Source organism: Lotus japonicus, chromosome 2, assembly GCF_012489685.1.
Source record: "Lotus japonicus ecotype B-129 chromosome 2, LjGifu_v1.2".
Classification (NCBI taxonomy): Eukaryota; Viridiplantae; Streptophyta; class Magnoliopsida; order Fabales; family Fabaceae; genus Lotus; species Lotus japonicus.
The window spans coordinates 67,450,417-67,502,261 of NC_080042.1; the positions used below are offsets into that span (position 1 = coordinate 67,450,417).

Consider the following 51,845-nt stretch of genomic DNA (forward strand, 5'->3'; position numbering starts at 1 on the left):
CATCAACTTTCAAGGGCATGGCGATGCAATGGTTCATCCAACAGCCGCCCTTCTCCATTGACAATTTTACTGATTTGTCCACGAAATTCTTAACTCAATTCTCCGCCAATAAAACTACAAAGGCAACCATGTTTGACCTTATCAGCATACATCAACAGCCAGGGGAGAAGCTCAAGAACTACATGGCGCGATTCAGTAAAATGGCGGTTCAACTGGAGGAAGACAATCCGGATGTTTGCCTGGCGTCTTTCAAAAATGGCCTCAGGGCGGGGGATTTGAACCGAGATTTGACTAGACGACCGGCGAAGGACATGATGGATCTTCGGGCCCGTGTTCAGGAATTCATTTTGATTGAGCAAGATGATCAAAAGAAGCAAGAAAGGGAGGAGGGGAGAAAACACGTCCAGGCTGGCGTGGTTTCACAGGACAAGAACAAGACTGGAAAGGATACACGGGTAGCTCAAACTCTACCTATTCCAAGACCCGGCCCTTATCAAAATTCCAAGCCCGGGTTCCAGAATACGTGGCATAGAAATCCCCATGGTACCGCTGCAGCCTCGGCGGGCCAACAAGGACCCGCGCCAACTCCTGTCCCACTTACTAAATTGAATGCCCCTCTAAGCACTATCTTAAAGGCAGTTGTACAGACAAATGCGGTGCAATATCTACCGCCTCCTAGGCGACCACCAACCAATGTGGATACAAACCGATGGTGTGAGTATCACAAAACGTTGGGACACACCACGGATAATTGTTGGAACTTGAGACGGGAAATTGATAGGTTGATCAAGGCTGGCCATCTGGCGAATTTTGTTAAAGAAGCAGCAACATCAGAGGCCACTAAGGTCACTCAGGGGGACAGGGGCAAAGGAAAAGAGATAGTGGAAGAATTGGGCGACCCTGTTGGAGAATGTTCATCCATTGCAGGAGGATTTGGAGGAGGCGCGATTTCAAGCAAGGCTAGAAAGCGGTATGTGGCGGCTGTTCATTCGGTGCATGAGGTGTATGAGGGCGAGTGCTGGTTGAATCACTCTCCCATCATTTTCACCCCGCAAGATTTTGCACATGTTATTCCTCATGAAAACGATCCGATTATGGTGACAATCCGGGTCAACAACTACATGACAAAAAAAGTGTTTTTGGACCAGGGATCTTCGGCGGACATCATTTATGGGGACGCCTTTGATCGCCTGGGGTTGAAGGAGTCGGACTTGAAACCTTATACTGGAACCCTGGTGGGGTTTACAGGGGATCGTGTCAATGTGCGAGGATATGTTGAAATATCAACGGCTTTTGGTGAGGGAGATTTTGTCAAAAAATTTCAGGTGAAGTATTTGGTATTGGCATGTAGGACCAATTACAATGTACTCTTGGGGCGGGACACCCTCAACAAGTTATGTGCCGTAATTTCAACCACGCATTTAACTGTTAAGTACCCGGCCTGTAACGGGAAGGTTGGCGTCCTTCGAGTGGATCAAAGTGCAGCAAGGGAGTGTTACCTTCGCAGTGTGGCTCTCTATGGGAGAAAGGCCGCCAAGGAAAGCCACCGTATCACGGAGATTTTTCCACATGAAGGGTTTAGTTTGGATCCAAGAGATGACGCTGATGATTTCCGCCCACAACCTTTGGAGGAAACAAAATCAGCACAAATCAAGGATAAAGTTCTGAAAATCGGTAGCGGTTTAACAAAGGAACAAGAAAAAAGATTGATCACCTTGTTGAGCGAGAATTTGGATCTTTTTGCATGGACAATCAATGACGTGCCAGGAATCGATCCCAACGTAATCACTCATAAGTTGGCGATACGGGTAGGAGCAAAACCAGTCATCCAACCAAGGCGACGGATGAGCGACGGATGAGCGACGAAAAGAACAAGGCGGTTCAAGTAGAAACCGAGAAGTTGATCAAGGCACAATTTATTCGTGAGGTGCAGTACCCGACCTGGCTCGCCAACGTTGTGATGGTCAAGAAAGCTAATGGAAAGTGGAGAATGTGCACGAACTACACAAGCTTGAACAAAGTGTGTCCCAAAGATTCATATCCTCTTCCCAATGTTGATAAGTTGGTAGACGGGGCTTCAGGCAACGAACTTTTAAGTCTCATGGATGCATATTCTGGCTACAATCAAATCATGATGCATCCTTCGGATGAGGAAAGTACGGCGTTCATGACTAACCAGGCGAATTATTGTTACAAAACCATTCCTTTTGGTTTGAAAAATGCTGGAGCCACCTATCAGCGCCTCATGGATAAAATCTTTTCAAAACAAGTTGGAAGAAATATGGAAGTGTATGTCGATGACATGATTGTTAAGTCGTCCAAGTCGGAGGATCATGGCGACGATCTTAAGGAAGCCTTTGCCCAGCTAAGGAAATATCAAATGAAGCTAAATCCTGAGAAATGCTCGTTTGGGATTCAAGGGGGAAAATTTTTGGGCTTCATGATAACATCAATGGGGATTGAAATAAACCCGGATAAAGGCAAGGCGATCTTAGAAATGAAAATCCCAACAAGTGTAAAGGAGGTTCAACGTTTAACAGGACGAATGGCCGCCTTATCACGCTTTCTGCCAGTGGCGGGTGATAAAGCGGCCCCATTCTTCACCTGTTTAAAAAAGAATTCAAAGTTTCAGTGGACAGAGGAATGCGAACAAGCTTTTACCAAGTTGAAAGAAACATTAGCAACGCTACCAGTACTCTCCAAGCCAACGCCAGGCGTCCCCTTAATACTCTATTTAGCAGTCACTGACAAGGCGGTGAGTACGGTTTTGCTCCAATTAGAAGGAAATAAGCAGAAGGTTATATATTTTGTGAGCCATACTTTGCAGGGGGCGGAATTGCGGTACCAAAAAATTGAAAAGGCGGCTTTGGCAATTCTGAAAATAGCAAGGCGCCTCAGGCCTTATTTCCAAAGTTTCCAAGTCAAAGTTAAAACTGATGTTCCCTTAAGGCAGGTACTCCAGAAGCCTGACTTATCAGGGCGATTGGTCAGCTGGTCAGTTGAGTTATCAGAGTATGATATACAATATGAGCCGAGGGGCCAAGTTACAATTCAAAGTTTGATCGACTTCGTGGCGGAGTTAACACCCACGGAAGGCGAGAAGACTCAAGGAGAATGGGTCTTATCTGTGGATGGATCCTCCAATAACACTGGAAGTGGAGCTGGGATAACCATTGAAAGTCCAGATAAAATGATCATCAAACAATCACTAAAATTCGAGTTCAAGGTGAGCAACAATCAATCCGAATATGAGGCTTTGATCGCCGGCTTAAGGCTAGCCATTGAGTTAGGTGTCCAGAAGTTATTCGTCAAGGGAGATTCGCAGTTGGTGGTTAAACAGGTGAAAGGCGAGTATCAGGTGAAGGATCCGCAACTTTCTAAATACTTGGAAGTGGTGCGCAGATTAATGATGGAAATCAAAGAGATTAGAGTGAAACATGTCCCGAGGGGTCAGAATGAGAGGGCTGATGTATTAGCAAAATTGGCAAGCACAGGGCGATTGGGCAATTATCAAACAGTCATTCAAGAAACCCTGCCTCGCCCAAGTATTGATTTGGTAGAAATAAAGTTAAAAGCAGTAAAGTCAGTGATTGAAGGCGAGCCTTCCTGGATGGAGTCAATCAAGATCTTCCTAGAGAGCCCTCCAAAGGATGATGATCTAAACACGAGAGCAAAACGCAGGGAGGCTAGTTTTTACACACTGGTGGATGGTGAGTTGTATCGGCGGGGTATTATGTCTCCTATGCTCAAATGTGTTGATACTAAGGATGCCCCGGGAATAATGGCGGAAGTCCACGAAGGAGTGTGCTCCAGTCATATCGGTGGGCGATCCTTGGTAGTAAAGGTTTTAAGAGCAGGATTCTACTGGTCCACGATGAAGAAGGACTGTCTGGAATATGTTAAGAAATGTGAAAAATGTCAAGTCTTTTCTGACTTACATAAGGCTCCGCCGGAAGAATTAACAACCATGATGGCGCCTTGGCCATTCGCTATGTGGGGAACTGACATTTTAGGACCATTCCCAGTAGCAAAGGCACAAATGAAGTATATCATCGTGGCGGTTGATTACTTCACCAAATGAATAGAAGCTGAAGCGGTGGCGACTATCACAGCCGCCAAGGTAAGAGATTTTCTGTGGCGAAGGATTGTGTGCAGATTTGGGGTTCCCATGGCGTTGGTAATGGACAATGGAACCCAATTTACAAGTAATGTTACCCGGGAATTTTGTACGAAAATGGGAATTGAAATGCGATTTGCCTCGGTAGAACATCCACAAACTAATGGACAGGCTGAATCAGCCAACAAAGTTATTTTGAAAGGCTTAAAGAAGAAGCTGGATGAAGCGAAAGGACTTTGGGCGGAGGAATTACCCGGCGTCCTGTGGGCATATAACACCACTGAGCAGTCAAGCACGAGGGAAACCCCGTATTGTTTAACTTATGGAACTGATGCCATGCTCCCTGTGGAAATTGAAAATCAAAGTTGGCGAGTGGCTCGGTTTAATGAGAATGACAACGGGGAAAATCTGATAGCAAATCTAATTATGTTGCCTGAGGAACAACGGGAGGCACACATAAGGAATGAGGCGGCAAAAGTGAAGGTTGCAAGAAAATTCTCAACAAAAGTAGTGCCAAGAACGATGAAGGTAGGAGACTTAGTGCTCCGAAAAAACACCATACCTGACAAACACAACAAACTCTCGCCCAATTGGGGCGGGCCATACAGGGTTGTAGGCGACGTGGGAGGAGGAGCTTATAAATTGGAACAACTTAACGGTCAAAAGGTTCCACGAACATGGAACGCCTCACATCTGAAGCAGTATTTTAGTTAAAAGAAACAACAAAGGTGAATGAAGCCGCACTCTTTTTCCCTTTCTTTGGAAAGGTTTTTAATGAGGCGGCATATGTAAAGAATGAAGGGACAATTGTTCCCATATATGAAAAAGTAATGAAAAGATCATTTCAACATAATTGCTTATTTTTTGATTTATATTACGAGTTTATGCAGTGCAAATCGTATCAAGGTATACAAATACCGCGATTAAATCTTTCGGAATAAGAAAGTGTCGCCATCAAACGTTAAAAGCCTTGGCAATTCTAGTGGCCACTAGAAATCAAGCCTCGTCGAAAAATCGGCTAAGGTATATAGACCTAAATAACAACAAAATCTGATAAACATCAAGGTAACAACTTCAAGGAAACAACAAAAGAACTTAAACGAACTTCGTTAAAGGTAAGGAAGGGGCGAAGCCCATACATGACTTAAAATGACAAATAAACAAAGGGGCAATGCCCAAAGCAAAATTCTGACTTAATAAAATAAAAACAGAATGAATTCAAGTCAGGTTCTCATTGTTGGCGTTGTTGTCCTGGCTTGCAACAGCTTGAGGGTCTTCCTTCCCTTGATCTTCATTCTTGTTTTGATCATTCCTATCTTCGCCATTCCCTTCCTCAGGCTCACTCTCAGAATCAAACTGAGGAAGAAGGTCGAGGCCAATGTCATCATCGCCAACCACTTGACCATCTTTGATCTCCTTCAGATACCCGATGCGGGAAAGATCGAAGCCCGGTTCAACCACACTTATTTGCTCTTTGGCCGCCAGAAAGCCTTGAGCGAATTGGAGGGAGGCGCGCCCTAGAATGGAAGCATTCAGGCGTTCATATTTCTTCTCCAGCTTTTGGCACTTGGCTTGAACAGCAGTATGTTTGTCATTGATGGCTTCTTTCAGAGACTTGGTCTTCTAAAGGAGCAGGTTAGAAGCCGCCAAGTCATCAGTTAACTTGGCGCATTTCTCCTCAGAAGACTTCAGATTTTTGTTGGCGGTCTCAGCGTCGACCTTCGCTCGCTCATATGCAGCCTTATAATCAGCCGCCTTCTTCTCAAAACGGTTCTTAGCCGATATCAATTCTTTCACACACTGAGCCATTCCCGCCACAGTGCTGGCGGCAGAAAGTGCATGAAAGATGGCCTGGGAAGCAATGTTGGGGGGGCCTTGACCGGAAATATCTTTGTGAATCCGGTTGTCAAAAGTACGGGTCATGAAGTCCAACCCGTTGAAGTGGGGATCAGATAAACTCAGCAAAGGGGGAGGAGCCTCGCCACCAATGGCTGAGCTAGTGCCAGCATGGCCAAATGGAGTTGGCGGTCGGTTGATCATCATGCTCGAATCCTGGTTGGGTGGCGGGATATTGTCATGTCCCTTCTTTTTCTCCGCAGGCTGACTTTTGGAAGCCAAACCATTTGGATCGAGAGTTGACTGGTGAAGAGGTTTACCACCAGCAGCGCCTGAAGTTCTTTGGCGCTTAGGGTCCCTGACGTTATCAGAGCCCGAGGCACCTTCATTCTTTTTCTTCTGCTCAGCCTCGGCGGCCCTTTTCTTCGCCGCCGCAGTAGACTGGGCGAGGTATTCCTTCATCTTCAATGGGTTAGCGTCGATCTTGCTTTTTCCCATCGTAGCTACATGGAAAGTATTGGTTAGACAAGACACATGAACAAAAAGAAAAACAAGTTATGTGCAAAGATTATAAACTTACTAAAAAATTGATTTAAAGTGCCGGATTTCGACGCCTCAATCAAGTCATGGCCAGAGATTACTGGTAGTGTGCGAAGATAATCGGCGATACCTTGCTCAGAATCATCCAAGGCGTCATACGAAACGGATATTTTTCGGAGAGGGTTTTTTGTCCAGTAAAAGGGGAAGAGAGGATTATTATCGGAATCTCGAAATAAGTTATTTATTTCAGGCGATTCCATAACTTTGGAGTATTTTTTCTGCCACACTTTGTAATGGCTTTTAAGGGCGGTGAATCGGCTCATGTTCTTGCGGGCTAAAAGGGGAACCCACTTGACAGATGTAGGTTTTGTGGTGACTGTCTTATAGAAAAGGAAAAACAAGGGATAGGTGGGAGTGAAACTCAAATGTTCACAGAGAATTTCAAAGCAGCAGGCGTTGGGTTGCAGTTGACAAGGCGCCACGTTCAGAAAGGAAAGAACGTGACATATAAAGGGCGAGAATGGAAGTTTGATATTCAAGTCCAAGAAAAAATAACCATAAACAAAAAAGAAATCGGGCGATTCATCGGATGATTCTTTGCGTAAAAGAACACAATCATCCTCGCCACATGGGAGAACATTCAACAGATGATCTACGTTATTAGAGGTGGCAGGATTTATCTTTGTAAACCCTTGGGAAGATATTCGAAGTGAGCTGATGCTCCCAATACTTCCCGAGATGGAACGCCAAAGACATTTATCTTCAACCAAATGTGTGTTTGAACGCCATTCGGCTGAAGACAAATCTCCATTAGAAGAGAGAATAGAATCTACAGAGCCGGCGGGACCGGAATCCTCGTGAGTAGAAGGCGAGGAATGAATTTCAATAACAGTGGGGGCAGAAACTTCCCTAGTGGGGGCAGAAACTTCCCCCTCCGTAGAGGGTGAAGAGAGTTCTAAGGAAGAAATACTGATATTTTGCATCGACATACTGGGTAATTTCATAAAAATAAATAGAAGATGAACAGATTCAAAAAGAAAAGAGAAGAAGACGAACAGTGTCAAGAAAGAAGAAAGAGAAAGGACTCACCGGAGGAAGAAGTGGAGGATTGAGTAAAGAGGATGTCGGCTATGGGAGAGCACCGCGCAATGACGACGGCCGGGGTGACGGAGATTCACCGGAGTTCGAAAAGGAGAAGGCAAAAATTTCAGAGAAAGTTTCAGAGATAAAGTTGCAGGAAAGTAAAAAGTGAAAAGTGAAATGTGAAAAGGGGTTTTTATAGAGGAAGAAAGAGGAGAGAGTATGAGTGGGAAAGATCGTGAAGAGTCGTGGGATTTGAAATTTGAAAAGGTATGGAGTGAAAAGACGTAATTCCTCGAGACGCACACCCGGAAACTGCATTCATGGCCAATGATGATAAAAATCCCGGAAAACAAGGGTCACGTAAGTAAGTTGGAAAGACGTGATGGACGGTTGTGACAAAGGGCGATGCATCAACGAAATAAAGATGGCGTGGTAATGAGTAACATAACGGTGGCGTTATATCACGGAAATGGCGACATATCACAACCGTGAGGAACGGCGACACAATTATTAGAAGCACAAAGTAAATGATAAAAGCAGGCGATGAAGTAGCATATAAAGACATTTCGACTCAACTTACTTGAGCCTCATGTCTTGGGGGCATGTGGACTGGGCGGGACATAAGGATCCCTTATTCCCGCCCAAATCGAGCATTTAGATGAACGAAAGCAGCCATGGCGGGGTTTGCGGAACAACATCGAATCCCGCCCTTCCTTTGGACAGGCCCACACGCCAGCTGGAAGATTCCTTTAGATTTGTCTTATATGTATAGAGGCTTGGGCCCCGGTTGTCAGGCCCAAGTACAGTAAAAGTCCACATCATGACCACTCCCTCTATAAAAGGAGAGGTCAACACCTTGTAAAAAGTACCTTTTGAACATTTAATGAGAATATTCCTTTTATGATATTTTTAGTACTCTGCCAGGGTTTACTTTCTGTCAGCCTCTTACGTCAGATCTCCCTAGTACAGAACAATTAGGATTTCCATACATATTGTTTTCCGGTAGAAGACCGATTAGTTATAATAAGGCTCATTAGATATAACTATTTAGTTTATTAAATTTTGCATTGTTTATTATGTTATTTCCTTTAATTTCATTTTAGAAAGGTCTCTTGTGAGTACGCTAGTATTAGTATAAATATTGTATTCCCTTTCATTATGAAATTAAGAAGAAAATTGATCAAAGTCTTTCTTTTCTATCTCTTTCTTAGTTTAAATTTTAGGATTCTTAGTGTTGTTCTTGAAATTACCTTCCTATCATTTTCTTACCCAATTACAAGATGACACGTGGGTTAAAAATTCAGAAAAGTTATCACTTTAAAAATTAACAAAATATTAAGAAAGTAGGTGTCAGGAACTTTTTTATTGAGTAACAACCAATTTTTTTAGGTAAATACAAGTTTTCTCCTAAACATAATTTAACTCATTCTTACGACTCCTATAACAAAAATAATGTTTCTTAATTTTGTAGAATGATTGGACACGTCAATTTTCTGTTTTTTATTTTAGAAACTGTTTTTGAAAACAGTTTTTTAAGAAAACCTTTTTTGAATGAGATGTTATCTAATATCTAAAAGAAATAATTTATAAACTAGAAATAAAAACAGAAAACATCGTTTAATTGTTCTGATATTTTAATTTTTAAAACCGAAAATGAGAATTGTTTTGAAAAACTATTTTTAAAAATAGGTTGTGGTTAGTTTTTTTTTTTAATTTTTCAGCTTTTAATAAAATAGATTCAAGTTTTAGTTTTTTAATTTCTTCTGTTCAAGAAAAAAAAAGGTTTAGTTTTTCTTAATTTAGGAATTTTTAATTTTTAAAAATGAAAATGAGAATAGGTTTTTAAAAACTATTTTTGAAAATAGGTTGTGATTAGTTTTTATTTTTTATTTTTCAGCTTTTAATAAAATAGATTCAAGTTTTAGTTTTTCTTCTGTTAAAAAAAAGGGTTTAGTTTTTCTTAATTTAAGAATAACTTTCAGAAAATATTATAAAAACGATTTTTCAAAAGAAAAAAACTGGATGAATAACAGCGTTAGGCTCCTTTGTTTTATACATTAAAGAAACTATAATTTGAAAATCAACTTTTCCGATGTATTAAAAAAAAATAAAAAATCAAAAATAGAATCCAGAAACATCTCTAATATATTTAGAGATTTTAACATAGAATCCAGAAACAGATTATAACAAATAAGTTTCAAAAACATAAAACTATCCGAATTCTCTCCTTGGTAGAGTTTTTAAGGCTTTATATTTTCCAGCAGGTAGCATGAATGGAGCCAAGAAAGGTTACCGTCCGAGTTATGCGTGGACTAGTATCCTAAAAACATCGGAGTTGGCTATGAAAGGAAGCATGTGGCGTATTGGTAATGGATTGAATGTTCGTATTTGGGATGACAATTGACTCTCGCATGGCCCTCCAATTAATTGCAGGCAAGATGTGGTGGAGGAACTTAGTTTGAAATTTGTAGTTGATCTTATCCAGCCAGGTGGTGGCTCTTGGAATAAGGAATTGGTGGAATGGACTTTCTGTCCAAATACTGCATTGCGAATCTTGGCTGTCCCCTTACCGGTGCATGCAACGGAAGATTTACTTTTTTGGGGTGGAACTCCAGATGGGTGCTATACAGTGAGCTCTGGCTATGCTTTTTTACAAAACGTAGCTAGCCAAGCTTCTCCTTCATCATCCACCTCGGCTGAACCTGGTTTTGATGCGACTCTTTGGCGTAAATTATGGAAAGCTCCATCCCTTCCTCGGGTTAAGGAGGTGGCATGGCGTGTGTGTGTTGGAGCGGTGCCCACTAGGCTTTGTTTGCGTCGTAGAGGAATGGACTTGGATCCTAGTTGCCCGGTGTGTGGCCATGAGGAGGAGAGCATTGATCATCTTTTTATCCATTGTCCTGTTGCGCGAGGTTGCTAGTTTGTGAGCCTGGGTGTGCGCACAAATGCTCGTACATCGACCTTCATGGACTTCATGGCTGCGGTGCTGCGTGACAAGGATGGCTGGTGCATTGCAGAAGTTCAGCGCATGATCTATTGCTTGTGGGAGGGTCGGAACAAGGTTCTTTTCGAGCTCCGTGAACCTGGTTGTGCTACGGTGCTGTCTCGTTTTGCAGCGATGGAGTCCCCTTCACAGCTAGCGACGCATGGGAGTCAGAGGGAGCGGTCGGTGGTGGCAAAATGGTTGAGACCAGCAGCTGGGATGATCAAAATTAATGTGGATGCCTCTCTTGGTGGTGATTTTCTTGCTGGTTTCGGTATGGTGGCTAGGGACGAGGATGGCGAGATCTTGGCGGCGGCTTCACACTACCCGACGGCTGCTACTTCAGCCACGATGGCAGAGGCGTTTTGTCTCCGTTGGGCCATGGAGCTTTCTTCACAGTTAGGATTCAGGGGGGTGCAGTTTGAGACTGATTGTCTTCAGCTTTTCCATGCTTGGAAGAAGGGTGTTGGTCATTCTCCTTTATTTTCTTTGCTTCGGGATTGTAAGGCTTTTGTTCGTTTGTTTGATTGTGTTGAGTTTACTTTTACTCGTAGACAGGGCAATACTTGTGCTGATTTTATGGCTCGGAACGCCTCTACCCTTTCAAATACTGTTTGGGTGGAGGAGGGTCCCCCGGGTTTATGTAGCCTTTTACAGGCGGATCTTTTGGCTTCTATGCCGGTTATGATTTAATATATGTTATGCCACGTTCAAAAAAAAAATACCGCAAACAAATAAGACATTTTATTGATTATTGACAATAGATATAATTTTCGTTTTCACTTGGAGTTTGCCCAATATGGTTGGCCCAATATGTTATCTTATCGCCCCAATATGTTAAAACCTGCACCTAAATTTGACAAAAACCTGAAGTTATGATTATGTTTTTTTTTTTTTTTTTTTTTGAAAGAGAAGTTATGATTATGTTACTATGCAAAATAAATATTTTTTTTAAGACTCACTTTTAAATATCATTTTCAAAAGTTGATCAACTTGCTGATATCAAGTCCACCAAGTCTAATTCAAACTAAAAATGGAATTGATGATAGCAATTTACCCAAACTGAAAACGGAATCCTATGATGCACGGGTACCCCAGTTTGGCCAACGTACCCGTACCCGGTACTTGTACTCTTGGGTACTTCATGGGTACTTAAAAATGCTTACACAATCTATACCAAAATTTGATTGGGTAGTTTTTTGGTATCATTTGGGTACTTTTTTGTATCTCTACTTCTATTACACATAAAAGCCTATATACTCTACTAATATCTTCAATTTGCATCAATCTATTAGTCAATTTAAGTTACTCAATTTTGAGTTTTCTTTCTTGCATCATGTAAAAATCTCAATTTCTTCCATTTGCTTTGTTATTTTTTAAAACAATGTGAATTTTAAGATTTTATTGTACAAATTTTCTCCTAATATGTTGAAAATATAATCATTAAATATATATATATACTAACGTACCCGTACCCATGATTTTTTGAAAAATGCCGCACCCGTACCCGTATCTGGTACCGTACCCGTACTCGTGCATCCTAGACGGAATCCATAACTTGAAACTAGCAATTTTATTGCCATAACAGCAATTTTATTCCATGTCTATTCCTATAGAACACAACATTGTTTGATATATTTAAAGCAAAATGACAACGAAACTAAAGACGGTAAAAGATGATGCAAGGGTTCAAAGGGCTTTGATGATCTCCTCAGCACTGGAGACGGTGAACTCTCCTCCATCTTCAACATTTGCAACCTTCACCTTCAGGTCTTCCACCAGCAGAGCAAACCTCCTTGAGCGAGTGCCAAGACCTTTGTCATTGAGGTCAAGCTCCAGCCCGAGATCATGGGTGTATTTGGCAGAACCATCAGCAAGGAACTTCACATGCTTGTTCTCTGGGAATGTTTTGGCCCATGAACTCATCACAAAAGGATCATTCACTACAAAATCAAAAGCAATCACTTATTAGCCACACTAAGAGAGACTTTGATTACAAGCATCATAAAAGGTTATCTAAGTGCATGTTTGAAAACTAGTTCCAAAACATCAATGAAGCCAAAATCAGGGTGCCGTAGTTTTCAAGAGTTTCCAAACATGAAGTACTCCAAAGTTCATTGAATCCATATGACCATATCGCCAGATAGCAAGACAAGGAATAAAAACAAAAACTATGATGTGTTCCATCTTAATTGTAAATTAAACAACTACATCTACCCCTGTGTCACTGTGTGACCAAATAAAAATTGAATAATCAACTAACAATGAATGTATGAGAGATTTGTTAGGGGTTTGGATCAATGAATGTAGACAGAAAACTGGTTATTATGCATAACAACAGAAAAATAATAAATCAACTGACAAACTGATATAAAAACTGATTCCTCAAATCAAGTCATCTCAAATACATGCAAATTCAAATTAAAATGTAGCCTTAATCTTTAGGAATAACAAACATTATCCTAATTTGAAACAAATGCATCAAAATCTTAAAAGAACAAAAAAAAAAACAAAATCTTAAAAACAATATACTCTTAATTGCAGCCATTATAGGCACAATAACAACAAAGTTGATCAAGAGTTTTCATAATTCAGTTCAGTTCAATTTTGAATCTCACATGAAAGTTTCAAAAGTTAGCAATCATATACATGAACATATGAATTTTGACAATCATCAATTAACAAACAAGGAGGGCAAAATTATGATATGACTAAACCCTTACCACTGATGCAGATCAATTCATCAACACCCTTTGATTTCAGCTCTTCTGCCCTTTCAATGAAGCCAGGCACATGCTTCAGGCTGTTCAAAAAAAAAACACTTGTAACAAATTAAACAACAAACTAGCCCCAATTTAAGACAAATCCACCATGATCCTCAATTTCAATCTAATTATTCAAAAGGGGTTTGTTTTACTCCATAATCCACACACAGAATGTAATTTCTTTTTCATAAAAATCAAAACTTTGGCAAAATGAGGGTTAATCTCAGATACCCAGAAGCAGTTTTCCGATTCTTAATTGATTTATCATCAATTGGTATCAAAATTGAAAGGTGAAAGCAAAAATAGAGAAAAGGGTATATACCTGCATGTGGGAGTGAAGGCACCGGGAACACCGAAGATGATGACCTTTTTGCCGGCAGCGAGAGAGTGAATGGAGACAGTTTGGGGGGTGTTTTGGTCATCCAGGTAAGCCAAGATGCCATCGGGAATCGAAGCACCAACATTGATCGGAGCCATTGATGATAACGAAGGTTGTTGATAGATGATGAAACTGGGTTTGAGAAATGAGACAAGTGTGTTTCTACTCCTAACCTGATCCCTTCTTTATATAATAGTAGACTAGGGGTATAATTGTCATTTTAAGGTGTTATATATTTGTTAACTTTTTAAGGATAACAGAATAAATTTCAAAAATAAAGATTACCAGAATAGGATTTTCAAAAAGAGGATAATACTATTGTTTTGTTGGTTTAGAGGAGTATCATGCTGGTTTGGCGGGTATCCTTTCCTCCAATTTGGAGATTTCTTAGTAAAGAAAGTTCATATTTCTGTAAAAAAAAAAAACAGAATTTGATATTTTCATTAATAATAATATTATTTATTTATTTATTTATTAATAATATTTTTAAATTATCAATATGTAAAAGTAAAATTGAATTGACCTATAAATTAGTAACAATGTTTTTTTGAACTAATTAGTAACAATATTAATTAGTTGTTAAATAATATTTTCTGCTATTCAATGTTTTTTTTTATCAATGTTATTCATTGTTTTTTTGTTATATGAATTGATGATTCATGATTGTCACAAAAAAAATAGTTTCCCATATTTAAAAATTCTTATCATTATTTAAATTTCAATTATTAATGACAACAAATGGACTTGAACAAATATTAAATAAATAAAATTGACTTGACCTTCACATTAATTTTTTTTTGAAGTCTTCATTGATAATTTTATTAATTAGTTATGAATAACTTTTTATACTATTTATCATATTAATTACTAATTGTAAAACTTTTCAAATATCTCATTATGAATGATAACTTGAGTACAAAAGTTTAAAATAATAATATCTTTCGACAGAAAATAATATATTAATAATAAGTAAAATCAAAATTGACTTGATCTAAAAAAAATTAACTTGATCTCCACATTAATTACAATATTAGTGTCTTTTTTAAGAGGAGGATGTATTAACTCCAAGAATCAATTAAAAAACCTACTCCAAATCTTAACCGTTTGATTATATTAAAATATAAAGACTAAGATTAAAAGATAACGATCCCTCACGTGTCCCTTCCTTGCCTTGCCCTACCACCTAAAAACAAGCCGCAAACCACCCATTGAACTAACTTTTGTGTTCCGGGATACAAATTCCGGAAGCTTCCAGGTTCTAATTCTCGAAACTTAAATTTAACCTTTAATTTCTTTGTGTTCCCGAAAGTGGAGGATATTATGAGATTTCATGGGTTGGTTTTGAATTTAACACCCTTTTATCATTGGGCTTTACCCATGGGTTTGTTGGCCCAAACTTGATAGTTCTTACTTCTTAACCTAAGTTGTTTTCTCCAACACTACTAGTTTCTTTCTTCTCTGCAAGTTACATCAGAAGAAGAAGATGGCGTTGACGGAGGAGGACATAACGAAACTCCACCGTATCCGCAAGACGGTGATGCAGATGCTCCGCGACCGCAACTACCTCGTCGGCGACTTCGAGATCAACATGTCCCGTCACGAGTTCAAAACCAAGTACGGCGACAACATGAAGCGCGAAGATCTCACCATCAACAAAACCAAGAAAGACGGTCCCTCCGACCAGATCTACGTCTTCTTCCCCGACGAACCCAAAGTCGGCGTCAAGACAATGAAAACCTACACCAACCGCATGAACAGCGAGAATGTCTTCAGGGCTATTCTTGTTTGTCAATCGAACCTAACCCCGTTTGCGAAAACATGTATCTCTGAAATGTCTTCTAAGTTTCAATTGGAAGTGTTTCAGGTACGAATTCATCACCCTTGTTTTGTTTGTTGATTTGTGATGGTTGTTGTTGTTGATGGTGAATGATGGTGAGTGTTGGTTGCAGGAGGCGGAGCTGTTGGTTAATATCAAGGAGCATGTGCTTGTGCCGGAGCATCAGATTCTTAATGAGACTGAGAAGAAAACTTTGCTTGAGAGATATACAGTCAAGGAAACTCAGGTCTGTAATCTCTTCAATTTAGCGGCGAATAGCGGGCTATAGTGGGCAATAGCGGTGTCGCAATTAGCTAATAATCCGCTACGCTATAGCCGCTATTTGATAACACTGATTAGGGGAGGAATGAAGTGTAGTCCAGTTTTGTGATGGGGGGTTTTCAGCTTTTTACTGGCACACATTATATGATTAAGGCTCAGTTTGGTTTAGGTTGTAGGTTCTCTAGGTTGAAGGAGTTTTTCAATGGAGATATCTATTTAGTTCCTGTTTAAGGAGAAAGACCTTGAATGTTTATTAGTGCTTATGGAGAATTTAGCTCAGAAGTTGATTGGTGGGTTTTCAGCTTTTACTGACACACATCATATGACTAGGGCTCAGTTTGGATTAGGTTTTAGCTTGAGGGAGCATTTAAGGAAAAAGACCTTGAATGTTTATAAGTGCTTATGGAGAACTTAGCTCAGAAGTTGATTGTTGAGAAGTTTATCAAAATTATAAGAGAAGCTAATATTTAAAAGACTTAAAGACTTGAGTTAATACATGAAAATTTACACTTGCTTTTCCTGTAAGTGATTGTTGAGAAGTTTATCTAAATTGACTTGTGAATTGTGGCTTCCCTCAGTAATACGCACATGCTTCAAGTATAGGGGGAGGGGGGAGAGGGCGAGGTGTTTGGTAAATTTTCATTTTTTTAAATTTTTTATTGTTTAGGTGCTGTCATAGATTCTTACATGTACTTTGATCTTGTTGTAAACTTGTACTAGGAAAATGCAGAGATTAATCTGACTACAGTGTTTGTCCGAGTTTAAGAATGATTGTTCGTAGTTTATGTTTGGGAAACACACCTAGCTAAAATCACAGAAGACCAATAATTGTGTAAATTGTCAGCTACTTCCAATAGATTTAGTAAAAATACGCTGTTCTAATTCTTTGAAACACTGAATCAAACATAGGCATAGTAATTATAAACACACTTGTTGGGGGTAAATGTGTCGTGGCAATTAATAGTGCTTATTCTATTGACTTGTATCTGTAGGAGCAACCAGTAGCAGCTTCTGCGAAGTTCATCTGGATTCTCATCCAAGTTTTGATTTGGTTTAACTAATATATAGGAAAAGTAAAATGAGTGTTGGTGTTTTTCATGAAAATGAATCTTCTCCCCTGCTTATTTTCTCTGACGAACAATGATCAGATCTGTGATCATTGCTATTTAGTTGTCCTTCGAGCTTTTGAATCTAGTTGGATTGGAATGGCTTTCTGCTGAAGAAGTAACTGTTACTGTTAGTGTTTAAGTGTTAACTCCTCCGTTCTTTATCTAATAGCTGTAGATACTCTGGATCTAATTTATGCACTTGTCTTGTGTGCATGTTGCCTCATGTTGCAATTCTAGTTTTCTACTACAAAATGCTGCAGATTCTGACATCCCTAATATTTATGACTGCTTCTCAGCTACCTAGAATCCAGATAACGGACCCTGTTGCTAGATATTATGGACTGAAGCGGGGACAGGTCGTCAAGATAATCCGGCCAAGTGAGACTGCAGGCAGATATATTACATACAGATTTGTTGTATAAGAATTTCCTTGAACTGACTGGCTGTACAACTTTTTCAATATGTTACCTACTCATTTATAAGAAGCATGGACAAGGGATATTTAGGCTATTTTGTAATGGTTGAGCATACGACTTGAAATATGTTATCATGGTTGGTAATGTTAGTCTCTTATGTGAAACTTCATTGCCATAAATTATTCACCAATGAACTCTTTTGGTAAGTTGGTATTCTTTTCTTTTTGGATTTTGTTTTGTTTAGTGATTAAAAGTCTCGGGAGAGGGATGGGAGGGTCACTTATTTCTTCATTGCTGGGCATTGGGTTGCTTGCTTTACTATACAAATTAGTGGCTTCTTAGTGCTTCCTAGTGGTTAATTTATGTACTTTAGTTAATTTGTTTAGTTGTAAAGAATTCTCCATTTGTAAAGAACCCTCTTCTCATAATTCCTTTATTCTGGATTTCATGTTATTATGAATGTAAACTAGCAGGGAGTAGAACAGTTATATTCACTTGACTTCAATCTTCAAGTACTTGTATAGGAAGTGAAAATGGATACTCTTTTATTTTATGCCCCTTCCTACACTTCATAAGAATGGCTACTTATTTGTACGGTGTAATATTGACTTGTTCCCTGTGTGGATTTGTATGTTATTTTCCCCTCAGTGTCAGCTTCAGTTCAAAAGAATAGCAACTATAATGCAATATCAGATTTTAGTAGTTTTGATTTTCTCTGGTATCCATGAGAAAGTTAGCATGTCTGGATTAGTTTGGTGCGGAAGGTATGCAACACATTCCATATTAGAATGATGTAAAATAAAAAGCAATATGAAATTGAAATGGTTTTAAATTATTATTATTTGTTTGGCAAAAGAAAAAGATTATAATGGTTTTCACAGTACTCTAGCCTCCAATTCATCAAATTTGATCTTCAAAAAATCTTTAAGCTCTGTTGTCACTAAATACTTTGGCACTGACTCCTTCCTTTACTGTAACCACAATAGGCACAATAGTTGACACAACTACCCAATTCAACATTCTGTAAAGAACAAATAAAAAACAGAAGCATAAGATATTTACATTTTTTAAGTTTTTAATTTCATTTAAGACATCAATTCTTGTGAGATGGTGAAGTGAGTCTTCACTTACCTTTTAACTTTTTTGCTAATCAAAGCAAGTCTTGTCAACTGGAACCCAGAAAGCATACTGCCAAACTTGAGGAGTTCCACTCACGGAAAAATTCATGTGGTTGATACTCGACATTTTTCAGAAGATTTTCCACTGACTCGGAATGTTATTTGTAAATGTTTGTAATTGACAAACTTAAGATAATATAGGAATAAAAAAAATGTTACAACTCATTTTGTTCACTCCATCGTCCAATCATCGTTCAATATCAAAACAATCGAAAGAGATTTTTATTTCGTTCCATCCCTTTCAGTTTAATTCCTTTCTTTTTCACTTAGTTACATTTTTTATTATCCTTGTTTCAGTTGTTTGGAATCTCATTTATCTTTGAACTAGTTCAATATTAAATATTTAAACTTTTTTTCCAGCGAGCTAGAGCTTAGCATATTAGAAATTCGTAACAACTTTTGTTGTGCTTTTATTCATAAGTATCATGAGTACATAACCATAGGAGCTATGGATTTGTAGCTCATTATTTCCCCTCTCTGGTCCCTCTCACTGCAGTTTCACTTGCTTAACTTTGAGCAAGACAAAGCTAAGACCTTATAATAGGGAGATGAATTTGATAAGAACATCGACTGCGTTTTGTGATGCTAATGAGGAAAACACATCTGCTTCATTGGACAATGCAGAACCCCCACCAGCCAAATCAGACAGTGATCTAAACGCAATGAAGGGTGTTTTCTGTTGGAGACAGACTAAAGCGACAGCAGCACTTTCCATGTCAATTGGGGTGACATCAAATTTGGAGTTCAAAAACTCTCTATAAGCTCTGTTGTCAACGAACACATTGGCACTCACCCCTCTATGTACTCTCACAACAATAGGCTTTCTTGGCAAGCAGGTTGTGTTCACACAACCACCCAATTCAACATTCTGTAGAGAACAAGTAACATAATGAGCCAATCACATAATTTTTTGGTTTAATTTTTTTTGTCTCTCTACTTAGATTGAATAATTCCTCCAATTCTTTTTTTTTTTACTTTGGTCTTCAACACTAATGAAATATACGGAGTTAGTATCTGCTGTTTATTTTATGACAATCTTTGCGCATTAGTGAGAGTTTAAGCCACCATAAAATGCACATTTCAGGAACTAACTTCCGTTATTTTATTAATGCTAGAGACTATAAGGTATGGATTTTTTTTGGAGGGACTAAATTCAATCCACCTCTATTTTAGGAAGACCAAAAACTTATTTAATCCTATAATTATTTTTTTTATTTCCTTTAAGATATCAATCATGACGAAGTGTTGAATAACATGTTTGAATTAACTTATCTTTCATCAAAATCAATTCTTTTCCTCAAAAGCTATACTTATTGTGTAAAAATTAATTTTGTTTTCAGAATCAATTGTAAAAGAATTTTTAAATATGAAGGAAATAAAGTGGGGGTTGAGGTTAACTACCTTGAGCTTTTTTGCAATTTTAAAGTAAGTCTTGTCAACTGGAACCCAGAAAGCATGCTGTCTAACTTCAGGAGTTCCATACACTGGGAAAATTTCCTCTGCTTCATACCAGACATTGTTCAGAAGATTCTCCACATGTTTTGTGTGGTTATTGTAGTCGGAAAATTTCAGATAACCAATTTTTCTGTTGTAATCTCCGTTGGCTTCTAACGGCAATTCATCTTCAGGGCCATCTCCAAGCCTCTGCATAATTTAATCAGAAAATTAATGGCTTAATACATCAGAAGACCCCTGTAATTGTAAAGGGGATCAAATCTAGGGCATAGAAAAATTTTGCATCAAATTGGGTCCCTAGGAATTTTTTTTAATTCAATTAAGGCCAAAGTGTGTCAGCCTTCAATTTTATCCTAGTCATCAATTCCACGTGGCTTTTATAAATTTTTTTAATTAAAAAATTATAAAAAATTAATTTTTATTTCCAACTCAATTATTTAATCAGAAATTGTTTTTTAATTACTCAATTCCAAATTAAACCCAATCCCAATCTTCCCCCAAATTAAAACATTTTCACCCCCAAATTAAACTCAATCCCAATCTTCCCTCAAATTGAACCCTAACTGAGGAGAGAACAAGAAAATTCATTCTTCTTCTTCTTCCCCACTCCCACCCACCCAACAAACCCAGAAGCTTCAATGCTGCACCTACTTGATTTGTTCAAGCCTTATGGAACCATTATATCGGTTGAGGTTCTTTCCTTCCTTCCATTTGTTTCATGTGTTGAATTGTTTTTTGATTTTTCTTGTTCATGTTATGGGTCTTCATCTCATGTCTTCACCTCATGTTTCTGGCTAGAAAAATAAATAACAGAGGTTGGGGATGGTGCTGGGGTGGAAAATATGGGTCTTCACCTCATGTTTCTGGGTTATACCCACAGATGTAGACTTTTTAGGTTCCAGACCAGTGGGAGGAGGGTAAAAGGTTTATGGGGTTGGTTTTTGGGTAAGGGGAAAAGATTTTTTGTGGATTGGGGTTGAAGATGAAGATGATGGGTGATGTTGAATTTGTAGTTGTTTCTGGGTTTATTTATGGATTTTTTTAGTTGTTTTTTGTGGGGTTGATTTCTTGGTAAAGGGAAAGGTTTTTGGTGGTTTGAACTTTGAGGATGAAGATGAAGATGGTGGTTGATGTTAGATTTATTGTTGATCCTGAGAATTTTTTCTTTCTGAATTTGTTGTTGTTGATTCCATGGAGATGGAGGGAGATAAAGATAAGGATATAATTAGGATCAAAGTTAAATAAATTGTAATTTTTTAATATTTTTATTTTTATTTTTCTCCTTAAATAAATGAGATGAGTTGGAATTAAAAATAAATTTTTTATAATTTTTTAATTAAAAAAAATTAAAAAAGACACTTGGAATTGATGACTAGGACAAAATTGAAGTGTGACACACTTTGGCCTTAATTGAATTAAAAAAAATTTATTAGGGACCCAATTTGATGTAAAAATTTTCCAGGTCCTGAAACTGATTCCCTTTACAATTTCAGGGGTCTTCTGATGTATTAAGCCAAAATTAATTAGTCAAATCAAGTTACTATTTTATTTATGTTTGGTTGATTCACGCTGCTTTCATATTTTGTTTTTGTTTAATCTTCCGGTAAGAAATGAATGGTCACACTGACACTCTAACCATTGGATGCTAGATTGCTGAGCATTCAAATGGGACTAATGGTATTAAACAAAGTTTTTTTTTAAATAAAAAAATAAATTGATGTAAATATGTAAGAATAGGTCTATGTTTTTTTTGAACATGAATAGGTCTAGGTTGAAGGTGCCTTAAGGTGAACCTAGTATCACTATGTTTAATTCTTTTTTTTTTTTTTTGAAAAGCACTATGTTTAATTCTTGTTTTCTAGTCACAGTTTTTTAATTAGAAAATATTTATTCAAACAGTTTTTCTTCTTATATTTTAAAAAACAGTTTTTAAATACAGAAAAATAAAACTACAATCAAACAAGCATATAATGGGTGAAATGAAAAAGAATAGGGGTAAGAAGGTCTATCTTATCCTACGATATTTTTATATACTAATAAATACCTATGTGTAAACATGTCAATAGTGAAATGAACTAAAATATACTTACAAAAATATACATATAAATACACTAATAAGATTAATATTGATTAATTGTTCAAAAACAAAGATTAATATTGATTAATATATATAAATGTGGTTGGCTTTCGAAGACTTGAAAGTTTATTGAGAATTCTAAAGGTATTTTAGTGAGTCATAAGTTTATTTCTGATTAAAGTTATAATTAATCAACATGTTGAAATATGTAAATAAGTCAATAATGTATAATTTCAAGATGAATTTCAAAAAAATATATTTCAAGATGATATAATAAAAAAATAAGAATATGAATTTATATAAATTATATTTATTTAAAGACACCGACTTATTGAGCTTAACTTTTTTTCAAAAAGTTTGAATCGACTTTTTTTTTTAATTAAATAGACTTTAAAAATTATTAAATCTATTTATTCATTAATATGATCTTATTTGATTTGAGTCTGATGTAGACTAAGTCTTAGGTCTTTGCAAATATCGGATATATTTCTATCCTAAAAAAAGAAGATCATAGCTAGAAACAAAGCAGAGAGGTATACCTGCCAAACCCAAAGTCCTGTGTGAGCCCAATACTGGGGTATAGTCACATCTCCAACCTGGAGTTTAGGATTTGCGTTTCCTGCAACTCCATAGTGGGCAACTCCTTCCACATGGAACAAAGAAAGCAACAATTGGGTGGAAAGAGCTGCATTTGTCTACACAAAAAGTATATATCCAAAAGATCAATGAGAAAGGAATGCAAAAATAATCACAAAGTATAATTAACTAAGGTGAGAACAAATTCTCATCTCATGTACCATGCTCAATCCGGTCATAACAACTATAACCTTTTTCTTTTCCAATTCACCAATGCGAAAACGTCTTCCTGCATTGCAAATTTTAATCACCACATATGCAAAGAAAGAGTAGTTAAGAAATTACACATCTTCTTTAGAAGTATATATAATCATATAATAATTGAACAGCACGTTGTTGTAGAAGTTACCAGCAAAATCAACATAAGGAAACTTTTTATTGATCACAAAGCTAGGTGATTGAAGAAGAGGGTTTATCTCAAATGCATTTGGCACCACTATCCCAATATATGGACCATGGCTATTAATATTGCTTATTTCTCTCCAAGAAAGTTGAGAAATTTCACCATAGGCCTTGATGCTACCACCCAATAATACCATGATCACAAGAAAACTCATGAGCAACTCCATCCTGCTCCTCCAATTGCTGTGTGTATCAAGTTCTGAAAGATCAACGACCATTTATGACACGTAATTAAAGAATGGTCAAATACGCCATACGTAGAAAATTATCATGTGTCTTTGTCCAAGAAATAACGAAACAAAGGATAAAATAGGAGTGGCTCTTAGTTGCTGTATATAAAAATATAGAGTAATGATATGTACACACCTCATTTTCTAAACACTTCATTTCCACCTATTTTTATTTCTATCTCTCTCCTCTTATCATCTATCACATCTCATACTTTCTCTCTCTTACTTTTTCTTTTTTTCCTATCTCTCTCCTCATTCTACCTCTTTCCACCTCTCTTAAAGGTTTGAAAGAATCATTATTGTAAAAATATATATATTCGAAAATGATTATTATTCACAACAAAACTCACGAACAAAATCCTGACCGTGAGATCAAAGCTGCCGTACGTAGTTGAATGATATGCAGTCTTACATGGGTAAATAAGAGATCAAGTAGGCCAATTGGGCTGATAAACATGTTGATTGACATCTTGAGGACGATGTCTTTGGTGGAGCAGTGTAGTTAGTGACACACGGTGGTTCAGTTGCATTTTCTAATGATAAGACAAAAATGTCCTTCATTTCACAATTTTTTTTCCATCTTTCTCCCTCTATCATTTGGCCACTTCTCCTCCGCTCTGTTCTCCCTGTGGTCATTCTACCTCTCTCTTCATATTCTTAATCATTCAAAGCCAAGATCTGATCATCCAATTTCCCTTCTTTACAGGTAGTCCCATGCTTGCTTCATTACATACTTACAATTGCAACCAAACAATTCTTTCTACCTGTTAAAAATATGAGCTTTCTAATTCAAATCAACTAAAACTAGGTATAAATCTCCAGCAATGCAAGTAACTAGCACAACCATCCAAATTATTAAGTCAACAATAACAACACACAATGTCCAAATCCATATACTTTTCACATGTCCTGCTTTCAGAGTTGCATCATACTGGACAATTGAGATAATTCATTAGAGGAAGAAAATGATAATGAAAGAATAAAGCAATCAGAGAGAGAAGGTAAGGGGAAAAATGACCTAACTCAAGCGAGAGGCCAGCGAGACCAGAAGAAAGGTGAGCATATCCATCAAATAGATAGTAAGATTTAGCCTCATAAGATTTACTAGCTGTAGAGTTTCTACTACTTTCCCCGAAATTTTGATTAGGGTTCAATTTAAACAGGGTTGTCTAAATGACCCAAGATAAAAATTGGATTAAATCACCCTTGATGAAGTGTTCCAATAATATTGTAACATGTGTCTTCATGAATTTCAACGACGACGTCTTCGGTGGGTTACTTTAAAAGTGACTCACCGTGGTACACTTTAATTTTAATAGTCAATGACAATAATGCCCATGAATATTTTTCATCTTCCAAATTTTTTTTTTGAATCACAAGTTGGCCGGAATCCATGGAGGAAGTAAATGTGCATCATCACCGGCAGCCCTCCACCGCCTCTCATCTGCTGGAAAATACCCCTCCATATTCCCCCTTTTTGTTCCATCCATTAATGACCTAGTTGTTTGTTTTCAGATCAAATCTATTTTTTTTGCTAGCAAAATCAAGGGAGGGTGACATTTACAGTAACAATTTCAGGTTTTCTTACATACCCATTTCTTTTTCTTCTTTTTTTCATTTGCAGCATAAACAGATTCAGATTCATTCGTTTCATCACCAGATTTGTGAGTTTGGATCTTTTGGCTCTTTTCTTACATTTTCCTTTTTGTTGATTTGGGAGAGAGAGAGTGAGAGGTATCACGAAACTCAGCCGCCATGTAGATCTGCATCACAGAGGGTTGCTGGGTCACCGGAAAATTGATCGGAGGCGCTTGCTTGAGTCACCGTCAGAGATGACAACGTCCACCGGAGCTCTTGGTGGTGCTGCTAGTTTTGGAACTGGAACGAAGACTGTAGAGAAAAGGATAATATTGGAATGCAAGTTTAAAATTATTTAAAAATATCTAAATCTAAACCGTTGATTTATTTATTATTATATCTAAAGGTATATATTCAACTGCACCACCGTGTGCCAGTTTTTAAGTGTACCACCGAAGCCAACACCAATTTCAACTCATTTCATTGTTCTTTTTAATTTTAATTTTTATAATACTCACTTTATTAAATGGTTAAATATGTTTTTAGTCCATGAACTTTTACCGAAATTTAATTTTCATTTCTCGTCGATGTAAATTTCGAAAAGCATCCTCATGATTAGAAAAATAGATGATTTTGGTCTTGACCAACTTGCTATTTGTCACCGTGAGGGATTAAAATCATTTTTTTGTTTCCAATGAGACAAACAATTTTTTTTAATAAAATATTGTTATCCCTTAATTACCTCATCTTCATCAAACCTCATCACACAAAACCCAATAAATTTTCACATCTTTTTCTTCTTCCTCTTACTCGATCGATCCACTCCAATCTCATTTACCTCCGCTCAATCTCTTCTTCTTCTTTTTTTTCCTCTCTCCTACCACTCAACATAAAAAAAAATATCCCATCACCAAATCAGAAAAGAAAACCCCAAAAAAAACCAACCCAGAATTAAAATAGATTATTAAACCACATTTAATTTATTCATCAAAACCCCAGCCAACAGATATAACACAATGATTGTTACATAAACTCATTCCAAGAGTATTCATCAGATGTGCTACAACGATTGTTACAGTGGAAGATGGAATTAGACTAGGACCAATGTTTTCCAAATGAACAAAACATACATTTTTTTTTCACAGTGTTCCGATATGAACATAGTAAATAGTGCGTTATCTGTGATCAATCTCCATGGTATGAATGCACTTTGTTGCATGAAGAAGAAAAGAAGAGGGAAGAAAGGTTATATGGCTCTCAAATTAGATATGACAAAGGCATATGATCGTATTGAATGGACTTTCTTGGAGAGTGTTATGTCAACCATGGGTTTCCCTCAAAGGCTCATTGAACTTATTATCAAATGTGTCACCTCGGTTTCTTATGGAATCTTGGTGAATGGGGAGCCTACCTCTTTCTTCTCACCTCACAGGGGGCTCCGTCAAGGAGATCCCTTGTCTCCTTACTTATTCATTCTTTGTGTGGAAGCTTTTTCAGGTTTGATCCTAGAGGAAAACCAAAGAAAGAAGTTGCACGGAGTACAAGTTGCAAGAGGAGCACCACAAATCAGCTATCTTTTCTTCGCAGATGATAGCCTCATTTTTACCCGTGCAACAGTGGAGGAGGCAAACTGCCTACTTGATGTGATCAAGATGTGTGAGCAAGCTTCAGGTCAACTTGTCAATATGGAGAAGTCCGAGATCTCTTTCAGCCAAAATGTTCCAGAAACCAGTATGGTGATGATCCGTAATAGGATAGGAGTAACGGCGGTGGACACTCATGACAAGTACTTGGGATTGCCAACCATCATTGGGAGATCAAAGAAGCAGACTTTTGCCAAGGTTCAAGAACGAGTGTGGAGGAAGCTCCAAGGGTGGAAGGAGAAAGCTTTGTCACGAGCCGGAAAAGAAGTGCTACTCAAATCGGTTGCACAAGCAATACCCAACTATGTGATGAGCTGTTTCAAGCTCCCCAGCGCCACTTGCAACAAGATTGAGAGTTACATGGCTAACTTTTGGTGGGGACAAAGAGAAAATGAGAGAAAGTTGCATTGGACTAGCTGGAACCAACTGTGCAAACCGAAGGACAAAGGAGGGATGGGGTTCAGAAAGCTAGAAGATTTCAATCGTGCTCTACTAGCAAAACAAGTCTGGAGATTGCTCAAGAATGAAAGCTCCCTACTTTTCAAGATTTGGAAAGCCAAATACTTCCCTAAGTGCTCACTGCTAGAGGCCACGGTGGGTCACCAACCCAGCTTTGCATGGAGAAGTGTGTGGAACTCGATAGAAGTGGTAAAGAGTGGCATGAGATGGAGAGTAGGGGATGCAGAAACATTAAGGTATGGGAAGACAAATGGCTGCCAGGAGAAGGAAATGGAATGATAATCACTCCATTGGACACGCGTGCATAGGTTGTTGCAGATTTGATACTGCCAGAAACTAACAGATGGAATGTGCACCTAATCAATCGGATTTTTGATCCGACAGAGGCAAATGCAATAAGAGCTATCCCATTAAGTTGGAGACATACTAAGGATTATATTTACTGGGCGTGGAGTAGAGATGGGTATTTTTCTGTACGCTCAGCTTACTATCATCTCCAACAAGATAGACTAAACAATGAACCAAGTAGCTCAACACAAAGCTTCCCTTGGAAAAAAGTATGGTCCATGCCAACGCCACAGAAAAAAAAGCATTTCATGTACAGGGCAGTTCACAACGTACTACCTTGCAGAGAAAATCTAATGAAACGAGGCATACAAGTCCAAGAAGAATGTACTTTATGTGGGGAGCAAACTGCAGAAAATTTGAAACACCTTTTCCTCAGCTGCTCCTGGTTTCGTGTGGCTTGGTTTTCACATCCAATGGGGTTACGTTCGGATGCAATGGAAGTAGACTTTGCTGGCTGGATTTTGTCCTGCTTCTCAAACTATAAACCAGAAGATTTGGCAAGTCTGACCCAAGGTTTATGGACGATCTGGAAAGCGCGAAATGACAAGCTCTTTAATGGGAAATCACAAGATTCTGCAGTTGCCATCCAAAATACACTGAAATATTGGACAGAATGGCTGGAAGCACATGACACACCGCACCAAGGAGAGGAGCAGAATGTAGCCAAAGTGTGGACACCTCCATCGATGAACCACCTGAAGATCAATATAGATGCAGGATGGACGGGTGCTATGAGCACAGGATTTGGTCTTGTGGCACGCGATCACAACTCCAACATGATGGTAGTTGCATCTCATATGGAAAATACTAGATATGATCCAACAGTGGCAGAAGCTCTAGGCCTGCGATGGAGCCTATTTACAATCAGAGACATGGACATGGAGGATGTAATAATAGAGACGGACTCGCTCTTGGTCTACAAAGCAATGACAACAGATCGATGCAAGCCAGCTATAGAGCCCATCATCCAAGATTGCAAGCAGCTGAGTAATATGTTTCCTGGCATTTCCTTTTCTCATGTAAACAAAAAGGCTAATAACGCAGCCCATATTTTAGTTTCCTTGGCAAATGAGTTCCCTTCCAATGTGTGGTGGGAAAATCCTCCTAGAGCAGTTGCAGAAGCTATTTTTGTAGATGCCTTTTCCACTCATTAATGAAATCTACGTACCGAACTTCAGAAAAAAAAAAAAACATAGTAAATAGACCACAAGGGCAATTCAAATCATGACAACGGTTGCCAAGCCAAGTGGTTCGAGGTGGTGGTGTTGGCCGTAGGGGCAGAGATGATTTTTTCTAGGGTTTCTAGGTTCTATTCTCTTGTATGATTTTTTTTGGATGACTAAAATTAATTTTTTTCCCCTAATTGTGGAGATGCTTTTTAAAAATTATGTTGATGAGGGATGAAATTAAATTTTGGTTCAAAATTTAGGGACTAAAAAACATATTTAATCCTTTAATAAAATGAATGTATTATGAAATTAAACATAAAAAGAATAATGAAATGAGTTGGAATACATGAAGACACATGTTATAATATTATTGGAACACTTCATCAAGGGTGATTTAACCCGATTTTTATCTTGGGTCATTTAGACAACCCCATTTAAACAATTAAGAGTTTAATATTATAAATCTGAACTAGAGATACCTGGGCCCTTTGGAGGTGGATCTACGCAAGCAGTTGTTTCCGGTGGGACTCAAGCACAACCTCCACCGGCAGTTGTTCAGCAACGAAATTGCAGGAGAAGGTGGAAGAAGATTCTAGGAGAGAAAGAGAAAGGGGTATTGTTGTAAATGCAACTTTAAATTGAATTCAATCTGCATCATTCATTTTTTAAGAATATATCCAATGGTTGTTATTTAACTGAACCATGGTGAATCACTTTTAAAGTGACACACGGAAGACGAAACCCATCTTGAGAGTTGAATAGTACATTAGTACTAAAATTTATCATGTTTAATTATAGAGAAGTTAATGCATTTGCAGATAACTTAGCAAAATAGGGTTGTTTAATAGAAGCAATATTTTGTGGGCTGTGATTGATACTGTATAATCTGTTATTTTCTGTATATTACTCCTACTTGAGAAGGATATATTCCATTTCAAAAAAAAAAGGATATTGTTGGCCCAAAATATATGGCCCAAAGCCACATGGGCCTGTCGAAGAGTGAGTCCAGGAAAATCAGAAAAAGTGTTAAGTTAAATTGATGGCACAATTCGACGAAGGTGACGTTGGAGGCAGTTGCTATTTAAACGGGCAAAAGTGACTCGTGCATTTAACCTGCGAGCAGGCCATAACAGAATCAGTTAGGGAAGCGTGCGCTTCTCCCCACGATGGCCATTCCACGTGGCAAGCAAGCGGTTAGGAAGCCCCACTCTCCCCACTACACATGAAGGTTCCGGTGCAAGCAAGGGATCGTGGGGAAACCAGACCCACTAACTCACCCAGCAAAAGGAAAAACCGCTAAGGACATGCGAGATATTGGAGTACTATAAATAGGAGAAGATCATTCAGAAGTAGGAGTTCCCAACTCAACTCCCAAAAACTCAGTAAAAAGCTCACATGTCCGCATCAAAGAGACTCAACGAGCCTAACGTGATCATGAAGGAGTATGTTGCAGAACCAGCCATTTAAGATTCCTGCTTTTATGCTTTCAAGCTTTGTGTTGTGTTTATTTGGTTTCCTGTTGATATTTTCTCATTTGATGTAATTTCCAGCTTTTGGATTTGCTTCGTGTAACTTTCTTTTTAATTAATGAAATTCGACTTTCAGCACTTTTGATTGTTTGTTTTGGTTATTCTAAGTTACTAAACTCACTCTTTGACAATTGGTTGTCGAAAACTAATATTTCACACACAGCACTTTGGCAAGACGTTTTCCCAAAAGAACCCTTAATTCCCACAACTCTTAAACTTTTTCCAATCGAATTCGGAGAATGTTTGTTTACCAAATATCACCGTAAACAAATTGGCACGCCCAGTGGGACCATTTTTGTGAAAACTAAGTTTTACAGAAGTGTTTTGTGTGTTGCATATTACTTGTTACCTGTTCTCTGCTTGCATGAGTTATTTTTATGCTCTTGAGGAGTGGTAGAACTGTAAGTATGATAAGCAATCGAGGCAGAACCTCCCCCCAAGGATCCAATGTGGTTAATCAGAGTAGTCCTGGTGGAAGCAGCGGTAACAATAATGAGAAATTGTCCTCCGGTTTGAGTTCTGGCACCACTGTGCCAACTCAAGGTATAGCGGTTTCCGCAATGGCGGAAATGCCCATTCCAACGACGGTTCAGGCAATGGCCCCCCCAACGGTAACAAGAGGAGCGGCCAACGTGCCCCAAACCTCGTTTATGCCAAATGTCTCTCTGTCTGCGAGAGACATGCCTTTTGGCATGCCCACATTCTTGATGCAGGGCTTACAAAGTAATTATTCGACGTTTTCTGAGAATGTCCTCCCCTTTGGGATACCCCCTTTTGGGGCAAACGTGACAATGATGAACTTGGGAAGTCGAGTAAGCCCCCTGGCTTCACTACAGGACAAAGTTCACAGGTGTACTTGCCCACGGGCATGGACTCAGGGTCACTTCAGGCCATCAGGCAACAAGTCAACGATAGTAACCATGAAATGGTTAACATGCTATCTCGACAGATGAGAGAGATTATTAACCCTCTGATTCAAAATACTAATGTCAATAACCAACAATTGGCCCATCAGATGGGGCGCTTGGCCACAGTGTTAGGGGCTCAAGTCGAAGTCGCACCTTTTCCAGGGATCGAACAAATCCCGCCTGTCGCGATTCCCGCGCATAGACTTGTGCCAGCATACCCAAATGTAGGGGAAAACCCCTTGTTCGAGGGCAATGGGGGAGTGCATCAACCACCCCAGAGCCTTTACGTGGTGAACAGGAATGAACATGCTGTTGGAGTTTTGGAGAGAATTCGACACCAGAATGTTGGGGGGCAGCAGAATGTTGCTGTTGTCGAACAATTGTTAAACCAACATGGTTTCAATGTGGGCTTTGCGAATAGGCCCCATTTTGTCTCAGCCTTTACTGAAGAGGTTCTCGAAGCCGAGCTTCCTCGAGGCTGGAAAGTCCCTAAGTTCACTAAGTTTTCAGGAGACTCAGGAGAGTCCACGGTAGAGCATGTGGCTAGGTACTAGATTGAAGCTAGAGACTTAGCCATTAATGAAAATCTGAAAATGAATTATTTCCCTAGTTCTCTAACGAAGAACGCATTCACATGGTTCACAACCCTTGCCCCAAGGTCAGTTCACACTTGGGCTCAATTGGAAAGAATCTTCCACGGGAAATTCTTTAGGGGGGAGTGTAAGGTGAGCCTGAAAGATCTGGCTAGTGTCAAGAGGAAGAATGCGGAGTCCATTGATGACTATTTGAATAGGTTCAGAATGCTGAAATCTCGATGTTTTACTCATGTCCCAGAACATGAGTTAGTCATCCTGGCTGCAGGTGGTTTAGAATACTCGATCAGGAAGAAACTTGACATGCAGTACATTCGAGATATGTCACAACTCACAGATAGAGTGAGGCATGTCGAATCATTAAAGGCAGAGAAGACTGGCGAGAAGGCCAAAACTACTCACAAATGGCCCAAGAAAGAGAAAGTGGCTTACATAGATACTGAATCTATTTATCAAAACCCATGTGTGTATCATGAGGTTTTCCCTGATGTCGACATTAATGACATCAATCTGGCTGAACTACAGCCAGGAGATCCTTATGTGTGCAAAGCTCTAAAGCCTTATGAAAATAAGGTTGGGGAAGAACCCCCAAGGATAACATTCCTACTGTTAAAACTTATACGTTTGATGTAATCAAATGTGATGCAATTTATGATATACTTGTATCTGATGGTTTGATTGTGGTCCCTAAGGGCCAAAAATTGCCTTCTCCTGAACAAAAAAAAGGGAAAAAATATTGTAAGTATCACAACTTTTTTGGTCACTGGACCTTACAGTGTGTTCGTTTCAGGGACCTCGTTCAGGGAGCACTGGATTCAGGAAGGCTCAAGTATGGCGAAAAGGCTAAAGGTCAGATGAAAGTCCACTCAGACTCACTGCAGAAGGCTGAGGCTAACTATGTGGAGCCTCTCCACATCTGCATGGTAGATATTGCTGAGAAACTCGACCTGGGTTTGACCCTTGGGGAATCGAAGGCCAAGGATGTGGCATTCGAGGAACCACCTGAAGACATAAGTCTGGAGGAAGTCTACCCGCAAGCTGGAGAAACTCTCGTCGAATTCCTATCTCGAAGCAAAGATGGAGAGAAAGAAGTCATGTTGTGCCCTATATGCAACACCGTTTTCGACAAGTCAGCAGCAAAGGCCTACCAAGATTCTGAGATGAAGAAGCACTATCAACATAAGGTACCTGTGGCCAGAAGGCTCATTTACCCCCATGAAGAGCTGACTGAAACTACCCAGGCACACCGCAGCCAGAGAGGCCAAGATCCAAAGGGGAAAGGCAAGACCTACCTCCCCAATGCTGATGTGCCCAAGAACCAGTGGCTTAGGTCAGCACCCCCTACACCAAAGCCACGACAGAAATGGCAGAGAATTGACTTAGGCCAAGGATCCTCTTATGTTAACAACTCTCAGGTGTCGAGGAACTACTCTTATGGCTCAAGGAACTACTATGGGCCAGAACAAATGACAAGGACCCAATTTCCGCTGTTTTATTTTAATTGGTTACTAAAGTGATGCTCCGAAAGTTGGGGTGTTACAGAATGCATCTGATGACCCTATTTTAGTAGTGTTTTTAGGGTCATTTCTTTGATAGTTTTGAGTCTTTTTGTTGAGTCTCATGTAGTGTTTGATGCACTCTCATGCATTTTTATCTTTTCTTGAGTCTTTGTTTTGTTTTGGTAATTTTGTAGTTTTATAGGGAGTTTTCTTGCATTTTAAGTTAAGTTTAGGACTTGCATGATTTTCTTTTGTTTTATGAAGGACCTCTTGTGCTAATGAGCTCTTTGAGCTTCTAGATTCTTCCTTGACTTGTTGGTTAGGTTTGGAGAGCAGAAACTGAAGGTAATAGAAGGCCAAGAAGCATGGAATTGAAGGAGGACTTAAAGAGGATTGAAGGAGGAGTTACAGAAGCCAAAAAGTCTTTTCCAAGCGAGCTTGAGCGCCTAGGCGCTGGGAATTGGCGCCTAGGCGCTAGTGCAAATTCCTGAAGGATAAGGAATTGGCGCCCAGGCGCTGGGAATTGGCGCCTAGGCGCCAATTGGGCTCCAGAGAGCATGTTTTGGCATGCAATTGGCGCTCTGAATTGGCGCCTGAGCGCTCATACTCGTATTTTTTGTGTATAAATAAGGTTTAGGCCAGTTTCTTTAGGAGAGAATTAGACATTTTTACTCATTTTGGATCAAGTTTGAGAGCTGAGGAGAACTCTGGGGCTGTAGGAAGGCTTCCAACTTGTATTCTTCTCAGGTTTTCATTACATTTTCTGCATGAATTCACTAGCCATGAGTGGCTAGTTTCTTTTTTTCTTTGGGTTAAGAGATTCTATGAAGTTTTAGTTTGTTAAATCCTATCTCTATGCATGAGTTCTTGATTTAATCTTGTATTTCATTTCCATGATGCATGTTTAGCTTTGGTGCACCTTTGTTATAGGCTAGATTATAATCAAATGTAAGTTTGTTATGATTTAGGGACATGAATTGAAATAGATCCTTCTATACTTGCTTCTAGGCATAGAGTGAGGGGAGCGTTTTGTTGGCCTGAATATACATGCTTATAAACCTCTTATGAATGTTTAAGTACACAAGGAATTGGACTTAACTTTCAGTTTGAGAGAATTACTTTTGTGAGGAATCAACTAGTAAGTACATAGGCTATACCAACAAGAGATAAATCAAGGTGTCCATGCATAGGATAGGTGGACTAAAGTGGATTAGATGATCAACAACCCAAGGCAATTTTCTATCAATTGTTATTTACAACATTACCAACATTGCTCTTTTGCAAAACTTTTGTCACAAACAACCAAAACCAATTTCTGAATTTTATTGCTTTAGAAACTTGCAAACTTTAGGCTTAAATCAACAATTCTCACTCACAATCCCTGTGGTTCGATATTTTAAAACCCGGAGGTATTCGTACACTTGCGAATTGACCAACAACATCCATTTGTACTAGCTGAGTGCGCCTCCATTCATAAAGAAACCCACGTAATCCAATCGATTTTCAGCAGGAATCTGATGAAAGTTGAAGTATTGTTCAGCATGAAAAAGCCAGTCCAAGGGATCTGGACCCTCGAAGTAGTTGAGCTGAAGCTTGATGGAAGATCTGGGAAGGGCAAACGCTGTCGCATGTGGTTGTTGGGGTTGCAGAACCGCCTAAGTCGGTTGAAATCCTAGCGGAAATCCAGGTGGTCTTCCATGGTTGAATGGTGGTGGAGTTGTCACCGAAGCCGAAGAGGTGGAAATCACCGCTACCTTCTCCATCAGAGTGTGAATGGAAGCGTTGAGGCCATCATGCCTAGTATCTTGTTGATCCTGGCGTAGCAAGACCGAGTAAAGCTTCCGATCAATGGCAGCTAACAGATCTGTGAAGTCAGGGGTGGAAGGCATTGAGAGCGATGAAAGCACCAATTTGGTAGGAAGATTCCTACCAAAGTTGGAAACCCTAGGATAGCAAGAGATAAGGATAAAGCAAGATAAAAATTAAAAGAGAAAAATACTTCATTCATTGATTCCAACAGTTACTGCTAAGATGCCTTTTAACCATCTGGCAGTCCTTTAGGTAATTGGGTCTCATGTAGTGGAGGTCCATTGGCAGCCCAAATACAAGGTTCTAGAACGATATGAAAAAAGATTAAATTAAGTACATTGTAAATCAGACTCAGCAACTACTTAATTAGATGGATAGTAATCCCTCATCCAAACGAGCTTGTTGATCTTTTGGGCATGTGGGAAGTGGGCTCGCTACCAGACTATCACTTTTAAACCATTGGAGGAGAGTCAACCTAATATCATGCTGCAAGCTCATGAGTGGACCACCACCAAAAAGCATACAATAATGATTCTATTTACTTTCTTCGTTCCCATAGTTATCCTATGCTTCATGTATCACATTTGAATTATATGTTCAACCATGAAGCTAGTCAAACTAGTCATTAATGGAACTAAATCTCCACGCTTGTACCTCAACTTTACAAAAAAATTTATTGGACATTTTGTCAGTGGAAGTTCCTGGATTCCCCAGAACTTCTCAGATCTCCATTCGTGCTATAATGTTTGGTATTATTATTATTATTGATCTTTGATCTTGTCTCACTATGACCTTCTCTCTTTTTGAAGGCTATAGGAGAATTTTTCGAGTAATTAACAATCCCACACATCGTTTGTGAATGCTTTCTTTGACCATGCTTCTAGTGGTGAAATTCCCTCTTTATTTTTTTTTCTCAACAAAAGAAATTGTATTAATTGGGGGCACTAGGGGTGCCCAACCCAATACAACAAGAAATAAAAAGGAACCAAACATAATCACAAACTATACATCAGATGATCAGAAGGCTTTTAAACTAATACCAGTAAACATTACTGGCCAAAACGATATAGCAAAAAAGATGGACAGCTAATAATAAGGTCCTCACGGGCAAAGGAAAAAAATAGCGCCTCATCTGCAAGAAATCGCCAGCGCAGCAAAGAGGGAAACAGAAATCACCTCTTAAACTAGCTTTGTTACAAGGATTCCAAGCAAACAATTGGGTTAGAAGACCACTCATACAGTGAGAAACCAAAACCTTCTACTATTCCTTTGAGCCAAAGCCACGAGCAATATTGAATTGAGTCTAAAGCCCTAGTCCAGCACCTCACCATTAAATAATACTTTGTTTCTGAAGTGCCAGAAATTCTCTCTTTATACTTTATACTTTACCTCTTAGAACCTCGCTCATTTATTGAGAGGACTACCACAATTTACCGAACAAGAATATACCCTCCAAAGACCAAAAAGAAAAATATCATAACCAAATTTTCAAAGTAGAGCCTCCCTAATAAGCTATTCTCTTAAGTGCTTATAAAACTTATTCAAACAAACACAACTTACAATATTAATTTATTTTTTTTACAAAAAGTAATTTTAAAATGATCTATGACTTAAAAATACAAATACGAATTTGGTGTGCAATCATTTCATAAAATACTCTTATCCAATTATCTTTAACCTCCACCATTTTCAAGTAAGAGATGAAATACTCATTGATTTTTTCGTTTCCCAATGTGTCATTACACGATAACTGTAAACTGATTCCCTCAAAGGTGTGGAGATCATATTAAGTATGATGGATGTTGACAAGGCTTATGACAATATTGACTGGGAGTTCCTTCTTAAATTACTAAAGGAGATGGGTTTTGGTCAACGTTGGATTCGGTGGATGGAGGAGTGTATCTCCACGGCCTCGCTTGCGGTCTTGGTCAACGGGTCGCCCACTGATTTCTTTAACATAGAGAAGGGACTTCGACAAGGTGATCCGCTCTCGCCTCTCTTATTCAACATATGTGTTAACGGGTTCTCATGCATGTTGAATAAACTGCTGGATTTCGAAGTGCCTTGCGGATTCCGGGTTGCAGACAGTTTGTGGATTAACCATCTGCAATTTGCGGATGATACTCTGATCGTGTGTGGGAATGATCATTCGCAATTGAAGGGTATTACAGCGGTCCTTGAGGTTTTTTTGGCAATTTCCGGGCTGAAAGTTAATTATTCTAAATCTCACATGTTTGGTTGCAATGTCCCTATTGCCGATTTGGCTCGGGCAGCGACTATTCTGGGTGTACAGGTTGGCAATCTTCCAATAAAATACCTAGGAGCTCCTCTCGGTGATAACCCACGGAGAAAAAGGTTCTGGCAACCGTTGATTGAGTGTATGAGACTGAGACTTAGTTCTTGGGGTTCTAAATACCTGTCCCTAAGTGGTAGACTTGTGATGTTGAAGGCGATCCTTGGTGCTCTTCCTATCTACCACATGTCCTTATTCTTAGCCCCAATCGGTGTGATTGGGGAGCTTGAGAAACTGATGCGGTGCTTCTTATGGGGTAGATTGGATGGTGGAAGAGGTATCCCGTGGATCGCTTGGGAACAGGTCTGCAAGAGCTCTCAAGTTGGCGGTCTCGGGGTTGGTTTCCTTGGCTGGAGAAATAGAGTGTTGTTACTTAAGTGGGCTTGGAGATTTGGGAAGGAAAAAAATGCTTTATGGAGGAGAATAATTTGTGCTAAATATGGCTGGGATGATAGACTTCTTCTTCTCCACTTGGCAGCATGCAATATTAACCTTTGTTCTACTCTGCTCCTTGATATTCTTAAGGTTCTCTTTGAAGATTCCACCTTTGCAAGGGTGTTTAGAGAGGGCTGCCACTGTTGCATTGGACGGGGAAACAACATCCGCTTCTGGCACGATCCTTGGACAGATTTGGGGCCCCTCCAATCTAGATTCCCTCGTATCTTTGCTCTTGCGACCAACAAGAATGCCATGATCACGAATGTAGGCTCCTTTCAAGGAGGGCATTGGTTATGGGACCTGGGCCTCCGCCGCCGCCTTTTTAATTGGGAGATTTCGAGATTTCAGGAGTTAATGGCAGGCCTAAATTCTGTGTTCCCTTGTGATGATGAAGATACCATAGTTTGGGCAGGTGCCACCAATGGTGTCTTCACTGTTAAAGCTGTCTATCAAGCTGCTGAACTGAGAAATTTTGGTCCTGTTTCTTGGTTGATCTCAAAGCAGTGCAAGAAAATTGTTCCTCCCAAAGTGGGGTTATTTGTGTGGCAGCTGATTGAGAATCGAGTTGCGGTGAAGGAGAACCTCGTTAAGAGAGGTATGTTGATCGAGAATGGGGGTCTTTGCGATTTATGCGGCCTTTATCTTGAATCTGTTAGTCACTTGATGATTGGGTGTGTGATATCTTGGCGTTTCTGGTCGGCTATAATGGAAAGGGAAGGGATTCTTTGGTGCGCTCCGAAATCGGTAGGCGATTTGTTCAAGGAATGGCCATTTCTTTGTGCTAATTCTGATAAGGTTTTGTGGGAGCTGGTTCCTTCTGCCGTTTGTTGGTCCATCTGGTTAGCTAGGAATGACTTGGTTTTCAACAATAAAGAGTTTGTGTTTGAGGCCACTTGGGACCTACACTTGATGAGAATTATGTGGTGGATAAAATCATGGTGGAAAGAATGCCCCTACTCATCTACTGATTTCCTCCAAAACTTCATTCTTTTACGGACCAAGGTTAAAGCTCTAAAGGTTAGATCTTCTGTGTGGATCCCCCCCACAAATAACAACCTTAAGTTCAATGTGGATGGTTCGGCTAGAGGATCCCCGGGGACTAGTGGGGTGGGAGGTATTTTGAGGAATGCTAATGGGGTCATTCTTGGCAGATTCTCCAAGTCTACTGGCTTGCTATGGGCGTATCAGGCTGAAGTTAAGGCCATTCATATGGCCTTGGTTTTTGCAAAGGAATTTGGATTCTCTCATTTACTTGTCGAAAGCGATTCCTCACTGGCTGTGGGTTGGGTTAATTGCAAATCTAATAGACCCTTGGCTCTTTTAAATGAACTGAATGCAATCGACTGGCTCCCAAGAGAAGTGGGCTGCGTTGGGGTGAGCCACATTTTCAGAGAATCAAATGGGGAAGCCGATGAATTAGCAAAGTCGGGTTGTGACAGGAGTATCCCGCTCTGGGAGAAACTTAATTGTACCTCGGTTGCCCATCTTGATCCTGCTGCTCCTTCTAGCTGCGTCCCCTAGGCTTTTGAAATGTCTGGTGTGGAGCTTTGTAATGTTTCTACTGCGGGCTTCTGCTTCTGCTACTGTTTGCGTGGCGGGACTCTTGTGCAGGAGCTTTTGGTCCTGTTGTTATGAGTCCCTTTGTTTCTGCTTTTGTTTGTTGCTGTTTTATGCTTTAGCTTTCTGTATTTTGTTATCCTTTTTGCTTCTCTTTGCCTTGGCTGTTGCTGCTTCTTTGTGGCTTTCCTTGGTTGTTTCCTGTACTCTTCATGAGCTGTGGTCTCATGTTTGCTTTCTATTAATAAAGCCTTCTGTTTTCAAAAAAAAAAGTATGATGGATGTAGATGCTCTAAGTGGGTAGATCTCTCTGAACAAATCATTTTTCATACGTACTGCCCAAAAGTCAAACCATGAACTAAAAGTTTAAAGAGCTCATCTACCTACTAACTATGCTAGACTTTGTTTGTACAAATTAATGTTTTAATCATGACATCAATTCTATCTGCATGGATATATTGATATAGATAAAAAAAAAGAATGTTTAAATATGTTTTTAGCTTTGGTCCCTACATTTCTATTTTTCGATTCTAGTCCTTAATTGCAAAGAAATACAGTGGCTTTACTCCTTGTCATTGACACTCTTTATTCAAAGTTTGGTAATTCTACACCCGTACACTTATGGTCTGCTTTATTATAAGTTTTTAAAATTGAAAATCAATTTTAAAAACTGTAAATTTATTTGTTTGAGTAAAGTACACTCACCCCCCTCAAGTTTTGTTAGAATAACACTCCACCCCATTCTTATCTAAAATCTACACCCCACCCCATTTTATATAGAGGCAAATTTAGTGACGAAAAATATTCTTCATTAATAATTAGTTATTATTTAAATTGTTAATCAATAATTTCAAAAAATATTTTCAATATAATCCAATAAATATAAAAATGAAAACATCACAGTCCTCCTCATTCTCTCAATCACGTTCTTCCTCCGTAAATTCACAATACAAATTATGCAATAGTACACATGACCGGTTGACAAACCATATCTCGAACATAGTGAAACATGCTTGTGTTTTCATATTTGGTAATAATTCAATTTTAATCAAAATAATCTATTTATACCTCCAATTTTTAAAATTGGATTAATTTTATCTGGATAACGCTTGCATCCTCTGTCTTACCGCGGCTGCTGGCACAGAGTTAGCCGATGCTTATTCCCCGGATACCGTCATTGCTTCTTCTCCTGGAAAAGAAGTTCACGACCCGTAGGCCCTCTACCTCCACGCGACATTGTTCCGTCAGGCTTTCGCCCATTGCGGAAAATTCCCCACTACTGCCTCCCGTTCCAAAAAGCAACACAAATGGGTGGTGAAGAAAATAGAGAAACAAAATTAAGAAATATGAAGTGGATCAGAGGTTATTAGAACCCAACGATGCGGTGGAGCACCGTTTTTAACAAAATCCAACAACATCTTAAACCAACAAAGTGTTCGCTCACAACTTAAAGGGGTGAAGTTCACAACAAGTAGTTGAACAAGTGGCTTTGGGGATGTGCGATTCACGTTCTGGGGTTCAGGTCGCAACAAAACTTTGAGGCATAGTGGTGCCATGGGGTTTCCCATTCTGGGATGGTTGTCGTCGTGTTAAAGGGAGCAAAGGTTTGGTGGTGATCGTTTGTGGTGAGAAATATGATTTGGAGATAGATGAGACGTGGACTTAACAGGCAGAGTGGATGGTTTTTTTAAATTTAATTCAGTAAAATTATTTTCATAAATTGATGTATGATAATGTATATGCATTTAATTTATTTAAATTTTAACTAATTAGTAATTATTTTTTATTAGTGACAAATTTGTTTTCGTCACTAAATTTTGCCTTTATAAAAAATGGGGTGGAGTGTCATTCTTGCAAACCTTGAGGGGGGTCAGTGTATTTTACTCTATTTGTTTTAAAAAACAGTTTTAAAAAACTGTTCTCAATTTCAGTTTTTAAAACTAAAATACTTTTTTTTGTAACTTTAGAACTAAAATACTTTTTTTTTTGAAAGAATAGAACTAAAATACTTTTTTTTTGAAAGAATAGAACTAAAATACTACAAATAGTTTTTTGTTTCAATTTTTAGTTTTTAAATTACAATATTTTTTAAGTTGGAAATTTTTTCATGCAAAACAGGTTTTTTCTTAAACAAAAAATTCAAAAACTGCAGTAAAACAGAATTTGTATTTGAATTTTCACACATGATTTAATTTGCTTTGACAACTGATGATATGCAAAAAAAAATATAAAGGCTTAATAACTCTTTTAATAACTCTTTTGGTCCCTCACTTATCATGATTTTTCATTTTTGGTCCCTAATAAAAAAATTAGCACTTTTGGTCCTTCACATTGCTTAATTTTTTGCAAAAATAATCCCTATTTATTTGGGACTAAAACGGCAAAAGTGTATAAATGTGAGGGACTAATTTTACTAATTTTTTTCTAGAAGGACCAAAAGTGAAAAATTATAATAAGTGAGAGACCAAAAGAGCTATTAAACCAAATTTAAACTAAAAACAACGTGAAATGAGTGTATGAGTTCCGTTGGCAACTTGAAGACAAGCACGCTTAAAGACAGTACATGGGCCAACCCAATTAGATTACTCAATATAAAATACTAGCCCATTGTCATTAATTTTTTTTCATTTTACGGTAGTTCTAAAGGCCCAAAACGTTTGCTGTATTTGCATTGTGTTTTTAAAAATTGCTTTATGTACCAAAAACAAATTTGCTTGTCACGCTTCATGTTATAAAATCTTCAATTATATGGTATGCACTAGCTAGCTAGGTGCTATTGGAATATGAAAGTTGAGGCAATGATCAAAAGACAACAACAAAGAAAGTGATGAACTAACTAGGCATGTCACATCTTAGAGCATCAAAATCAAAATAAAGAATAATTGGGGAGTTGAAATGACAAGGTTCATGCCTTGCATGCGTGGTTGGGATGCATGTTTGGGTCTAATTCTTCACCTGCAAAATGATGCTTTGCTTTGCTTTGCCAACCCCATGCCGGTGCCGGCCATGATTGCTGCTATATACATGTATAATTTTCTGATTTCCAAAGGCAAGCCAAGCCAAACGTGGAGTTAATTTCAGTCAACATACATATTCTTGCAAACAAACAAACGAAGGAAAAGAAAAACATAGACAAAGAGGGTGGTACGTACACACTATTTCTTGAAAGTATTTTAGACGTCATAGGTTAACTGCTATTTCGTTGTCAGCGTCCTCTTTAAGATTTGGTTTGTGTGGGTATAAATCTCATTTGTAAATCAATGAAGATTTTCATATCACGTGTAGCAGTTTTGTCACATTCTTCTTGGTGGCTGATTCATCCGCCTAACATTCTACAAGCCTTTTCAAATTAGTTGAATAGAATTAAATAAACGGGTTAAATATGTTTTTAATCTTGAATCTAAACTGGCCAGTGAAAATTTTCTCATAACTTTTGGTCCCGAATTTTTTTAGTTTAAAATAAGGATCCATGACGTTATAATACATATATGGCATATTTTTTTGCCACCGGTCACTTGGTAAATCTTAGTTAGTCAGCTGAAAGAAAGCCCATATTAATTTTTCACCTCAACTTCGGTCTTTTTAAAATTTCTTTCATTTGTTTTGGTCTTCCTCTCCATTCCTCCATCCTTTCTTTCCTCTTCATCCTACTACGTACGTACCCGCCACCCTTTCTTTCTACTCATTTTCATCCCACAGAGATTAAGAAGGGGTGAACGAGATCTAGATACCCTTTTACCATAGAGATCGAGAAGGCCTGAATAAGATCTAGATACCCTTTTTTTGGCATGCCTAAAGAAATTGAAAAAGCAGCGGCCACCATCACACCTACACGGCTACACCTAAATCCCGCAACCACTCGTGCCCCTCATCACTACACTCCCTTTTCTCATGCCAACCAAACCTCAATCTGGCCACCCACTCTCAAATCGAAAGCCACCGCCACTCCATCTTCACACACCTTAAGAAGCTGAAGGGCATGTAGAGGTCGAGACCAAGCTTGGCACTACATGAGCTAATTCGCAGCGACTTTTTCGCAACAACATTTAAATTGTTGCTAAAAATAGGTATATGGCGGCAATATTTTTATGTTGTTGGTAAAAGTAAATTTTTTCCCAACAATACCAATGTTGTTGCGAAAAATGCACTTGTCCCAACAACTTTAATTGTCGCTGGGAAATAATATACATTCGCAACAACTTTTTCGCAAGAACATTTTAATTGTTACTAAAAATTGGTGTATGGCAGCAACATTTTTATGTTGTTGGCAAAAGTAATTTTTTTCCCCACAGTACTAATTTTGTTGCGAAAAATGCACTTATCCTAACAACCATAATCGTCGTTGGGAAATAACATACTATTCGCAGCGACTTTTTCACAACAACATTTTAATTGTTACTAAAAGAATAGGTATATGGCAGCAACATTTTCATGTTGTTGGCAAAAGTATTTTTTTCCCAACAATACTAATGTTGTTGCGCAAAGTACACTAGTCCCAACAACTTTAATTGTCGCTGGGAAATAATATACTATTCGCAGCGACTTTTTCGCAAAAACATTTTAATTGTTACTAAAAATTAGTATATGGCAGCAACATTTTTATGTTGTTGGGAAAGGTAATTTTTTCCCCAACAATACTAATTTTGTTGCGAAAAATGCACTTATCCCAACAACTATAATCGTCGCTGGGAAATAACATACTATTTACTGCGACTTTTTCACAACAATATTGTAATTGTTACTAAAAGAATAGGTATATGGCAATAGCATTTTTTTTGTTGTTGGCAAAAGTAATTTGAATTCAAAATATGAATATCATAGTTTATTTGGTGTGAACACCTTATTTTACCTTACTTTTTTCTTTTATTTTTATCTTATTTTGTTGTTGATTTATTAATTCTAAAAACTCAAAAATCCAAAAAAAAATATTTGAAAATAAAAAAATAGAAAATGTAAAACTAATAAGTCAAATTATGAAAATAAATAAAAAATCAGAAAGCTCATAAATACGATTAAAAATAATAATTAGAAGATGATTCTAGAAAATATAACATACTAGATAATAAAAGATTCTAGGAAATAATAATCATATCAAAATTTGATAATTAATTGAATTCATGGAGATCTAGATAAATGTTATCATGTTTCATAAAATTTAAAGATAAGTCAAATTTTATCTAAAAAATTGAAAATAAACCTAAATCTTATCATATTAGGAACATTCAAACCTAGGATGATGATTATAAATAAATGAGCATTGATGGTGAGAAGACACATTTAGAAGAAGAGAATATAGAGCATCACTTATGAGGGTTGGGGTTCCATCTTTGGACCTTAATTCAAAAGAGTGTGAGAGCAACTAAGAGTAAGAAGGTGAGAAATAGTTAGCAGAGTCATTAGCGGTTCAGAAGTTTCAAAGAAGGTTCCTTGTTGTGCTTCAACCAAGTAATCACTCATACTCTCTTTACTTTTGTTTTGTGCATTGATGTCATGATAAATTCTAAATACTAATTTTGATGTCATGATAATTTTAAATTGATTTGTATGCTTTTTAAATCAAATGCATAATTTAAATTTAAACCTGGATCAATATATTTAAAATTATTTCTTATTTATTCAGTGACTTTTTTTATTCCAATTTAATAAAAGAGCTTCTTTTTTGTCAAATTATATTAACTACCTCACCCCTTTTAAATTATAGCCGTTTCTCTCTTCCCTCTTCTTCTTCTTCTTCTTCTTTTCTTTTTGCCTTTCAACCCCTCTTCTCCCTCTCTCGCTCTCTTTCTCCCTCTCTTTTCTCCCCTTTTCTATGTTTCTCTAGCATTCTTAGGCTAGTTTTTTGTTGTTTTAATTTATACATTAACTATATTATTTAATTAAAAAATAATAAAAAACAAAAGGGTAAATCAAAAGTGAAATAAAGGGGCTGGACATAAGTAGAGACCCAACGCTCCTTAGTTTTTTTTTTTTTAGAGAACGCTCCTTAGTTCAGGTATTTTGTTTAGTTTTTATTTTTTATTTTAGAACCTTAGATAAATATAAAGGGATAAAGATACTATTTTAAAATAAGATATACTAATTTTAAGATATAACACAATTTAAAAAAAAAAGATATAACAAACATTTAAAATAATACCAAAAAATTCGTAAAACACCTAAAAAATAATGGGACATTTAATAAATAAAAAATATCAAGCCCTTTATATATGTATATGGAAATATAGGACGAACTATACAGTAGAATTTTGCATATATATATATATATATATATATATATATATATATATAAAAGTTAGCATATCCCTTTATTAAATTACAATTTATTTAGACTATATATCATTTTTATATAACTAATTTTTGACATAATTTAATACATATATTTCTATTTTAATTTGTTATAATTTTATTTATAAGTTTCCTAGTCCATTTTATGAAATCATATGATACTTATTTTCTTTTAAATTTGTAGATATCGTGATCATGGCTAAGCATAAAAGGAGATGGATAAAACTTAAGGACAGAACTTTGCCAGAGTATTTAAAAGGAATTGGTGACTTTTTAGATTTTGCTTTCTCTAGACCCAAATCGACAAGCACAATCAGGTGTCCATGTTGTAAGTGCAACAATATTTATTTCAAACCAAGAGATGATGTGATGAATGATTTACTAAAATGGGGATTTGAGCCAAGTTATGAGTGTTGGGAGTACCATGGCGAACGCTTAAGTGATTCATCATCATCTGATAATGACAATTACTTAGAAGATGATGACAATGATTGTGATGTTAATCCTGAAAGAAGTGACGATACTCAAACTTACTCCATGCTTCGTGACATGCATCAGGCACAGTTTAATGCGGATAGAGAAAATTTATTTGATCATCCTGAGTCTAGAAATATAGATGAGAGCCAAATAAGGACGCTAAAAGGTTTTATGGATTGTTGAAAGATGCTGAGGAAAAACTTTATCCTGGTTGTCAAAAATTCTCCAAACTATCTTTTATTATGCGTCTTTTTCAAATGAAATGTGTTTACGGATGGAGCAATACCTCATTTGATTCACTAATAAAGTTACTTGTAGAAGCTTTACCTGACGGAAATGTGCTTCCCAACTCTATGTATGAGGTTCGTAAGATTATTAGAGATCTTGGACTTGATTATGTCAAGATAGATGCTTGTATCAATGATTGTATTTTGTTTAGAGGAGAAGCATATAAAAATCTTGATAAATGTCCAATTTGTGGGGAAAGTAGGTGGCAAGAAAGCAAGAAGAAGAATGATGTTCCCAATAAGGTAGTTCGATACTTCCCTATAAAGCCAAGACTGCAAAGATTATTTATGTCAAAACAAATTGCATATGACATGAAATGGCATAAGTATAAAAGAATTGATGATGGAGTTATGAGACACCCGGTTGACTCATTAACATGGCAACAATTTGATAAAGACCATGAAACTTTTGCTTCTGATCCCCGTAATGTGAGACTTGGCTTAGCATCTGATGGTTTCAACCCGTTTGGTATTATGAGCACCAGCTATAGTGTATGGCCAGTTGTTTTAATTCCTTATAACTTGCCTCCTTGGTTGTGTATGAAACAACCAAATATTATCTTATCATTGCTTATATCTGGTCCAAAAAGTCCTGGGATTGATATTGATGTTTATCTTCAGCCTCTAATTGATGACTTAAAAGAGTTGTGGGATGTAGGTATTGAAACCTATGATGCATCGTCAAGACAAAATTTTCAATTGCGTGCAGCCTTATTATGGACAATCAATGACTTTCCTGCTTATGCCATGCTATCCGGATGGAGTACTAAAGGAAGATTAGCGTGCCCTTGCTGTCATTCAGAAACTGTCTCTTGTCGCTTGAAATATGGTCACAAGCAATGCTACATGGGTCATCGTAGATTCTTACCTACTCAACACCTTTGGCGTACACATAAGAGCTCATTTGATAACACAAAGGAGGTAAGGATTGGACCAAAACCATTGACTGGATATCAAGTGCTTGCACAATTTGAAAGTCTTGAACACTTGCCATTTGGAAAAGCTACAAGAAAAAGAAAAAGAATTTCAAAAAAAAAGTTAATTCAAAATACACTCTTTCATCTCATATGCAGCACTAAGTTTATGGCTTCATCATGCACCGTATTTGTTGCAAAGCTGTAGGTTGGGGAGTTAGCGCTTTTAAAAATTTTACATTTATTTTAGGCTCTAAAATTTTGGCGCTAATTTTAGCGCTAAAATAATTTACTTTCTTAAACATGTAACACTTACATTCTATAAGAGAAACTGCGACTCTTTCCCTATTTTATTCACACCAAAAACTCTGCTGCAGCCTCCTTACTGGTTTGGTTTGCTGATCAACTCCATTGCTTCTCTGCATCAACCCAAATCCGCTTACGATTCTAGTCATACAGGTTTTGATCATCATTGTTTTTTAAAGTACAATCAATTTTCTGTTCTTCTCCTTTTATAGAATGAATTCAAGCTTTGCATAATTTTAAGGGGTTTTACCCCAATAGCCATCGACTACAGACTTTGTTCACAACAACTTATACAACACTTTCATTTGTTCCTTGAACATAATTGGCTTAAAACTTGATCCGTTCTCTATACACAATTTTTTTTGCCCTAACGGATCCCCTTAAAAAATAAACATAGTATTAATTATTAGGTCAATCTCCACTATTTTTTTTATTTTAGTTTTTGTTCCCCTCTTCTTTAAAGGCACTATTTTAGTTCTTGATTTTCTCTAATATTTTGTGCTATAGGAATGACATCCTCAAGCCACGTTACAGATTCAACATGTCAAAATGCTTTAATTGCCACCATGGGTCAACAACAAGAAGGATTAAAGAAAAGAAAAGGAAGAGGAAAAACAACCGGCACAAGTGTTTCAAAAAAAAGAGAAAAGACTGCTAGTGGAAAATTGCATGTTCTTATTCCACCTGATAAGATGGTGGCTGTTGGACCAGGAGCTCCAGATTTTGTTACTGAAATATCAGTGCTTGTCCAAAAGAAAGCTCCTTTAAATGTCGAGAAGTGGAAAGATGTTCCTGATGAAATAAAAAAAGATATAGTTTCAAGAGTTTATGTAAATCTTAATATTATAATCACAATTTTCTTTTGTTTTGTCTTTACAGTTTACACAATACTTACACTCTTTTCATTTTCCAATTGTTGATTGCAGAATAGCTTTGACATTGATGTGAAAGATCATCACAAAAACGTTATTCTTGCTACAGCAAAACGCCTCTATCGAAATCATAGAGCTAGACTTCATGAGCACTTTAAACAGTATGAAACAAATGAGGCAGCTTTGGAACATAAACCTGATGAGATAAGTGAAGATCATTGGGAGTACTTGGTAAATTATTTTTCAAGTCCTAAGTTTAAGGTATATATGTTGATTCTAAATTTATTATAAATATAGATAATTAGTTATGAATGTAAAATATGTTACTATAGTTATATCTATTTTTTTTTCATTTTCAGGCAATGAGTGAGAGGAACAAGTCAAATAAGGCAAAACAAGTTATTAATCATAGATGTGGAAGGAAATCATTTCAAGCTGTTAGCTATGATGCGGTAATATAAAACTATAAATTTTTTAATTGTAAATTGTGCACTGAATTGATAATTTATTATAATTATCTTTGTTATTCTTAGAGAGATCCTGAAACTGAAAAGGAACCTAATTATCAAGATTTATGGCGGATGACTCACACCAACAACAATGGAGAATGGATAGATGAAGCTTCTAAGGAAGTCCATGTATGTCCTTTTTATATGATTTCTAATTATAATTATGATTATTTTATCACTATTTAACTATTAATTATGGTTATGGTTTTTCTTTAATAGATGAAGGTTCAAGAAGTTTCTGCAAAGAGGCTAGAAGGTATAGATGAGGGGACAGAGATAGATCCAATTATCAATGGTGCTTTCAAATCAGTTGTAGGAGAGAGTTCTGGGTATTCTCGTGGTCTTGGTGCTGGAATTCCACCAACAAAGGGAAAATCTAATACCGGTTTACATGAACAACTAGATAGTGAGCGTGCAAAGCGACAGAGTATGGAAACGAAATTGAGAGAGGTAGAGGCACAACTTCAAGAAGAGCGTAGCATGAGAAATGAAATGTCTACTCGCATTGAAGATAGTCAAAGACAACTTGAAGAAAGGGAAAAGCAATTTGAAGAAAGATTAGAGAAACTACTTGAGGAAAGGATGGAAAGGATGGCGGCCATATTTTTAAAAACGAACTTGGTAAGTATGAATATTCTTTAAATTCTATAAAAATATGATAAATAAATCTAGTACTTTTTCAAGTTTTTTATAAGTCGTTGTGTTGAATATTTTCTAGGTTGGACAATCTTCACAAGGTTGAAACTACTTTTAACATGCTTTCACACATGTAAGTCCTAAATTTCAAATTTCACACATCTTACTTGTATTAATAGTTTATCCTTTTAAATATAGCTGATTTAATTAATTGGAAATTTTAGGAATGTTCTGTTCATGTGATCTTTGCAATTGTCATGGGGTGGAAGATACTTAATATATCCATCAAATGCTTGTTGTGTTAGAGTGAACTCATTTCTTCATGAAACTCGTGAACTGATTGTTGAGCATGAGGATGTTCATTCCATGTAGTCTAGTTGTAGAGCCCGTGCCCCTCAGGCTAAGGCTGTCATTATAGCTTGGACCAACACCTTAAGCACATAAATCAGTTTCTTTCCTCTTTTATTTAATCCTTCGTTTTCTCAAAAGAAAATATCACTTTAAATCTAAGATCATATTCAGCTTAGTTACATATTAGTTATATTATGTTATACTTTTTAAATTTATTTTGGATATTTTTTTTTACTCTTTCATCTATTCAGTGCATACAACAAGTTGTGCTAACCCAGAAAAATTTGTTTGTGTTAAAATTGCAGGCCAACAGGTGATATTTCAACACTTTATGATGATATGCTCAGAGCACATTGATTTAGACAAGAAAGTAATATTGTGGTCACAATTTATTCACGGATTATGTGTCTTTGATCCTTTTTTAGAACAAGAACATTTAGGAGTGTTTAATTTCTTATTTTTAGTTTGCTTAATCATTAGTTGATAATCTAGTTTTAATTTTTAGGTGGTTATATGTAGGTTGTTGAATTCTAGTTCATTTGGGTGTTATATTTTGAATCCTTGCTTGAGATGACTCTTGTAATGAGCTTTTAATCTATTTGGTGTTTTATATTTATCCTCTATTCATATGAAAATGGTGTTTCTCATAGTCTAAATATTATCTCTCTTTTTGTTTTTATTTTTTAATTTTGGTTAATAATTTCCTTCTAGTTTAAAATATTCATTAGAATTAAATTAGTATATGTAATTAATATAAATTCAAAAAATATTTAATTTGTATTATTTGCAATGGAATTAGTGGTTGACAAAAATGCCTTAATGCAACAATTTTAATTGTTGACGAAATATTTTCATATCACAACAATTGTAGTTGTTGAGAAAAAATATCTTATCACAACAAATTAAGTTGTTGGCAATTTTCATATCGCAACAAATGCGGTTGTAGAGAAAATAAGTTTTACCATAACGACTTGTTTTGTTGAGAAAAATACTTTATCGCAACGACTTTAACTGTTAAGACATGTTGGCTATGGCAACAACATGAGTGGTTACAAAAAATCATTTATAACAACGACAAAATATTTAGAGTAATAGCAACAAAAGTTGTTGCAAAAACCTCAGCAATGGCATCAACAACAAATGTCGTGGCAAAACTTTTCGCAACGGGGCTTTTGGCAGCAACGTGCAACGACTTTTTGTGTTGCGAAAAATACTTTTGCCAACAACTTTTCAAATATACCAACAACTTTAATCGTTAAGACATGTTGGGTATGGCAACAACATATGATTGGTTGCCAAAAATCATTTATGGCAGCGACAAAGTTTTTAGATTAACAACAACAAGAGTTGTTGCAAAAAACTTAGCAATGGCAGCAACAACAAATGTCGTGGCAAATCTTTTCGCAACGGGGCTTTTTGCAGCAACATGCAACGACTTTCTTTTGTTGCCAAAGATAGTTTTGCCAACAACTTCCTAAATTTACCAACAACATTTGTTGCTGTGAAATACCTTTTCTCTAGTAGTGAAGGATGGCTCGATGAGGTTTCGAGTCTCATAGGCGTTCAGGAAGTTAATCCGTCTCGGTGAAGATTGGACATAATTAATTCATTTAAGGAATACATTCCACCGAGTGAAAAGCATTAAATCCTTTCAAGGAAAGCAACCTCTTTTGTTAGCGAAGACCGAACATAAGCAACTCATTTCAGAAATGCAGTTAACTGAGCGAAGAGCAAGCAATCCGTTCTAGGAATGCAGTCTCTTTCGTCTCGGTAGAGACCGAAGATAAGCTATCGGATAACGTGATAAAATTCATTCAAGAAATGTAGTATATCCGTCTCATCGAAGATTGCACATAAGTAATTCATTTAAGAAATGAAGCCCACCGAGCAAAGAACAAGCAATTCGTTCAAGGAGTAGTGAAGTCTCTTTCGTCTCAGCAAAGACTAGATATAAGGTGATTTACTTGGGAAACACAGCCCATCATGTGAGCAAAATAACCGCCTCTAATGGGCAGTAGGCAGAGCAAATTTGATCGTTGATCTTAGCCCAACCCTAATCTTTATTTTAGTGATTTTTCTCA

The 51,845-nt window shown here is 37.5% G+C and overlaps 5 protein-coding genes across 5 annotated transcripts; 3 read left to right on the plus strand and 2 right to left on the minus strand.

The window, feature by feature from the left end:
• Positions 1-10,541: 10,541 nt before the first annotated feature.
• On the plus strand, positions 10,542-11,252 carry LOC130736906 (uncharacterized). The gene has a single exon (XM_057588678.1). It carries the CDS (start codon positions 10,542-10,544, stop codon positions 11,250-11,252), a length of 711 nt encoding a protein of 236 aa, XP_057444661.1.
• Positions 11,253-12,113: 861 nt separating this feature from the next.
• On the minus strand, positions 12,114-13,872 carry LOC130738989 (peroxiredoxin-2B-like). Its single transcript, XM_057591184.1, has 3 exons — positions 13,647-13,872; positions 13,283-13,362; positions 12,114-12,502 (listed from the first exon to the last, which is right to left on the minus strand). The coding sequence occupies exons 1-3, from the start codon at positions 13,799-13,801 to the stop codon at positions 12,249-12,251; spliced, it is 489 nt and encodes a 162-aa protein (XP_057447167.1). The 5' UTR covers positions 13,802-13,872; the 3' UTR covers positions 12,114-12,248.
• A 1,261-nt stretch (positions 13,873-15,133) lies between these two features.
• LOC130738990 (DNA-directed RNA polymerases II and IV subunit 5A) lies at positions 15,134-17,532 on the plus strand. The gene is made up of 3 exons (XM_057591185.1): positions 15,134-15,567; positions 15,653-15,766; positions 17,207-17,532. Exons 1-3 carry the CDS (start codon positions 15,187-15,189, stop codon positions 17,330-17,332), a joined length of 621 nt encoding a protein of 206 aa, XP_057447168.1. The 5' UTR covers positions 15,134-15,186; the 3' UTR covers positions 17,333-17,532.
• Positions 17,533-18,890: 1,358 nt separating this feature from the next.
• Positions 18,891-23,351, minus strand: LOC130738991 (bark storage protein A). The gene is made up of 5 exons (XM_057591186.1): positions 23,022-23,351; positions 22,834-22,901; positions 22,576-22,731; positions 19,906-20,148; positions 18,891-19,372 (listed from the first exon to the last, which is right to left on the minus strand). Exons 1-5 carry the CDS (start codon positions 23,290-23,292, stop codon positions 19,040-19,042), a joined length of 1,071 nt encoding a protein of 356 aa, XP_057447169.1. The 5' UTR covers positions 23,293-23,351; the 3' UTR covers positions 18,891-19,039.
• Positions 23,352-27,745: 4,394 nt separating this feature from the next.
• LOC130736907 (uncharacterized) lies at positions 27,746-28,486 on the plus strand. The gene has a single exon (XM_057588679.1). It carries the CDS (start codon positions 27,746-27,748, stop codon positions 28,484-28,486), a length of 741 nt encoding a protein of 246 aa, XP_057444662.1.
• Positions 28,487-51,845: the final 23,359 nt, after the last annotated feature.

Coding starts and splice junctions, on each gene's coding strand:
- LOC130738991 (XM_057591186.1), bottom strand. CDS start 23,292: ATGGTCGTTGATCTTTCAGAACTTGATACACACAGCAATTGGAGGAGC. Junction 20,149..22,575: donor CAGGACTTTGGGTTTGGCAG/GTATACCTCTCT, acceptor TAAATTATGCAG/AGGCTTGGAGATGGCCCTGA. Junction 19,373..19,905: donor AAATTGCAAAAAAGCTCAAG/GTAGTTAACCTC, acceptor TGTTCTCTACAG/AATGTTGAATTGGGTGGTTG.
- LOC130736906 (XM_057588678.1), top strand. CDS start 10,542: ATGGACTTCATGGCTGCGGTGCTGCGTGACAAGGATGGCTGGTGCATT.
- LOC130736907 (XM_057588679.1), top strand. CDS start 27,746: ATGGGGTTACGTTCGGATGCAATGGAAGTAGACTTTGCTGGCTGGATT.
- LOC130738989 (XM_057591184.1), bottom strand. CDS start 13,801: ATGGCTCCGATCAATGTTGGTGCTTCGATTCCCGATGGCATCTTGGCT. Junction 13,363..13,646: donor GCCTTCACTCCCACATGCAG/GTATATACCCTT, acceptor TTTTTTGAACAG/CCTGAAGCATGTGCCTGGCT. Junction 12,503..13,282: donor TGAATTGATCTGCATCAGTG/GTAAGGGTTTAG, acceptor TTGATTTTGTAG/TGAATGATCCTTTTGTGATG.
- LOC130738990 (XM_057591185.1), top strand. CDS start 15,187: ATGGCGTTGACGGAGGAGGACATAACGAAACTCCACCGTATCCGCAAG. Junction 15,568..15,652: donor TTCAATTGGAAGTGTTTCAG/GTACGAATTCAT, acceptor TGTTGGTTGCAG/GAGGCGGAGCTGTTGGTTAA. Junction 15,767..17,206: donor ATACAGTCAAGGAAACTCAG/GTCTGTAATCTC, acceptor ACTGCTTCTCAG/CTACCTAGAATCCAGATAAC.